We start from the raw sequence: 72,089 nt of genomic DNA, 5'->3' as shown, positions 1-72,089 counted from the left end.
AACATACATTGGTATATAATTTTTAAATAAATACGTATAATTAGATAATATAGATAAGCAAACGTCTATGTTCATCACACAAATATTTGCCCTGGGTGGGAATCGAACCCACGACCTCTGGCTTGGAAGGCAGGGCACTACCAACCAAGCCTGGTCAGTCAAAAAAGTCAAAAATATCTAGGTAACAGGTTTGTAATTAAAAAAAAAATTTTAATCTAATCAAAAATTATTAAGGAGTTATTTAGTTTGTAAAAATCGTGGAATTTGCTACCCTTTCTCATTTAGTTTAACCTTGATCTCAGCTGGAGATATAATGAAATCAACAATTAATTATCCGCCCACTGAACCGTAGTAATTAGGTTAGTCATAAAAACTGTATTCAAAAAAAACTAATAACATGTAAAAACTGCATGAAAAATATTGTTCTAAATATATGGCTAATACAGTTAACAAAATTACTGTTACAATAATGGAAAGAACACATTGTTGAAAATAAAACGGTTTCCTTTTTAGTTATTTGCTAGGAAAATTTACATATAATTTAAAAGTCACGTTCAATTTCAAAGCAATTACAGTTGTATAATCAAATAACACATTTAAAAATATAAATTTATTTCTTACCTTTGAATTGCATCATGCAATTTATGATTAAATGGTTATGTATAATTCCGTTTCGCTGTATGTATATTTTATGAAAATGTTCAGTCGATTTTTATGTTTATTATATAGTTTTAACAATACAGTTAATAACATAAACACGCAATATGCAAATGGACTAAACGCATTCCAGCTTGCACTTTAACGCAAACATTACTCAAAAATATTATATTTACATTTCACACTTTCTATTTAAAAGGGGAGTCCTTTCAGCGAAGCGGAGTAAAATTGGTTTGCAAGATCAAATTTTTCATGTTTTTGCAATTATATGACGCCTTTAGAAAAAATAATCAATACACTTCAAGATATTGCCTAAAAAGTGTGCTAATTTGTTACACAACCACGTGTATTTTGCTCGATCATATAAAATCATAAAAATAGGCTAAAATAAAAATCGAAAACGAATTATTTAATAATGAAATTTCTGATTTTGCAAATAATTTTTATATAAAGATATGTATTTTGATGTACTGCAGAAAACATGCTAAATTTTGGTTTTCAACTGAAGCCCTGTAATTATTAAATACATATTCTGACAAGCCGACGCTAGGAGCGACTCGCGAAAACGGCGCGTTGAAATACCTCGCCTTAACTAATCTATGTCCTTATTATAGACTACAAGCCCGCATAGGACAAAAATATGGGTCAAATGAACCACCAGGGGACATATCTAGAACGATAGCAGAGCAAAAAATAATAAGATTCATCACTATGCCGTCACTTGTAAGCTGTCCAACTGAGTGCAGATGAGAATTGAAAAGTACAGGTAGACTCTGTAAATTTTGGTCATATATTTTTGTACGGCATTCTTAACCATCGATAGATCCATTAAAAATAATAAGAAACCGCTCAGTGCCGTACAAAAATGGTGGTCCACCAAGTCGGAATTTTTATTTAATTTCCGAGAGTTACCGGGGGTAAATTTGGTCATTTGACCATGTACGGCATCTGTGTCATACTATTGCTATACTGCTTTTAATCCATTATTCCGCAACGCCGTACAAAAATCATGAGGACAAGGGGAAAAAATCGAGAGTTGTAATCCCCTCTCTTTCCCCACTCCAGGGGGTCATTTGACTAAGTACGGCTTCGGTTCCAAAACATTATCTACCACTCAAAAGTACTATTAAAAGCAATGCCGTCAAAAAATAATTGTTCTTTTAAATGTATACCAATAATCATCTTAATTTCATCGAATTCTTAATATAAAGAGCTGTAAGGTCATTTGACCCTGTACGGGAACTTTTTTTTTAACATGATATTGTAAAATTCAATTGTTGTATAGTATTGCCGTTCAAAAGAAACCGTTCTAAAAAAAGTTATAGAGAAATGCAAAACCAGAAATTTTGTTAAAGTTTAAACATCGTAGATTAATGAAATATAATAGTTTTCTACACTTTATCCGTTGTTTTAAATAGTATTAACATAGATAAATTAGGAAAAAACGATGCCGTACATTTTTGTGCAGACCACATCTTTTAGGCTGATGAAAGCGACGAAAGCTACAATTTTAAGGGTGCTTTATGGCCATTTGATACAGTACGGCATTAACATATTTTTACCCAACTACGGCAAAGCAAAAGGAGGGTTATGGTTGTTTACAGGTCATGTATGTATGTTCATCTATTCCCTCGTAACTTCTAAACTACTTATCAGAATTCGACAAATGACATATTATCATTAGAAGCGTCTGAATTGTTCACTGGATAACCAGCGACCAGCTAGCTAAAGGCTATATGGGGTTTCACAAAATCTAATGTGGCGCCCTCTAGCGGACAAAACATACAGAGTAAAAAAATAAAGTTAAGATAAATATGCAGTGTTTGGTATCATTTGAAAGCGCTTTACTTGTACATTTTGAATATGTATATATTACTAGCATTTGCTTGTGACTTTACCTGTATTCATGGACTGATTGCATATAATTCACATCTTTTCGTTCATAGCTTTTTTATTAGTTCATCAATTTAACGGAGTCCATTCCACCTGACTCCGACTTTCCAAGGTGATAATTAACCACCTCGAGCTTCTTAATATTAATGTATATTTATATTTTATTATAAAAATATAAAGCAAACATTTCGTTATATGGATTTTTTTTCTTTTTCAGATTTTTCCCCTTTGAACCAACGAAAATGTACGGCACATGAAAAAATATTATCTATGCATAAAATACTTTAAAAATAAATTTATTTCGTGTTGTGTCAAATGACCCCCTGGAGTGGGGAAAGAGAGGGGATTACAACTCTCGATTTTTTCCCCTTGTCCTCATGATTTTTGTACGGCGTTGCGGAATAATGGATTAAAAGCAGTATAGCAATAGTATGACACAGATGCCGTACATGGTCAAATGACCAAATTTACCCCCGGTAACTCTCGGAAATTAAATAAAAATTCCGACTTGGTGGACCACCATTTTTGTACGGCACTGAGCGGTTTCTTATTATTTTTAATGGATCTATCGATGGTTAAGAATGCCGTACAAAAATATATGACCAAAATTTACCGAGTCTACCTGTACTTTTCAATTCTCATCTGCACTCAGTTGGACAGCTTACAAGTGACGGCATAGTGATGAATCTTATTATTTTTTGCTCTGCTATCGTTCTAGATATGTCCCCTGGTGGTTCATTTGACCCATATTTTTGTCCTATGCGGGCTTGTAGTCTATTAATATTAAAATGTAATTAGCACAATCTAGAGTAACTTATTTACTGTAGTGGACAGTCTTTGGACAGGTATTTGCTATATTACGTACGATAATAATTCTGATATTTATCATACTTTCATAACAAATAAGCGCTGCAACAATAAAAAATAGACAAACATCACGCTACGAATCTCGAATGCTACCCATCGAGTTAAACTCATTTGTTACTGTTTAAAATGTTTTTTGTTTATAATAATCGCCGCTTTAATATGAGAAATGATATCCAATTTATTATTCCAATTTACGGCTCAAAACGTGTTTGAATAGACGTGTGATTTATGAGAGGGTGGCGCGTACATTATTACAAAATTAGTTTATCGAAAAATAACTGATTTCATTTGTTACCCTTTACGCTTTTTAGACTCGACGTTTCTCTTTTTGTTCCGAATAGAGAGACTAAAATTTAGAGAGAGATTAAAATTTATAAATGTAGTAATTTACCACTTGGTTTTGTTAATATGAACTTTTTATATGCAATTATCTTAGCAAATTCCTTAATAGGTACCTACTTAACTTCCGTATCATTACTTTGGTATTTGCAAAATATAGAGTACTTAATTTGTTGAAAATAAACATTTGTTACTATAGTCAATTTGATTAATTCATTACAGTATATATATGCTATCTTATCACTGAGTTCAATCATATTAACAACAAACGTAATTTGCATAAAAATTAATTTAAGAAAGTTTTAATTTAACTTACTTTTTTCGACACTTACATTTTCTGTCAGTATCTCATCAGGCTCAAATATTAATTGACTAACTCAAAATTTCTAATGACCAAAAACAATTTTCCAATTTACTTTTACCGGAGCTCGTTGAGAGCTTGAGATAAATCATTGTGGCGCTTCTTGATGCTTATTAGATGTAACTGTGATTGATCGATCGGACGGACGGACGGACTGTAGCGAGATGCGTAATACGGGTATATCATTTGGAAAGCTAGCTTGTTTAGATGTTGATAGTAATTATTTTTAGGTGAGCTTAAAACTTTTTAATTTAATTACCTATATCTACGTTATTAATTATTTCATAGTCTTACCCCATTGGGTAAAATATCATTAAATATTTTATCTAAAAAGAAGTACTTAGATAAATTATATAAATTATAGTGGTACGTCCAAATGTAGCTAACTAGCCACTTCTTATTTCATTTGTCTCTTTATCACTCACGACAGTTTTATCATGCCATCTTATTTTGACGTCTAATCATGTGTACGTGTGTGCAGTTTTTGAAGATCGAATGTTGTGTTATGTGACAATGATATTAGAAAAAATTGGTTGTCTAATTTGTTGAATTGAAGGCTTATAAATAATTAAAAGGTTACCTTATCAATTCCATGTTTGGAATAGGTAACTATGAAACAATTTTAATTGTTTTTTTTATTTTAATTATATGAAATATATGTAGTAACTAGTACCTATGTTATTAACAATAATTGAACAATGTAGGGCACCGGATATTATTTACAAATTAACAACACGAAAATCGATTTTAAAAATAATATAACCTTAACTCTCACTTATAACCTAAAACCTATAGAAGATAAAGTCTTTATTTTTCCAAATTCTATTTTGATTATACATTATAATTAATACTTTCTCCAATCGAAGAACAAACAAATATTACAGTGAAATTAGTATAAATTAATTAATATGAATAGATATAACAATGCAAAACTCGTTAAAATTTATAGTGGTACTAAATCTTTCACGCTCATAATAGGTTAATCGATCTTTCGAAACAATCGATAACTATCGAGTAATTTATTTTAACAAAGCCAGTTAAGCGTTTAACTCAAAATTTGCCGTAAAATGCGAAATTTAAATAAATACCGTGTGAATTTAATCGCTTCATTTGGTATTAGCACAGACTAATAATAATATACTACGTATACAACAGACGGTTCACTCCATACAAAAAAATATGCACTATAAATTTACGCAATTAAAGCGCCAGTGGGGAATAAACGTACTACATGTTCGATTATATCTCTTGGTATTTTGCTTTTAACACACTAGATGGCACGTTAAACACAGACTTGATGTTCTTTTCCTTCCAGAGCCACTAGATGGCACTAATGTAAATATATGTACACGTACCTTTTATTTTCAAGTCTTTGGCGTCACACTTGACAACTGTCAACTGTCAACATAATATTTTGTACAGTGTTGCCAACTCAGTGAAATTTCCACTACATCTGGTGGTTTAGCTCCCCCATTTAGCGGACAAATATTGGTTTTAGTGGCTGGTGGATTTTCCTAGTGGTTTAGATGAGTTCAATTAGTGGTAAGGTACGAGTTTCAACCAATAGAAAGATTTACATAAATACTCAAAAAGAACGACTTGAACTATGTGAAACGAGGGTATGATTTTGTGTCATGTTGGTAACAGAACGAACATACGGGAATTCCCCGAAAGTTGTTTGTCTATTGCTTGAATATTTTTGATTATAGACTTTATTACTATTGATCTAAAGTATGATTTGATTCAAAAGGTTATATGTACATTGTACATTCTATATTTGTGTACAAAAACAATCTGTATAAACAATCAGTCGGTATTGGTAATGCCGCGGCCGCGCGGTAGCCTCTAGCTTGTCGTATTTTAATTAATTTTGTGAAGTAATATAGTTTTACCTTAAAAGGGTTTTACATTAAATATGCCGAAACCACACAAAAATTTCTTTCATAGAAATTTATTCTTCACATACTGAAACTCTAGAAGAAGATTCTTCTGAAGATGATCTTTAAATACATATATTGTAACAAAAATAAAAATTACTTAGTTCAAAATAGATGTTATTTACAAATAACTCGCAAAAAATTCGCCAACGGGCATTCAATATTTACATGTCTCTGGATATTTTTTAGTGTTTTTTCTGGTGGTTTTAAAGACTTTAGTGGATTTCTGGTGGGCCACGAGGCTCCAATATGTGGGTTCGAAAAAAAAAGTTGGCAACACTGATTTTGTACCTACTCGGATTTTTAATTAGACAAAGCTGACCTCAGAGGAATAAACCTAAGCTGACTCACAGAGTACCTACATTATTATGACTGGTATTTAGTTCAGTTTATTTACGAGATTCTGTCAAAACCAAAACGAGAAGCTTTGTTTGTTTTCGTTTTTAATTGTTGACTAATATTTTAAAAATAAGTGCTAAATATGATTGATGGACTGTGAGGTTATGTAGAATCTACAGGCAGAAAATAAGCTTTATATGGTAAACTGATATTTTCTCTGAACATAAATTTTTACAAACATGATTTTTAATGATTGGTTTCTGGATTTGTAACCCAATATAAGATTGTTTTATTACAGACTTATTGCTTACGTTCGCAATAACAAATTTGTTCAAGAGAGGAGAAGAATTAATCCATCCCAAATGTAAATACGATTCTCCACAAAAACATTGTAGACACAATTATGGATTTATGGATTATGGATTTCTACATTTGCTACTAAGAAGGATATGGGATCATGAAGGATTTCATCTGTTTTAATACCAGTAAAATGGAATGAGCGCCGTGGCCGTGACTGTGTTTGGTACATAAAGAATGACAAACATTCAACTTAAAATTATTATGAGTGCATTACGGGCAAGGGCACAATAAGTTGCCCTTTGACTAAGATGTACTTAATTTTAAGGAACACGAAAATGGATGGCTAGAATAGGTATAATCGCATACATAGTATTTATTTCTAGTCTGTTGTATAAATAATCAAAGACTACAAAATATATAGTGAACTATGTCTTTAATATTAATTCTACAGTTTACAGTGTAGTGTGTAATCTATTGTATGTGTGCGTCTAGAATATATAGTCCTGTTGTTCTACAGTTTAAGCAGTTCAATACAAGCTTACAGTCGAGTCAAGTGTTTCATTAACCACCAACCATTGCATGGCAACCCTGCCAGTTTTGTAAATTGTAGTCTACCTAACCTGACTGTTGGTTTTGATTTGTATCACACAAAGAATACTATACCAAATTTCAAGAAATAAGAATTAAATATTTGATTAACTTTTACTAATATACAGGAGCTTATACATCAAACAAGACCAAAGCAGGGCTTTGGAGAAAGTGTGTATGGACAAAGACCACAATACATATTGTGCGGACAACTGCATGAAAAGCATGCAGTAAGGGACATTAAATAAATAAATAAATAAAACATATTTATTGTCAAGATCACAACACGAGATACATTTATAAACGAAGGAAAAACAAAAAGAAATAAAAAGAAAAATAATTAAATAAAAATAATCTTATTCCTAAGAACTGTAATGTGGCAGTGAGTGACCTGACAAATGGAGCCAACTCAGTATATGATGGCAAGGTGATTAATACCTCACCACCACTGATTTTCAGTGACCCCAAGTGACTATTGGAGTTTCAGTCTAGAATAGGCATGACGAAAGATTTTGAAATCCTCTTCCATAATGTGTGTATACGTTTACTATACAAGAAAAACCCTATATTTCGGTAATATACTTAAATTTAACGAAGATAAAAGCCATTTTCAAAAAAATATTTATTAACTGTGCCAAAACAGCTCGCAAGTGTCATGGCGTAGGCGTGACGTCACACTTTGGTAAATACGTAATTATTTGTACGCATTGCGAAGAAAATTAAAAAAATATTTATTTAATATGTGTTATAGAAACGAATTTCAAAGTTTATAAGTGGTGTGTAGTATTGCAGTTGGAATCCACGTAAAAATAATGCTCAAAAATGTGTTAGTAATTATCTTAAGCGAGAAAATAATAAGAAATGATTGTATAAAGTTGGCGCGGAGAACCCCGAACCATGTATTCGTGAATTCGCAAATATATTTCTTTTCTGAGTCGATAAAGCATACGTGAAACAATAGAAAATAAATACAAATGCGTATTCTCAACATATTCATAACAACAAAAAACATCTGACGTGAGTTGTTTACTTAAGCGTGACGTCACGCGTGTTTTAGTCAAAATGGCCAACTGCAGTATTTCAATGTTTTATTTTATTGATAATCTCATTAATCTTAATGTTTTTAAGATTTCTAAGTCACTATATGTAATTTATCTATTATACATTTTCCCTTAAAAACACTAATACGATCATTTATGGATACTGTCGTCATGCCTATTGTATATAATGATAATTTAACATGAGTATATTATGTGAAAGATATATTTCTATTAATATGATAAATACTAATAAATAAATACATCAGTTAAAACATGATATACATATATCTTCTTATATATAAAATTCTCGTGTCACAATGTTAGTCTGCATACTCCTCCGAAACGGGTGGACCGATTCTCATGAAATTTTCTGTGCATATCGGGTAAGTCTGAGAATCGGCCAACATCTATTTATCATATGTACCACGGGCGAAGCCGGGGCGGGCCGCTAGTATACATATATATATATGTATAGGTAGATATAATATCAGTATGTAATTATGTATATACTTAATGTAAATAAATAAAATGAAATTATGTATATGTTACCGGAAATGTATGAAATCAAGGAATTGTATACAAATCCTAGTGGTCTAAGATCCGAATATAAGTCGAAATGCAACGGCGTGATAATAGAATGAGACCAATTTTATAATAAATTAAGTGTATTAAAAATGGTTTGACTGGAAAAATCCTGGACAGGATATTTTTTATTAATTATTAAAAAAAAAATATTTTAATATCCTAGTAAATGTATAATCTTCCTTGGAATTATATATAATTCCAATATCGTATTAGGAAATGTATATAAAGTAATTAATGATTTCTGGGCAAGGTGATTAATACCTCACCACCACTGATTTTCAGTGACCCCAAGTGACTATTGGAGTTTCAGTCTAGAATTGTATATAATGATAATTTAACATGAGTATATTATGTGAAAGATATATTTCTATTAACATGATAAATACTAATAAATAAATACATCAGTTAAAACATGATATACATATATATACATATATATACATATATATATATGTATAGGTAGATATAATATCAGTATGTAATTATGTATATACTTAATGTAAATAAATAAAATGAAATTATGTATATGTTACCGGAAATGTATGAAATCAAGGAATTGTATACAAATCCTAGTGGTCTAAGATCCGAATATAAGTCGAAATGCAACGGCGTGATAATAGAATGAGACCAATTTTATAATAAATTAAGTGTATTAAAAATGGTTTGACTGGAAAAATCCTGGACAGGATATTTTTTATTAATTATTAAAAAAAAATTATTTTAATATCCTAGTAAATGTATAATCTTCCTTGGAATTATATATAATTCCAATATCGTATTAGGAAATGTATATAAAGTAATTAATGATTTCTGTAATAAAACACGTTGTTATTTTTTTTATTATAGCACTTATTGAGACAATCGGGTAACAGTCTTACCGTAAAATAATAATAATATGTTCATATTATCTTACTAATTAACATTTCTTAAATCAACTTAAGTATATTCAATCAAATCAAATTTTCATTTATTAAAGGGTGCTATTACCGATTTTTAACAAAAAACGCTATTTTACGGTACCATTTTAACTCAAAGCAATTACACGTGAGAACAAAGTAATATCTTAATTTAAAGATAATATATTCAGATCTACGATCATCTTATAAAAATTGTACGACGTCATACAAAATTGTCGCTGAAATACGATTTTCCCAGCACAATGATCGCATAAAATGCAAAAAAATGGGCTCTAAAACGGTACAATTTTAAGAAAATTAAAAGCCTAATCTATCTTCTTACCTATAAATTATTGAGGGATATAATATAGTCCTTTATAGATTCTGATAATTTTTTATTAGAAAATACAATGCCGGGTTTAATATATTGCCGGTAACATAATATTATGTATGATAATAATTCTTAAAAAAGTATTTTATACATTTCTTAAAAAGCTTCGATATTGTATACAATAATACAATTCATATTCAAATTGTTGTAAAATAGTCCCACTTTTTTAAGTTGGTTGAATACACTAAAATACTTATAAGGATCGTACCTACTAATAAAAGTAACAAAATGAATTTTTTAAAGTTCCCAGTTCTGTATAGTTCTAAAAAACACGAACCTAACCTAACCCACCCCCTTATCCAAACCAAAAAATTCTGATTACGAATTTTCGGCATATTACAAAATGCCGGCCGTTTGTAATTCGGCGGATTATACAATCCGATTGCGACATACATACCCCTCGTCCCGCGTACCTTGACCTTCCAATATCTTAGATGTTTTATATTTCCGACTGTTAGTTAGGAAATGTATGGATTTCCTAGGAAATGTGTACTATAAAATAATTTATTTCACACATTTCCATGCGATTTTAGGAATTACATACATTTCCTGGGAATTTTATACAATGACGGATTACATACATTTCCGTTAACATATACTTACAATGTTTATAATTATAATGATAAATAGGCAGAAAATAACGGTCTATATAATGTTATGTTATATTATAACCAGTAAATAAAATAAATATTTAATTAAAGTTTATGTGTAAACTGTAATTCGATACAAATGCAGGGTTAGAACAGGATTTTAAAATATGTCTCCGGTATTGGAAACGAAAATTATTAATATTTGTCAAACTGGTTAAATGGTGGTGGAATGTTGTTCCAACACTTATGGCTCTTTCAATTTATGCGTTTCGTATCGGACCGCTAGTCGCTACAGTGCCGAAGCTGTGCGTTTGTCGTACGGCGCACCGCGCACGGCCGGTCGTTTGTTTTCATACAAAATGCACGGTGCGGCAACAGCGCGGCGTCCGTACCGCGAACGCTCGACAGCAGGACGGCAATCTACAGATCACCCATATTTGGCAATCTCGCTTCACCTAATGGCCTTGTCTGTTCAAGCCGAAATGAATTAATTACCTACTGCAAAAATTAAATAATTTAGATTACCTGGAAAAGACAAGGAAAATAAACTTTAAACAAGTGTTCGACCGATTATTACCAAGTAGGTAAATAAATTAATGACAAGACAAGGTAATTAATGCTAATAATTTCCTAAAGAAAACATTTTTTTCAAAATTTTCACATAATAGGTACTAGTACCTAACTAGACTCAAAAGTTTATGATAAGTCAATGAATGATAAATAGAATAGGTATGTTTAAGTAAAATGAAGTAGTTTATTTTACAATAAATTAATCTTATAAATTACCAACTTTCATTCTACGGCTTCAACCGTGTGCCTTATTTAATCCCTGTTCCTACACCTTGAATCCTATTTATGCAACAAAATTGAGATGTCCTTTTTCAACGTAGGTATGTACCGTGTATGTATATCGAAATTTCCGTCAAAATCGGTTCAGACGCGTGCGGGAATACCTATTTTCTCGTGGTCCCACTATTTTCTATTTTGTCCTACTATGACGGAGTAACTTTCGTATTTATCTACAAAACAGAAATGATTTGATTGTTTGTTTGTTTGTATTGAATAGGATCCGAAACTACTGGATTGATTTGAAAAATTATTTCACCATTCGAAGCAAAAATTATACCTACCTGATGAAGATAGGCTACTTTTTATAACGGGAAAATACTTCATTCTTATGGGAATCGATGTCGAAATATTTAATTTTAGGCGCATAAAGAAAAAAAACGCAAAGGATCATTCAAAACCTTTTCTACGGTTTAAATCTCAAAACTTTTTGGTTCATACTTCATATAAAGGTAATCTGATAGGATTATTTAGAAAATAAAACAAGATGACGTAGGTAGGTATTTAACTTTAGTTTCGATTTATTATCATTATGATGTTTTCATTATGATTTCTTGATATTCTTAACGACGCGGTTGGCGCAGAGGTAAAGTAACTGCCTACTGTGCTGACGGTCGCGGGTTCGATCCCCGGTCAGGGCAAATATTTGTGTGATGAACTTGATTATTTGTTTTTGGGTCTGGGTGTTATCTATATATGTATTTATAAAATATTAAATTATATTTATCGTCGTCTAGTAAAAAAATGGGCTCAACATAAGCCTTAATTGAGATTACTGTGGGACTAGGTCGATTTGTGTAATATTGTCCTTTAATATTTATTTATAATTTATATACTTATAATTAAATGTGACTAGAAATAATATACTTACTACGGTTTAAGTATAGGTTGTATTATGTATATTATTTTGTAATGAGATCTTGCAATCAAATATTCACACAATCTCGCAAGTTTTCCGACAATTCATTTTTCGTATGAAAACGATCAATACACTAGGTACCTACCTAATATAAGCCGCTACAGGAACGCAGTTAGTAATAATTAATAACGGCTTTAACCCATTTACAATATTTTTTATAGGTACTGCAAAGGCAATGAGGTTATGTATTAAAAACGTAGTATATTATTATTAGTCTGTGGTCTGTGATATTATTATTAGTCTGTGTTAAAAACGTGAAAAGTAACGTAAAAACGTCTTAGTGCCATCTAGTATTCGTTTAGCATCGCCAAATCGGAGGAGAATAACTTGTTTATAGTAGTTTCATGAGATGGCGTTGTTTTGAATATAAACTTTTCTGTAAAATTAGTTAAAATCGAGTGAAAATTAAATTAAATAGGTAGGTTCCATTTACAAAAGTATGTAAAAAATTATAAAAAGCAATTAAATTGCAATTAAATCTAATTTTATTTTTTGCTGGTTAAAATGATACACTTAGCGGCATCTATTGGTAGACGGATGGCATTAATCGTCTTTTGTATGTAGTGAACCAGACATGGTATTAGTTATATTTTTAATGGAGAAAATATTTTCTCATCGACTTTCTTTTGAAAGAAAAACTTATTTTACAAAAGTTTTGTCACTTTTACTTTTTTTTAGTAAAATTTCCTTTAGCCTATTTTTTTTAAGATGAGGTTCAGTCTTTTGAGTAGCAAGTACCGAAAATCAAAATGTCATTTCTAGTTCTGTGTTCTTAGTACTAAAGTCCAAGGGAAACACAAAATATTTTAAGTTATAGAGGTTTTAAGTTATCAAGGGTCTATCCATTTTTCACTGCTTCTATAGCTTTTAATTTATCAGCGTAGGTGAGGGTTGTTTTTATGTTACCGAGGTTTAAGTTATCGAGGTTCTACTGTACTAATACATATTAGACCACCCGAGTATATTGTATACAGTTAATTTTTTTGCTTTCACCTTTACAAACGTCAGGAGTCACGACTCACGTTACACGAAGCGTTGCCAATTACCCGTGTTTATCGATCAAAGGGTAAATCATGAATAATCGATGTTTCATCTTGTTGGGGATATCGATTAATTATACGAATTGATAACCGCTGGGCGGGGCAACACTAACCTTACCCGTTTTAACTTTCATTCCGCCTCCACGAAGCCTCTTAACTCCTGGTCTTAAATGGTATCCGACGTTGTTAATTATAATTGCTGTTTTTATGTTATTATCAGTAAATATCCAAATTTAATTTAAAAGGAATGTAAGAATAAATCAATGTTTTAATAACAAAAAAATAAATAATGGTTGTTAAGAATACGATTTATTATTTACTGCTTTGTGCGGTTACAATGTTCTTATATGGCAGATATGGCAGAGTCAACGGTTTTCTGTGATTTAATGCAATGAGTATACTGATTGCTTCCTTAATTACAAAGATTATACGAAATCGTAACATTAATTTAAACATCATCTTTTAACACACCCAGCGCATATATCATATCTCTTCATGCTAAGACATTAGTTTTTGTATGAAATCTTACCCAAACATAGACCACGTTTGACGTTAAACAATGAAATAGCTCCCGCAAACAATAGCGAACTATTCTAAAAATAATGTTATAAGTTTGCTTTCATTAAAATTCACCATAAAATTCCTCTCCTAACATAAACAAAAACAAAATTGACGTTTCAGATACCACCTGTTTAATTATAAATCAAATAACCTCGGAGTTAATTAGAAGTCTTAGCTGCAGCCGCGCCTGTTTCACACGACCATCAAGAGGCATTAAAAAACATAAAATAGTTATTTTAGCTCAAAATTTATAATTAGATTTGGCGAACACACGCCTACGGCTTACCGGCGACCGTGCTCAAGGTGTGAGCTTTACGCTTACGCGCTTCTAGTATTTAACTTATTTGTTTTTTATTGTACACTAGAGGTCCGCCCCGGCTTCGCCCGTGGTACATATTTCGTAATAAAAGGTAGCCTATGTCCTTTCTCGGGTATCAAAATATCTCCCTACCAAATTTCATGCAAATTGGTTCAGTAGTTTAGGCGTGATTGAGTAACAGACAGACAGACAGAGTTACTTTCGCATTTATAATGTTAGTATGGATTTGAATTGTATAAATGAAGGTTTAGTTTTAAAGTGTATCTCAATTCATTATCAATGATCCATACATTTTGATGAGGTAAGAATAAAAAGTAAATGAATGTTAAATACTTACGTAAAATTTATCCTAAAGGAATTATTTTAGGGTTCATTTGAGTTTAACGGTTATATGCAATAGATTTTAAATGATAGAGTATTCTAAAATTTGGTATAATCTTGTAATTTTGTTATTGAAATTATATTATACATTATTTTATATTTTATTTGGGCACTATTTCTCAAATATGTGGTCGGTAAGTAATATATAAACGGAGAATTCTCATGACTTGTACCACATTCACACCGTAGCCAGAGGGCGGTTCCAGCAGATAACTTGGCCAGGATAAAAAACTTCATTTCAATAAAAATTAACTGCTTATTTATTTGTTTTATAAATTCCTAAATGTATACACAATCTGTTGTTTTGAGTATAAATGAATTGGGTTTCTAAACTGTTCAAGAGTTTTAATAATTTTTAGTTTTATTTCAACCTTAAGGTACAACTTCCGAATAATTTATCATGCTCAAATAAAAGTATATAGAACCAATTCGAATCACAACTATTTCTCATTAAAATCGTTAGCTTAAAGCAACATTATAATTGAATTTTAGATTAATAACTCTTTTGAAATCAATCGAACCCACGCTCTTCCCACGAAGCTATGATGGGTAATTGAATTTCTTATTGGATTACATTTTAATTAGAAGTGATTATGTTATTAATGAGTGTCATAGATGTTGTATTGTCTATGTGATGGATAGAAGAATTGAACGGTGAGTTACTGGCCATACCGCGGGTCTGTCTGTGATTGATCACTGCCCTGCGGCGTTTGATGATCGCCGAAATTGCTTTGCAGGGCTGGATTTGAAACTGAGCTTTTAGGTTTTCTAAGACGATTGGAATTGGTCTTCTTGATTCAAGTTTATTTGTGTGTGTGTGTGTGTGTAAATAATTATAATTTTGTAACATTGTTTGCTTTTATTGCGTAGCTTTTCCAACATATGAAGTGCAAATAACTCAAAAAAACTTTTTTGAAAAATGTGTTCGTTTAATAAGCTGTATTTCTAAACAAGCTCTTTACACCGGAAGTTTATGTATTATTATCGTAATTCGTAAATATGCAAAATTTACATGACGCTATGAGTCTCGTTACAAATATATGTAAAAATAGGTTGTTGTGCTTTCTTCTAAAAATAATTATGACATCCATTTTGCCATTAATCGAAGTAGCCATCACCGATATAATAGATCTCTATTAGAGAGACAACATCAGAGAGCGTAAATGTGACATTAAAATGTAATATAATGTACTGTACTTCATATTTGTATCATATAATATATAAAACAGAATGCGGCCCTGGCTGTTTCTCCCTTTAATTACCATTTAGTGAGGTCTCGAAAAGTTAATAGCTCCTCTTGATCACATTGAAATCAATGAAGTAGTTATGTAAATTATCAAATCGGATCAGCGGGGTTACATTAATCTTGTAATAACGCTCTAGTTTCTACTAATATATGCTATTAAATATTATGTAAATTTATAGGTTAGGTTGAGCGATCACACACAAAAACGTTTGTGTCGATTTGGATGAAGTTAGTTATATGGATTTTTATGCTGAATTGCTTATTGTGGTTCAACAGCAACCTTATTTTATTTTTGGAGCATTTCAGTTTCTAATGCTGTATTTTTATGTAGTTTAAATTGGTACGAAACTTACTATAAACTGTCATAGTATATTTTTAATTGTACTACGTTTATTTTTAATTTTGTCTCAGAAATATTAAAAAAGACAGACATTTCACTTCCATTAGACTTTTAAGTACTTATTGAAAGAATATCAAATCAATATCAACTTATAAATGGTTTAAATAAAAGACACACAAAGCTTTAATTTTTTATTTCATACGGTTTAATGTATTTCATATAAAATAAAAACAAGACCATTTTTAACACATAGTTTGTAATGTTTTACCATTTCGGAAACTCATGCGTTTCTTTGGTGCAAAAATATGAAACTCACAATAAATATATTGGGAAATCAATTTAAAATGAAATTATTACTACACAATATCAATGGTCCACAATACAATACAATTGTAATTATTCTAAACAAATACCATTGTCTATATCTCCCTTAGCACCTAATTATATACATCTATATTAAAACTAGAATAAATAACAGTAAGGCAAATAACTGGACGGATGAAGTAACTATATTAATTTTATTACAAAATAAAAATTAAAAACATCAATTTGTATACGATGTATTATTATTTGTATACAATTTGTATCGGTTTACACAGTCATAGCTCTATTAATTTCGAGGTACATAGTCAATTTATTACAAATAAGTAATTACAAAAAATAAATCCATAAATAATTAAGTTCTACTCAAAAACAAACAAACAAGTTTAAATACTGAAAATAAATTGGTCCCATTTTGAATACAGATAACACAAATGTAACGAATACAAAAATGTAGATCAACAAATACCCTAAATTCTAAACTGTGTAAACCGACATGTGCGATCACCATATAAAATACAAAACAGCCCCAGATCACGTGTATGCACCGAACGAACAAACAAAACCATTCGCTAATTGTACAAGGTTCAACTGATCATGTCAGTGTGATGTCTTTGTCGAAGCATTTCGAGTCGAAGCTCATGTTCCCGGGCCGCCATTCGCAAGGCCGCGATGCTAGAACTTCTGCGTTCTACTTCTGGGGGATTTGGGGGGGATTCGCTACCGGGGGATATGGGGGGAGAGACGGGGGGAGGTTCTGGGGAGTGGCGGGGAGGAGCGGAGAGACCGGCTAGTAAGGAGTGGAAGGGGGGAGAGGATGTGTACATGGGAGCGCTGAATAGGGGAGGGCGGGAGAGGGGCGCGCTGAGGTACTGCGTGCTGAGCACTGGTGAGCCCGTGTAGCTGTTGAGAAAATAATAATTTTATTAGACATTGTGATTTATAGTAAATTAATAATAGGTAATTAAAAGCTTTTAAAAGCTTCAGCTTTTGGCTTCTGAAGTAAATGCCATTGATTTATTTAAATTAGATAGAAATAACCTCAATATTCAATATGGATATTTATTTTAATTAAACTACAACATTCACCGTCACGATTTCATTAGTGAAATTAATGATTGATTGCTATCTCTAGCAATCTTTACAAAATTATTAATATTTGAAAGCATTGATTTGTCTATATTAGATTAATTATATTCTCTACGCAATCATTTTGATATGTCCTACAATTTTCTCTATTATTTTCCATTTTTACTTACCGAAAAGACGCCAGCGCATTGGCATCAAACGGTTTCCTGAAGCCAAAGCTGAGCTGTGAGAAGGGGTTAGGCATAGACGCGACCACAGAGGGTGGTGGGGCCGCTGCTCCCCCCAGGTACGGGTTGTAGGGGTGCGCTTGGGGCCCCACTTTCTCTTGCTTTCTCCATTTCGCGCGCCGGTTTTGAAACCAGACCTGTAAATGAGGGGAGACTGGACTTAGTTGATATTGTTAATGTTGTAGCTTTGTTATTGTTGTATTTTTAATTTAGAACTTTCTTTTTGTTTGTGCGTTATTGGTTATTGTTTGCAAAGTTGTGTTTCGAATAACAAATAATTAAGAATTCTTATTTACTCGCCTAAGATAAGAAATACTAAGACATAGTAAACTCTTATTAAATTTACAGTTTGAACAAGTTATGTGCTAAGTCTTATAATAAACCAATTAAAAGAGCTAATCGGAGATTCTGGCATAACAATATTTTGAATCAAATTTATGGCAAATTTTTCTCTACCACCTACCAAACTTTACAATGTCCCTGCAATACATTTTGAGGCACATTGTCATTCAAACCACTTAAAAGTATTACGAGTTTTTATCCGTTTGATCCGGTTTAATTTCTTACTCATTCTGGCTGAATGTAGAAAGCAAAAACTACTGGAATTATTAAGCTTAATGAACGATCGGTAGAGCCCCCCGTTGATTGATTTTGCGATGCATTCGAGTTTAACAATCATTTACGGCCTACCGCCGTGTTTAAAATTCCAACTTCAGTTTTTGTTATGTATGTATTTAAATACAATTTATAATACCATCAATATCTTGCCAATGAAATAAAACACATAACTATATGTTCATAATTTGTTCGTTCAAACGGTAACTTAACGGTAAGTAAATAATAATTCCAATTTTGTTATACTTCGATTAATGAATACGACTATTATCGATATAAGTATAGTCAAATGCTATGTTTTCCATAATAAATGAATTGAAGCGTGTGTAGGTCACATAGCTCAATAGAAATGTAAATACAATAGAAATTATAACGCAACTTTTTGCTGAACTTTGAAGGTTACATTATAACCTCAAATATGCACTTGTACAGTAAATGCATCGTGCTAAGTACACTCCTGTTTTAAACATGAGTTTTGTTGTTGCAAAAAGCGCCAGACAACATGCCGTAATCATTATGTAAAATTTCATTTTATGGTGATTTAAATTAATTCACTTATGATAAATGTGCAAGTGTAAAAAATTCAGTACGTTTCTTTAAATGTCGACATAATTGATGCTATGTGGGGGAGCCGTGCGTTCGGCATTCTTGGGCTTTTGCTTTATATTGTACTAACCGATATTGTTCACTTATTATGGTAATAATCATGGGGTTTTAGGTTATATCCTCACAGTATTTCCATCTATAAATTCTTGTTCAGGCTTGAAGAACTATAAAAAAAATAAAAAAAGGATGAATTGGAACAGCTGTTCTTGTGTTTTGTGCTTAATAATACATCGGCAGCATGAAATTCTTTACTAATTTATCGTGTACATTTGTACATTAAGATATCAATTAGCTAGAGTTATCTAAAGTTAATAAAGAAACAACATCTTTGTTGATGTATTTATAAATGCAATTAAATTAATGTACCACACATTACATAATAAAAAAATAGCCCGTAATATCTGAAGTCGTGGTCACCATCCGTCTATAGTTACGAATAGTTAGTTTTTCATGAGTCGGTGAATTTTAACGGCTCAATTTTGTACCGAGCATTTTTGAAATAAAGTCGCTTTTGGAACGCTGTTAATAACTTCATTATATCGCGAACTGCGTAAGTGTGTGTTGCGAATTAATTTCTCAAAATATCTAGCGTTTCTTTGAAATAATAACTGATTCTGAGCTGCTGTAATTGTTTCAATTAAAGTGGTTTAGCAGATCTTTAGTTTCGTTTGATGAGTGCCAATTAGTGCGAGTGATTTCTGTTCGTTGGAAACTAAAAAAGCGTTTACGAAGTTTATAAACGGTATGAAAGGTTTTTTCGACAAAAAAATTATGATTTCTATATTTTTTTATAATATCATTAGGTGGTTTTGTTACGGGGCCGTATCGATGCTTGAAGTTAATAAATATTAATTTACAAAGAACGTAAATAAACTAGGCTAGAAGCAATTATCTAGCTTGTAGTTAGGTTCTTGTTTAATTTTTTTAATTTTAACAAAAAGTCTAAGTGAACAAGAGCATTTACTAACTCTTATTTTTTATTGAATAGAAGTCTACAAAGCATAGAAAATATACCTTCATAGCCGCATTTGTAACAGTAATGATAAAAACATTACGAGGGCGACATAAATTTATTACGCGTTATCAAATTTTAATGTTTCATTTTGTGTCCGTACAGCCTGCAGTACTATCTCCTTAATTTATTGCCGTGGATAGTGGACCAATTAGGTTTGCATTCAATACATATTTTTGAATTCTGTGTATTGAGACTGTTTTCATAGTAAACTTCATAGTTTTGATGATTATAAATGGTTTTCTTTAAAAAAAATAATGAACGGCTACACACAATACACTTTGATCAATTATTATGAATTAATTTAAAAAAGGTTATCAAAAACACAAATACAGAGGAAATTAATAACTTTCGAAAATGAGGAGACTCCAAACGGGAATATCATCGAAGTATGGAATACCAACCAATATTTTTAGGTATAGAATAATGTATGAATATACCTTTATCTTGCTCTACATATAGATTGACAGCAGAATTAGATGCTACAATGTATCAAAATTAGTGTCACAGTCGCCGGCGACTGAGTCGCCAGCGACTGGTCGACATTCGACAGTGCGTAATAGCTCTTACTTCATTTAATAATAGATGCCATGGGCATAATGTTATGTGAAGTAGATTTATAATTTGTGTTAATATAATTTTGAGTAAGATTAAGTAAAGATATAATAGAAACATACAATATACCCAGAGTTAAAATAAAAATTGATATTTTTGTGAAGTCTGGTGTTTCCTTGTTTGGGGTAGGTATGTATTTAAGAAAATTAGGCGATCAGCCTTCGGTGTCTTAGACCGAGATTTTTTAGTAGTATTTTTGTAGTGTCAAGTTAGATAATAAATCAAATATGTAGTGTTATTTAATAAATGTATTCAAATCAAACACAATTAATATGTTCAGAAATTGAATACGATTGCGAAAAAAACCGAGTTCCGCTGTTTGTAATAATATGGCGCTCTTATTAGAATAAATGTAATTAGTTTTTGCATTGATAAACGTAATTGCATAGTGTTTAATTGAAAAACTTATTGGAGCGTCAAATAATTTCCGTGAAAACAGTGTAGATCATAATAATTATATAGTTTTTATATTTCCTAATGTCTACAGACATAATTAAGTCTGGAGGTCTGCCCTTCATTCGTTCTTCCAATATTTGAATAATTACATATACATATTTAATTGTAACCTAGTAATTAAAAATATTAGTTATTTGGTATTGTGACAAAGATACTGATATTGGATGTTTATATTAAAGTATATATTTGTCACTTAATTAAAAAAACAGTTTGTACCTAAAATCTACGAATATGGTATAAGATCAAATATGGTACATATATGGTATAATATTAAATCAAAGAGTGGAGGATTATAATGTAAACGATCCTTTAGGTATGTGTTCAAGTTGTGAGAATAGAATCAGAATCCTTTTAAGAAAAATACTTTTCAGAAGAAGAAAGTTTTTAAGTTACTATGGAGATATATTCAAAGATCTTCTAAAGACAATGTTTCCAGAGCATACGTTATACATACGAATATCTACATATTGCAACAAAATGCATTTATTACCTGTATTCTTGCTTCTGTGAGACCGATCTTCATAGCTAATTCTTCCCTGTAACAAAATGAATAGTATTATTCTTCATATTCAATATTCAAACGAGAAATAATTGACTGAAAACATTTTTAAGCTTTGTTATAAAGCTTCTTTCAGTTCCAAATCTTGTAGGCAAATTGTATGTATGCGCGTAATTTTTAATATTAACATTGGAGTACTTGCCTAATATTTAACATAGAGAAGCATAATGTAGCTAACATTATTACATACAAAAAAAGCTTTAGAACAATAATTGTCTCAAGGCGAAAAGGAAAATACTAGAGTAATTTGAGATATAATACAGAAGATCAAGACAATCTCTTAGCCATAAGTAGTAAGTATTTAAATGTTCCTTTAAATTGTTGTATAGGAAATGCTTGAGAAGCCTTTTAAATATAAATAATTATGTAGCTATTTAATTATTATCAGCCGCGTGCTTATGAGCAATTAAATAGCTAATTAAGATTCAAATGAAAAATGTTTTTCTTATTCCCTTTTATATTAAATAAAAACAAGATTACGTCTAATTAAATTAACTATAATTATAACGATCGGTTGTTTTGCACTTTTTCTTATTTATCTTTTATGTTTTTTTATATATTTCAGGTATATCCGTATATAGAGTATCAAAGAAAATGTAGCATGAAAAATAAATGATAGGATAATTGGTATCAAACGGACATCCTGTAATTGGTTTGATACCTATCAACATCTGGCTAATTAAGTAATGAAATTAATGCTATGATAAGATATATTACCTATGCTTTGCTATGCTTTATATACCCAGGAAGTTTAGTACAAATTACCGTAATCTATCAATAATTAATCGAATTATCTTAATCTTGTTCAATTTACGCATTTCCGATATGACTTTATTATTGATAAAATATTGTATTCTATCTTATCATGTTGGTTATGAAACAATAAGTAGCGGATGTTATTTATTATCTAGTTAAGGAAATGAGGATAAACAAAGGCTTTTGCAAATTGCTTTATCAGGGATTTGCGATGTGAATGTATTTTTAAATTTATAGTATTAGGTAATCATAGTAACTATGAATATCTATTAGCTTCCTGCGGTAATAGATAAGTTTGATAAAAATAGAACAGCCATTTTATCTATGATATCATTTGGGAATCGAAATTAACTCTAGTATAATTGATCATTTAATATTTGTGATTTAGCTTAAATTTTGTGCATTTTATTATTACACGCTCTTATTAGTTATCTTTATATATTGTAGTTTAATAAAGAAGTAGTTTGTAAACTAGATTGTCAAGGATTCTTCGCAAACTCACCTCGTAAACACATCTGGATAATGCGTCCTAGAGAAAGCCTTTTCCAGCTCTTCCAATTGGAAACTCGTGAAGGTAGTCCTGTATCTCCTCTGCTTGCGCTTGGGGGCGAAGTCGTCAGCGTCGTCGCTGTCCGCGGAGCCCGGGGGCGGACGCTCTGACGGGGACTGGTCGGAGCGGTGCAGCTCTGGTGTTGTTCTAGGAGAGTCGTCCTTTGTAAGCTCGGATATGCCCATGCTAGTGTACTTTTGGTACTCTTGTGCGTAGTAATCTGTGGAAGAGATGACTTGTTAGTTATAATATACTATATATACTAATATTATAAAGCTGAAGAGTTTGTTTGTTTGTTTGTTTGTTTGTTTGTTTGTTTGTTTGTTTGAACGCGCTAATCTCGGGAACTACTGGTCCGATTTGATTTTAGATATATTTCGATGTTAGATAGCTCATTTATCGAGGAAGGCTATAGGCTATATACCATCACGCTACGACCAACAGGAGAGGAGCCACGGGGGTGAAACCGCGCGGAGCGGCTAGTGTCATATATACCTACATTACCTATATGTATATACATAAAATATTTGTACAATATGTAAATGATCAATTCTATTTTACCATCGATACATTGTTTTGCTAAGATAATATTAATTGAATGGTATTCGTTTTTGTAGTCACAAACTGCATTGTAACAGATAAAAATAACAATTCCTTAACTTTGTAAAGCAATGACGTCTATCGTATCAGTATCGTGTTTAGCATCTATTATTCACAATGCAAATTCCGACCTCAGTTTCTCGTAATCAATCGACGTTTAATAAGTTAATGCTATTAGCTTAATTACCGCTTGATTATAGTGTTGTCTTTAATTGGACCGTCATTACGGCTCCGAGAAAATAAGAAGAATGACAGACGTATGTGCTAGAATGTGCGTTAACGTATCCACGGCAAAAAGTGTTGCCATTTCGATCGCTTTTTGTTACCAGTTATAATAATTGAACGAAAATTAAAACTACTAACGAGTTATAAAGAAATAATTAAAATATCTCTTGGGAAGAGAAAAAAGAACATCGTAAACAGATGGTTTAAAGAAGTTTGGAAAACCTAAGACCGGTCTGTTAAACTGTATATTTAAATTATTAAAACTGCGAGCGGATGTCGTGAAATCTAATTACATATTATTTTCGCCGAGTTATAAAGATCGCGTGTGATAATTTGACAAATTATTTAATTTAATTCGCAAATTGCTGATGCTTGCGGTGTGGGTGCAATTATGTAGATATATCAGGAATGCATCAGTGTTTACTTATTATAATATATTATTATTGTACACGAGGACCTAGTACAACAATAGCATATTAATAAGTGTGATAATATGAAGCTTATAAGAAAACTGTATTAATTATGCTAAATGTAAATAAATCCATTGTGATGTGTAAATAAATGTATCAACATTTTCTAGCTGCAGTTATAATAAACTAGATTTCCGCCCGCGACTTCGCCCGCGTTTTCAAAGGAAAGCCCGCATAGTTCCCGTATGATTTCCGGGATAAAACCTATCCTATGTGGTAATCCAAGTGACCCTCTATAAGTACGCTAAATTTAATTGCGTGAAAGAGTAACAAACATACACATACACATCCATCCTCACAAACTTTCGCATTTATAATATAAGTAGATATATTAGAGATAGATTGATAATAACAATTATTATATTTTGACAAAATGTGGTAATGAGGTAAGTAAATCTTCTGGGAAACATGAAGTTTATTAGGAACGTTCTTTGAACCGTATAAAATAATATTACGAGGCAGACCTTCTGGTTTTATAGAGTAGCAATGTTATGAATATAAGGTCTGAGGAATATTCCACTTGTTAAGAATTAATTGCAGAAAATTTGCTCAATACTAGAAATTTTAAGGTATCAGTTATGTAATTACATTCGTATTAATCGAAATTACTATTCACTAATTAAAGCAATAAATAATAATTTGCATAATTTGTGCGAGTCAAGTGTTTGATTGTAATTACAATATAATTCTCAAGAGTCACGAGAACGGAAGGATGTTTACGTAACACCTGATAATAATGGATATAATTTGATAATTATTTATTGGTAATTCGATAATAATTCCATTATCAGTTGTAAATAGATCAATTTTACCTCAAGCTATTAATGTACGGAATTGATAACCCTCCCGAGTATTTATTAATAGTTTTATCTTTTGTTGATATGCTTTGGCTGTGTTAGATTAGAAAATAGTAAAATAAGTTATCGTTAACAAGTGTACGCTATGGTAAACCTCCCGAAAACCCATACAGTCAAAAGTACAATATTATGCATATCACGATTCCTAATTGAATAAATTAGTAAAACCACAAAGCGTGTAACGCAGAAATACAGGAAGGAAAATTTTAATGCAGAGGTTCCAGAACCTTAACTTAACCGATTATTAATAACAAGTGGTCCGCCCCGGCTTCGCCCGTGGTACATATTTCGCAATAAAAGGTAGCCTTTGTCCTTTCTCGGGTATCAAAATATCTCTATACCAAATTTCATGCAAATCGGTTCAGTAGTTTAGGCGTGAGTGAGTAACAGACAGACAGACCGAGTTACTTTCGCATTTATAATATTAGTATGGATATTGTTATAAAAATTGTCATCCAATACTTTTTTTGTAATATCGTTACCTACAATATATTTTGTAAGTACATTAAACTACTTATTATAACATTTATAAACAAGCAAAGTAAATAGATAATATAGGCATCAAGTCTTAATAATTATAATATCAAACGCGAGATGACAGTGGGAATAAACATACATACTTATATGTACCTATTATGTACAAATGAAAACTCCATATTATAGTGTTCATTCCATATTGATTAATCATGTCGATTGCAATGTTGATAAAATCTTTAAATATGACACAATATATCAGTATGTAATTTTTGCGCAATTTTTCCTCATAAAAATATGTCGTTTCGCAATTTGTTTGTTTTCCTTCTCATATTTAATTGAAAATTATGTACTGTCGGGGATTCCTCAAAACTGTGTGACTAAGATTTACAACATCATAACAAATAAGTTTACTGAATCACCGATATACTTGTGAGTAATGAACATCTATATTTAAAACCAATTGTGTTTTATCAATTATTTACATTTGCATTCTGAAACGAATTGTTAATTAAATAAACTCTCTATTACAAAATGGATATTATCAGCAATTTTACAAGGTAGGTACGCAAAAATGTTTTGCAGATATCTTATCATTTATCACATTGTCAATTTCCTGTTTCCTTTTGTTAATATTGATAACGAATTGCAGCTAAAGTAATTTGTGTTATTTTATGATTTTTATCAAGAATCGGTAATCCGCTCATTCATTTTTTAATCGACAGAATTTATGACATGAAAAATCGTTTTATCAAATTTTATTCATATAGGCTAAGATCCCACATCAGGATTAGTGCGTTCATAGTTTTTTGCTGAAACCAAAATTTTATGCATTGCGGCCAAATTCTCCTAATTATACATAATACATAATATTTTGGATTTAGCAAAAAAAATATGAACGCACTAATCCTGCTGTGGGCTCTTGTACTAATACTCATTCGCAAAATATTATTAATGTGATAAGAATGCAAACCATAAACATAATATTATTAAGGAGTTAATTCATCAACTAGAATTTTATTTGTGACGCTTAAATTGCAGCATGCTGTTTGGTTCAGTTTTTAAAGGTCGCCAGATAAAATCGTGAGATCTCAATCAATATCATCATTGAATCTACATATTTGTTTCAAATATAGAAACGAAATATATATATTCAAGAACGATTATAGTCGGCCGCAAGATCATCTTTTTTGTATTTACTGTTCTTCATAATTACCTATTAGAGGTAGGCCTTCCTTCCGCGGCTTCGCCCGCTTTTTCAAAAAAAAAAAACGCGCGTATAGTTCCCGTTCCCGTGGGATTTCCAGGATAAAACCTTATATCTTATGATAAGATCTTATGTGTAAATCCAAAATAGTATTAAGTGCTAAATTTCACTGTAATTAGTTCGGTAGTATTTACGTGAAAGAGTAAGAAACATACATACCTACAGACATACATAAGACATTCTCAACAATAAAATAAATCCTCAATGTTACACGAGCTAACGTATAAAAAATTGTTTCCAATTAAATTATAAATTCTCAAAACAATTACGTCTACAATTATGCATTATTTGTATAAAATGATTATTTCATTAAACAATTACACTTGGAGTTATGACCTATGATATGACATTTTGTATTCTCATAAATAAATGAGTTTTACTTTGTTGCGCCACCATAATTTAAGGGTTTAATAAACCATAATAAAAACTTTATTACCCATGATTGCAGCTCAACTTGATTATATAATTCTCCGATACAGAATGTAATGTAATTGAAATTATGTTAAATTAAAAATCGAGATCGGCAAAGGTTTTATTAAAAGAGTATTGGTCTAAGATCCGAACATAAGGCGAAATTCAACGGCGTGATAATAGAATGAGACCAATTTTATAATTAATTTAGTCTATTAAAAAATGTATTAAAAATGGGTTGACTGGGAAAATCCTGGACAGGACATTTTTAATGAATTTAAAAAAAACATTTTTTTTTTAATTAATTGCAGTATCAAGATAATAAAAAAAAAATATAATAGACTTAAAGTATGAAACCTACAGAATGTACAGTCATAGTTTTCTAATATTTACCGGGACAAACGGCTAGGTTGGCAGGTATAAACAGGTATGTCGGTACCAGTTACTTTCACTTGATAGGATGATGAAAAAAAAAATTATGTCAGCACTGTTTTATTACAAAATTGTTTTATTATCTCGAAACTGCAATTAATAAAAAATAAAAATAAATAAAAAAAATTTAATTCATTAAAAATGTCCTGTCCAGGATTTTCCCAGTCAACCCATTTTTAATACATTTTTTAATAGACTAAATTAATTATAAAATTGGTCTCATTCTATTATCACGCCGTTGAATTTCGCCTTATGTTCGGATCTTAGACCATATAAATATAATAAAATACACGTGCATTGGAAGGTCAAATAAAGAAAAGTTGAATTGTTATCTCTTATTTGTGACATAAAATTCATATAAAATTGTGTTTATTGATAAATTTGATCAATTGTTTTTTGATTTGTTGCAGGGATCGAATTATTATATAGATATTACGATAATAATATATACTTATGTTGCACTTCTAGCTAAACTTATTAAAAAAGGGTGAACTTAGACCGTTAATCAAAAATGAGCCGCTGTATTACAACGATTGAAATTATTAACAAATAGCAATAATTTACATCGTAAATTATGCCTTAATAACATGGCAACTTATCTCGACCTAAGACATCTACTCTCACAAACATAATATTCAATTTTATAATTTCCTGTATGTCGTAAGTTGTAGTAATAAAGTTCAAATTTCAACAACTGTTTTGTTTCGTATTTGCAAAAATAAGTTTGTTAATGTTAGCCATAAAACAAAAGGAATGATACGTGGAAGTTAATTACGTTCAGAAATGTAATTAGGTCTAATCAAATAACGTAATCTCTTTTTGTGCTTTTGTCGTGTTAAAATTATTTTTTTATGTATGTTACTTTTTAATGGAAGCTCTTGTGAGAGTCAATGCTTAGAATGTAGTGACTGCATTATAAGCAAGATTCAATTTTTCAGCAACAAGCAAACAATTTTTCTGCATTATGATTAAATTATACCTACACACTTACATTGTTATGGCATATTGAATTTATTGAGTTTTATAAGTATAAAAAGCACTCATTAATTCAACTGCATTATTATTGAAATGCTACTTTCCTTAATACATGCCATTTTCAATAATATTATAATCAATACATCTTAGATACAATCATCGTATAAGAAATATTTTAATTCGTTTATTAAACACAACAAAGATTAACTTAAACAGATAGGTGTAATTAGGGCTGCAAAAATTTCCACAATGCAATTATAGATCATGTGAACGATAAGTTAATTTACGCATTGTAATATAAAAATAAAAGTCGCCAACCCTAACATACCGCAGGCTCTAGTCACGACTGACGTCGCATTTTTAATAAAATTACCCTATAAATTATTGCGTGTGCCTCGACATGAATGTTACTGTTTATTGACAGCACAATCAAGACTGTCTTAAGTTGTAATGTATAAATAGAATAATTACGTGCTAAGTGACCGGCGACAATAGAATCGTCGCGCTATCAATATATATCTGCAATATATAAATAACCCCATCAAAATTAACGGAGTCAATAATAATTACCATAAATTACAGCTATGACCGGTAATGTCGAGATAATGATGATAAGTTATAACATTCACAACACAATGAAATATAAGCATCGGATATAAAATTATGCGCATTGCATTCTAATTTGAAAGGAAAATTAATTCCAACGCGCGTCGTCGCATTAAATTGGAAAAATAACTGAATGGCATATAATAACATGGCTGCGGCGCTGGACGGTTGATTTTATCTTCACTTATATGCGGGTATTGATCGAAATTTCTACGAATTTTATTAAATCATAATCAATGTTTCATTTTCGTTAACCTTGCTATAGCTTTTCCTAGAAAAGCAATCAACTCGCTGAATGTTTTAAATTTACATTAATTATTTATTTGTGGCGCAATTTTTATCAATCGCCAATGTGATAATTATTATCTATCGTTGGTATCAAAGAAAGTTATAATAATTTTACAAACTTTTTAAACGCAGAAAGCAATATTCTGGTAATAAATTAAAATTTTTATGTTTATTTAATTCTTTACGCTGTAGTGCGTTAACGGAAATTACATTATTCAACAGGATCCACAAAGTGGTAATAAATAAATCAAAAAATGAATTGATTAATAATTTCTTTTGCTATTTTATTGAAATGAAAAGTATTAAACAAATAGAGAATACGTTTACGAGTTCCTTTTTTTTATTCTTTATTTAACGAGCTTAATCACAAAATGAATCTTCATGTTTTGTGTAATGTTCATTGCTATTTATGTTTGGGCACAGGGTCAGTGTTGAATGAAAAATGAACAATTTTATGTCGTAAAATAGTATTTTATGTGTATTAATTTTAAAGTCAACAAATAATCTTATAAAATAACGTTGCCTCACAAAATAAACACAAGTATTATAAGAATTACGAAGCAATATCCTTTATCATGTCAACGCGTATAAAAATGGCCGTATCGCAATGTAAACAAACGTTAAATAATTATAAAAATATAATGTCCATAATGTGATGCGAATTGCGAACTATGACGCAGACATTTACGTGTTTCCATTCAATAAAAAGAAGTCTCCCATACAAGAAGCAGCATTAATAGCAATTAATTTCTCAAACGCATATTCCGAACGGTTTCACATCTACTCGCGTTCCGGTTTCGTGCTAATGAACAATTATACAAACTATTATTTATATTTACACCGGCCGCGGCCGCGGTACGATCGATATTAGCAATTTTAAACAGACATTATATACACTCTCTCACGGATGCTACAACTACCTGATAATTGTTAGCGCTGACAAGAAAAATAGGTGTCATTTTCTTAACGGTTCTCTTTATTGATGCAAAAACTTAATGCAAAGATGATCGTGCGTTTATTTCAATCTTCGTCTAATAACTAATTGTTATATGAGTTCTTGTGATATTATAATGAGTAATTGTGATATTGTAACGCAATGCGGTCGTTAACTGCAAACTGCATTATACATTATTGTAATTCAATTGTTGTTTCTATTGACAATGTTGCTAATTGGTTATTTTTTTTCCTTATTTGGAGTCACTCCACATTAAAGCGCGACAGCCTTTCCCTATACGTACTGTGTAGCACATTATTTGTAAGATGCTAATTAAATGTCATGTATGATGTAACTTAAGAATTTACGAATTCACAAACAGGGATAAATATTAAATACTAGCTTTCCGCCCGCGGCTTCGCCCGCGTTTTCAAAGAAAAACCCGTTCCCGTAGGATTTCTGGGATAAAACCTATCCTATGTCCTTTCTCGGGTATCAAAATATCTCTATACCAAATTTCATGCAAATTGGTTCAGTAGTTAAGGCGTGATTAAGTAACAGACAGACAGACAGAGTTACTTTCGCATTTATAATATTAGTATGGATTTACATATTATATTTGTTATTAAATAAAATAGAAATACTATTTGTTTACTGTACACAAAACTAATAAGTTATAATGTAACTTCAGATGTTTTAATCACAAGCTAACTCTTTGTTATGCACACTCAATTTCACTCTATCTGATTCACACACACCTGACACTTCACATTACAAGACACCCCTCGGACTTTTTACTCCTCACTATATTACCATAAAACGAAGTTAAATACAATCGAAGTTACAAATCACACGCTACACTTGTCATTAGTATTTTTTCTATTACACTTTTTGTATTAATAATGAATTAATGAACGTTTTCTAACAGACAAATGACTCATATATATCTTATCAAAAGTATCTGAGATACTACGAATTAAATATCATCGTGATTTGGCATTTTTTTGCAAAAAAATTATCAGTGTAAGGACTTTACAGCGATATGAAAACCCATAAATTACAACACATTTCAACATACTTTCTGTTATCAAATATGCTGCAATTTTTGGTCAATGATGGTTTCACGTGCAATTTATTTATACGATTTTTTGTTCCTAAGTTTGGCGCGTTCAAATAACAAACAAACAAATTCTTCAGCTTCAGCCATATTTTGTATATTATTACTTATAATATGATATATAAGTATGACATAATAATAAGTAAATATTTGTTTTACTTTTTACAAAAAAAATAATCAAACAGTTCCAAACAAAACATCCCACATGCACAATTTCCTATTAGCTAGGTAGTAGCTGTATTTTGAAAAGAAAAACATTTCAAATCGAATACAACCGTTGCAGCCAACGGTTGAGCAATTAAAGTTAGTATAGCCGGCCCTTTCACTCGATTCGCAAGTACGAATTAGCAACGTGCGTCGGAGTGCGGGCGATAATTGCGTCCGACGCATGCGCACTGCGCACTGCGTACACATACAATTATAGTGTAAATGCAGCTTACGCGCGGAAGTTGTTAGAGATTCGAGCTATTTTAATGTTTCCTAACAATCTGTTCAAGGGTTCGGCTTACTAGAACCATTTTACCCTCATTTGGCTAGACTAGACCACAAGGTAATACGCTAAAAAGCTAGAAAACCATTATCCAGGGCTATAGTTTGGTTGAGCGAACACGCTCAACCAAACACAACAGTGTATTTTGAGAAGAAACAATTTCTATAAAGTAAATACGATTCGTTCATGTATATGACCTTCCTTTGTTTTTATTTGTGTGGTTATTGGATGATGTTTTTATGCATGTATGAATTATTTAAAACTAGCCAAGCAAGTCACATTTTGAACTAATTATATAAATCACTAAATTATACATGAACCTAAAAATATAAATGAATTTTTTTATAATATAATTTCACTGAGTATAAGAGAACTCTATTCACTCTCTGCTAATTCATAATTATTATAGTTATGAGATTAATTAGTTAAATTTTATTAGTTGGTGATCTAAATGTGCCAAATTTTATATTAGCCGTACCTACTTATATAAGTAGTGCCAAATCTTATATTATAGTTTTGTCAAAAATGAGTAGGTAACAGCCCGCCTAATTTGAACTCATATCTAATATTGGTATTTTGCAAGTACGCTAGCTAGAGCTATTAATATAATATTATGGAAAACCGAATCACGTTACCCTTGATTTAGAAAAGTAATAATATTATTAATTGCCTGGTTTTATCGAATGTCGTTGAACAAGCGCTACCGTCCTTTTTGTGTCAGCTTAACTACCGACTCGGCTATCCATGTGAATGTTCATTTATTTATTTTAATTTAATGCAAGTACCCACCTAACTAATAATTAATCTACTTAGTACAACGTATTAAGTATGACATCAGGGAGGAAATCGACAGTAATTAGTTTATTTAATTTGCAATTAATGAACACAATTACTTCGTCATTTCCTTTTATTTATACATATACATATATTTTATTTATACATATGTACATACATATATGTACATATAACTATTATTGGAATTTAATTTATGGGAAGATGAGTAAGGATACGTTGGTTGAAGTTGTTTTTCGGATTCATATTATATCTTAACAGGGTCATAGTGTTTTATTAAATTTAATATTTTTGTACGAATTTTTTGCCCCACTCATGATGCGAAGCAATAGAGATTGCTCTATAATCGAAAAATTTGTAAATATGAGAATGAATATATGTAATATTATAATGTTACATGGAGTATTATAATTAATCCTGTTATATATTACTGAATATATTAATTGGCCACTGTTGTTGATTCATAATCTGGATAGATAGATAAATAATGAATTAAAAACTGAAATGGTTGCTCTTTAAAACTAAATGTCAATCGTCAATCACTAAGCTTCTATAAGCTATCTATACTTAGAATTAGTATCTACTTAGGTTCAGTAGTTTCTTAGATCAACAAGCACTAAATTGATTAATGATATTGGTAGTTAAGTAAAGGTCTGGTTTGGATAAGATAAAGCATAAACTTTACGGTACAAACTAATTGATTATGTTAACAAGCTAATGTAAACCGGGGTTAAGTAAATAAGTTGTGATTATTTTATTTATAGCCTTGCGTTTTATTATTTGATGACTGGAATTAATTTTACCGTCTTGGTCCACTGTTGAACTTTATAATCACGTTGTGTTACATAATAAAGTGTCAATTAATTTAACTTCATTCCTCTATAAATATAGACCGTACTTATAATTATGTAAATTTTAAAGTATTTTAAACAGTCACTTTCTATACTTCAGGAATTACATAGCTTGGAACATGATTTTTTAAATAACTTTCAGAAAAATAAAGTTTATTGTATTGTGACGTACCTACGAATGAAAATGTACGTAAAATTATAGTATCACTGTTTCGATAAAAATATTGAAAATCTAAAATACTTCTTTTGTTTTATGCAATCTATAAAAAGTTGCTCACGATTTGTCATTCGGATTTAATGTGACGGTTTGTTTTGATTAAGTTCAATTAAAGCGTAGGGTTAAGCGGATTACGGCGCACGAAATGAGATGCAAGTAACAAGCGTCTTAATTCGCTACATCTACTGTGTTTATAGTATTAAATGCTTAATGCACCGGATATTAAATTTATTATTGATTATGTTATGGACCATAAAATTTTAATATGCTTTTTAATTATTTATAACCACATTTCCTACTTTTCGATATGTAGTGAGGATATTTTATAAGGGATAATTAAAAATAAAAATTTAATTGAATATAATCACATTTAATTAATACAATTTAAGATAATTCGTAATTAAAATTTCTATACGCAAATATGAAATACTGAATGCGCATGCTTCTATTTGTTCCAGAATTCAACACAAAAAGTGAAAAATGTATTGTACAGCTTTTAAAACTTCGTGGAAGCTCATAATTTAACCTTAAACATTAAAATATTATCGTGCCTTTAACTACTCTTTGATAATTCCATAAAATTAAATCATTTAAGACCAAAGAAAAAAGTCACTTGGCCTCACATATTTTATAGTAACAGTAATACCGAGCATGTTTATTAAATTACCTTTTAATGTAACTTAATTGAAAGCAAGCAAGTAATTTGCTAGCCTTCGGGCCAACTATTCAACATAGAGTAAGAACGGAACAGAACCGGCAGGATTCTTGATAAATACCCATAAAATAACTATTGATATTAGTACCTTTATGTTACGAATTAACGGTTGATGAAAATTATAGGCGAATGTCGTAATTAAATATCACACAAATAATGAATATCGTAAATGAATGGACATTAAATATGAAATTAATTAATGCGTTGAACTTTAAATGTGAATGGGCAACGTTGAATTGAATATATTTACGAAAGGACAATTTCTTTAGATTCAAGACTAGTAGCATGGAACTGCAGATTGAGGGGTAAATAAATTTAACAAATATCGTTATTTTATATTTTATCGCATTCTTATACGGCCATGTCATTATCTAGGTGTTAACTTACTTAAAGGCAGCCCTAAACCAGCATCTGCTGGGCGGGACACGCGGTAGAGCCGTAACCGTTCCCGCAGTTCCGTCCAAAGCAGCGCGATGGAACAGAGTGGTGTTTTAGTCGGTAGAAATCCGACATAACCACGGTTCCATCCCCGGGAGCCGGGGGTATCTAAGAAGATTTCCCCACTATAAAAAAAAGCCCTAAACCAAAATAAAGGTATGTGAAGGTACTCCTTTTAACATGTTATTGCCCGTGGGATTCTTTTCAAAACCTGTCCAGCCCTTTCAGAGATTACGCGGAACAAACCGATAGACAGAAAAAAATGTTTTTTTGTTATGGATACCGAAATGACAGACGACTATATTTGAAACATTTCTACCATTAGGTATATAGGAGTAATAATTAGTCATAAATTATTTTTAGTATTAAATTAAATTGGAATAATTAAAAACTAAACGGTTTCACAAGAATATTAACGATTGATTAATTAATCTATGATAATTTTATTTTTGTCGTTTAAAAATAGAGTACGTAATCTACATTTTTTACTCTGCCATATCAGCTGAAAATTAAAAAAGTAAAAAAAGCTAATAACTTTTTTCTAGAACATTTTGATAAGGAAATACCGTTTCGATGTCGGAATGCCTTACAACCAAGTGTCTCTATGCATGCGAACATAGAGGTATTTTTACTTGAAATGAAATATCGCAGAAAAAAAATCTGAAAATCTTGGGGGATACTTACGTTTGTCTAGTTCTTGTGAAACAAGTTTGTGAAAAAATTATATGGCCGATTTTGTAAAAATAAAAAAGTTTTGTAAAATATAAAATTTCGTGGTACTGAAAATGTATGAAAATTCTGTTGAAATATAATATGTCTCAGTGGTAAACTGAATCCAATTTTCTTAGAACATGACCAAATACATACCTATACCATACCCATTGTGCAATTTGTTTGTATCGTATTTTATGTTATTTCTTTCAACTGGTGTGTGCAATAAAGAATTCATTCATTCATTCATTCAAATACATACCTAGAACAATATTCTACTTGAAATTACACGACTTTTCGTGCAGACTCTACCCGCGAAGCTAGCTTAGCATTCAAAACGAATAAATCGTGTAAAAAGGAAAAAATAGATCGCGTTTTAAATTGTCTTTAATTTAAAGTCTACTTTGTCACAGATTACGCAATTGTATCGCTGACAGATGGAAAGATTTACAACTCAATTAAATTTGGTTCAATTAAACCCCATTGCGGTATTGCACAGCGCTGTTATTAATCATTAAATTAATAAACATTTTATAAGGTATTGTCCCGGTAATTTATGGGCGACATTTAAGCGGGCTGCATGATTGCTAGCCTTATTCATTACTCTTTTAGCCAGCGGCACAGTGGCCAATGTTAACAACTGTGTGTTCATATACCTTAACCTGACACTAAGTGTGGATGTAAGTGCGTAGCGTAGGAGCTGGGGAAGTGCTTTTAAGTGTGTTTTATTTGCGACAATTTTATACATTGGTACATTTTTATAATTATCACAAATATGTGCTTGTGTATAATTATAATATGTGAGTGGTTTGTTGAAGTACATTGGTTTTGTGCATTGTACAAGCGATTTTTCTTATAATAATAATCAATAAAAATATGTATAATTAAAAGAAAACTATATTAATGACATAAATAACTCATTGAATACTTAACTCAAACTAAACTTTAATATAAATTGAAATACTTTTTTTACAAAGCGACACAATATATAATTAACACACATAAATTTTCAACTGATTACATCAACTGCGAAAGTCATGCGAGAATGCAGGCAATTCTTATTTATCACGAAAAAACAATTAAAACATCATTATTACATACCCCACTCTAACAATAAAGCAATAAAGATTTATCGGCTCTTATTCTAGTACCTACTTGAGGCATTACCGCGAAGTAGTTTATTTAATTAAACTAAGACAGCAATCAACGTGCCTTCCCAGCCAACGTACGAGGAACTCGACATCTGTCTTCTGCTGAATAGACTCCGGTACACGCGATACGGAGACGTGTAAAAATGCTTGTTATTGAGTATTCAGAGACTGTAATACGATAAAGCTTTGTTCCACTACGTTGTTAAAATACACCCTGTAAAAAAAGTGTTTTTAAATCTGGTATAAATAGGATTATAGTCGGTTTCGAAGATATAAATATGTATGTCTACTTGCACCTGTATAATTTGAAAATCATAATTGCTGGTTACGTTAACCGCTTAAGTGATTACAAAATGTCACATAAATTATGCGTCAAAATGCACTTCCCTTTGATTTTGCATAATTAGGTGCATGCAAAGTTGTATAATGATCGACACACCCTTTCAATGTTGTAAAACGGCAAGTGACAAAATATGACCTGAAATGACAACAATTAGGGATATCTGCGCGTGCAAATGATGATCTTGAGAAAGAAACATAAAATTACAAAGACCAAATTACACTACCAGTACAAAAATAACAAATTGAAGACAAAAATACTGCAGAAAAAGTGATCTATTTTTTGGTCGTAGGTATTATAATGCCTTATTCGTATTACGTGTTTTAATATTAATACGGACACGAGCGCAAAATTGAACTGGAGTTATAAGGAATATTACGCCTCATATATTTTTTACCCGATCCCTCATATAACTGAACAATTCCGAACTGGCATTACCAATGTCGTTTATAGAGATGTTCATTTCTATTTCTTTCTTGTGGATATTGTTTTTGCGCAATGATCATTAGATGCCGCGTTTAGTGAAGATACTTATTTTCTTTTGTGCGACGTTCTTTTATAATGAAGTGATATTGACGAGGGATAGGATAGGAAAATACTAGACAAGTTGTTTACGTACATAAATAAATAAAATTAAGTCAATCTACACAGTTTTAAACAGTAAAACATTAATTTTGAAGAACTGAGAAAACCATCGCCTAAATAAAAAAATCCATCAAAACCTTTACAAACTTAAACGAAGAATTTTGTAATGTTTTATCAAATATTTAACCGTTCGTAGCATTGTATTATTAAAAGGCAGAACGAAATGAAGTAATTTATTCCATTTCTAACAAAAATAAATTAATCCTATAACAGAGTACGATTTATTATATTCTTCGCGGAATTGGTAACATCATTTCTACTACCAGTTTTTATCTCGTAAACCAGCCGCTGTTATACTGATTCAAACGAATTAACTTTTAAAAGGTCGTAACTCACGAAAGCTTATTGATTTTTAGTTGACGTTTGATTCAATCTCTCTCAATATTAAACATCATCATCTAACAGGGTGGCAAATTGCTCCTTTTTCGATGCCTCGACTGTTTGCCTGACTGGAATTTATAACATGCGAAATCCCTAAGCTTGTAAAAAGTAAATTCCATTTAATTATGGACGATTTAAAAATCTGTGAACAATGCGAACGATCCTTTGAGGTTACCAGCCGGTTTTTATTTATGACGAAACTAATTTTATAATTTCGTATTATTGAAATGCGAACTGGTTTGCTGATAATATAGTATGATGAATTGCGGAATTAATTGAGCGATTTTTAAATCAAATGTAAGTCCAAAATACGATGTTAATTAGTCAGTATAGAAGTAAAATCCGTACAAAGTATAAATACTCGATCATTACGTTACTTTGATAGCACGATTTAATGATAAGTGATGAATAAATGATTACCAAGTAATGCTCAAAGGATTAATTCAATGTCATTCTGCGGTTATAATTAAATAAATAAGCGACTTTGTGCTGTATGAGAGCTATTAAGGTAATTATAATAATATTGCCAGATGTCAAAACAGTTTTTTATTAAGAATGGACGAACAAAAAGGTTAATGGTAGCGCTAAATCCATATTGTACCTAGAGTTGTAATTAATATAATATTCCTGCTGGTTCTGAAGTACCTACACCGCAACTTCATACAATACTATAATTAAGACGGAAATTGTTTTAGCAGCTATTTTAATTGTTTAAGTAGTATAGTTTGATTTATATTGTATGTGAATTTCCCACACTTCAAATTTTATAACTTTATGGAACAGAAATTTAAAGAGTTAAGAATTGATTTCGATTGAATCTTTGTCGTTCTAGAAACGTCGTTCAAAAATTCGACTAAACTTAGTAGAAAATAATATGATGTGGGTTGAAGAAAACTTGGTGCTTTAGATCAATATTTTTCGTAAATAACATAAAAGAGAGAAGGACAACATAACTAACCGTTAGTGTCAGTATTCGAATTTGTATAGAAATTACTATGTATAACACAGTTATGTAATTTTCTGCTTATATCATGAGAATGTATTTTTGATTGACCACTGACCAGTCATCAAAAAACTTTTTTACACCGACAAATAAAAATCTAAATATATTAACACGTCAACATCTATTTTGCCGAAGAGCGCTAAAATATTCCTACAAAGGTACATTAGGAACTCATATAGTTTAACTGTATTCGTCTTAATTTCCATATTATTGGTTGTTTAGTCAGCAGGACATTGTCACGTATTTGCAATTAATACTGAGACGCGTCGCCGTCGAGGGCTGGCGTCACAAACGTAGATATTTGAAGATTTATTTCTCTCCATCGCTAAAAGGTTTGGGAGAGTCACCGCACGATAAGTAGTTAAGTATAATTAGTCGCCACGCGACCACCGGACGTGCTTTGAGTTTGGTAGTATCGTATAATATTTATTTTTCAAATTACCGTTGTATACAAGCTTCATATCTTATGGCGCCGCCACTTGTGTCATACAATAATTTGCACGAATATTTTAGTTGTCAGTAATTCAGATCCTACCTACTAAAATTTTTGAGATAACTTTGTAAACTGTTGATGTTGAATTTTGAAAGCAAATTTATCCATTTAAATGCGAGCGCGTGAATTAACATTAAATATCAGCAGGCTAATTTTCTTTTCAGTCTTAATTTCTACACACATCTTATTTATAAGTACCCTATCATTATCCTGTAGCTCATAATCAAATTATAACTTCAAAGAAGCAGAGCAAGAGGTCGATATAATGACATTACAATTAGCCGTCCCAAAAGATTCGGCCAAGAGCAGTGCGTGCCGACACGGCGACGTTGCGTGTTTGTAGCGGGCAGCGACAAAACTGTCATTCCTGAGACATACCCTGGGCCTCCGCGACCGAATCGCCTTTATCTTCGGCGCCTTCGACAAATTACGTCGGCTCCAAAAAGTCAACGAGCTTATCACAAAACGTTAGAGCGTGTGTTAGTTGCTTGTTCGTCGTTTCTTTTAATTTCGCCCGTATAGTTTTTGTTACGTCCTCATTTTAGGGTTATCTGGCTCGGTATGGCTGCGTGCCTCCGTCACATATTTTTGTCTGTTGCCCTTTTTGTAGCAATCTCAGCTCAGTTGTGAGTGCCCAAACATATTTAGTGATTATGGTTACTCTTTTATGTTGCCTTCCAATATTTTATGTTCTTTCACATATCTAACTTTAATGATGGAGACAAAAAAATACAATGGTTTGTTTAATATTTCTTATTGTGTATATTATGATTTCAAATTTCTTACAATCTTGTCATACTGATGACAAACTCATTTTGTAAAATAAACCATAAAAAATAATAAATATAAACCTTTACTCATAAACAGTCGACTTTAGGTCGGAAAGTCAGGCAAATTATAAGTTTTAGGCGTATAAGCCCACAAAAAATCACACGTACTTAATACTGTTTTGATAAGAATAAACAGTATCAGCCCATTATGTTCCTGCAGCGACACGGGCCCCCTATGAAGAGTTATAATAAACAGTATAAGTTAAACATATATCTATTCAAAACTTGGCTCCGCAGCTCAGCTTCATTGAAGATGAGATTTTAATGGGTATTTCTATTGTTTGCATCGTGTAGGAAGCTTCTTGGGATACCTGACAGCTACCTACCAAAGATTTTAGTGATCACTGATCATCGGTTAAAAGCTTGTCAATAGCTGATCGGGCCCTAAAGAAAGAGAAGAACAAAACTAACTTCTACTCTAAGTGCGTATACTTACGACGTAGAAGTGGTGAATTACGAGTATTATTTGAAATTTACACAGTAAAAAGAAAATGAAACAGGGTAACTATTATTTACTTTTAATTTTATCAAAGTTACATTCAAATTGTAACCATACTTTCCTTCAATTTATCTACAGAAAACACACAAACGTATTTACACCTGAAAATGTGTTGAGAACAGTTTACATAGTTACTAAATACCTATAGGAAGCTAATTACCTGGAAGATTAATTAAAATGATCAAAAGAACAAAATTCATATGTGTGTAAACGTAATTGACTTTTTAATTAGATGGCGAGACAGTAATTAACTTAATTGCAAATTTTACCTCATTTATTAAACCGTGTAAGCTTGGTTAAGTTGCCTTTTTGGTTTTATTAGCTATTGAATAACTTTTTATTGCAGTATATTTAAGCGATTACTTGTAGTAATAAACGATTGAGACATAAATGTTGTACTTAGCCGCAATAAATTCTTGACAGGTGCATAGTATACACGTACACGAATTCAATTACGGGCTGTTCTTGAAACCACTTCGACCAAGATATGTTATTATTACAATTAATTAAATGTTTATGATAGTCAAAGGAGGAAGTATAGTATTGATTAAATATTTATTTAGCATTAGGTACCAAAGAGAATTCAATTAAACTCACCGAGGTTTTCCAAGCTATGCGTAACCAAGCATCTCATATAACAACTTTAGCACCCAATGTTAGATTTTATCTGATTCAATCTTCAATACTAAACACAAAATGAATTAAAATATCAATTAATTAGAAGAAGAGAGGCGCGCGGGCTCGAGGCAGCACGTTCACAACTGGTTTGAAGAAGCAACTGCCGCGTGCTTCATCCATAATTCAAATAAAACATGGGTCCCAGACTCCGCCCCTGTGGCACACCGGCCAATAGCTCTACATCGGTCTAACTTTAAAACTCCGCCTGCTATAAATTAATTTCCCCTCCGCACTAAAAGTGTACTAGAGTAAAATTAGCCCTATTCAATAATCATTAAATAAATATGTGCCAACATTATTTATCCCAGTATGGTCGTCTCAGTCGAAAGCTGATCGTAATAGCTCGTGGGTGCCGATTGATTATTTGCAATATTCAATTAATAGTCAGCGTGGTTTTGAATATAACTTAACTGGTCTTTCAACTTCTGTATCTATTTTGTGAAGGGCTCGAGTAAGGAATTATAAATAATTATGTAGATTTGTATTGAAAAAGTAATTAAAATTGTTAAAATGCCAAAACGAGTTCCTGAATCAGGCGCCCCATTTATATCTCTACTTGAAGTGATTGTTTTTTTAGCTTCATAGGATAAATTAGAATTAGTCAAACGCCACGTTTATCAAACAGGAAATTCCACAAGCGTCATTGGATTATCTGTGCCAATATTTCGTAAAGGCGAAATGACATTACGATAAGGATTGTAGAGTGTGGACCGATCCGGGTTCAATGCCGTGACAGTCACGAGCTCGTCCACTTTACTTGTTAAGTACCTACCTTCTTGTTTGTTTTATTTTTGACCATTTTAACCTGATTATATTATATCAGAGTTTTCTAGTCACAATTGGGAAAAATCTATTGTTGGTATGGGCAATACTCTTGGTAACCCATCAGTAGCGTTATATAGTAGGTAATATGCGAAGATTACGTACCTACTTAATTTTAATCATGTTTTTCTTTATTTCTGTTTATTCAAAATAGATTTAACCAAAAACAAAAAGTTTTTTTTTAATCATTAATTATAAATAAATAATCAATGTGTACTCTCATACTACGTAATTCAAGATATAATAACATGACTTCTGTGGGTACATAACACCACCTTTATTTAAAAAATTACAGAGTATAGTAACTTATATCTATGTATATTAAAATATGAAATCAGTACATGAATACCATCCAACATTAGAAATCCAAAAACATAAAAACTGACACTGCATATCTTTACCTTAAAGAATTAAAAAGTAACAATCGTCTATTAGTACAAAGCATTAAGGTATTAAAGACATTTCCAGAATTTACGTATGCATAAGTTAGTTCAATTGTACAAAACCCCAAAGAGGAGTAGCTAATACTAATTACTTTCGCCAGAAAAATGTTGATACTTAAAAGGCGTTAACAAAAGAAATTCGGTAGGCAATTACCTGTTCGCTAAATCCGTCTTTGTGGACACTGATTCATGCTGAATGAATGTCTTTTTTGCTTTTAGTATTGTTTGTTGGCACAATTTGTCAGTTTGTTGTCCTTTTGAGGTTCAACCGCTAGACAGAGCAAAAAATAATGTCTTTCGGAAGTTGCTAATAAGAAGGCGCCTTCGGTAGTTTTTGGTCCTTAGTCGGCTGCGAATTACACTTCTTCGCACAAATATTTGACGCCCAAATTTAGCTTTTACGTCTATATGAATTTGGTTGGTATTGTGCTTAAAGTATTTTTTTAGACACGTGTCGGCATCGATAGAACAGTTCTTTCAAGATAATAATACGTTGAAATCAACACGTAGTGTGGTCCGGATGTTAACTCTGTCATCTAGATTAAGTTTTTATTTTTGTTTCCGATTTATTCGGTCTTGAACATGGCATTTAAAAATTAAAATTGACATTTCTACATTCGTTGAAATCGAATTCAAAAAGCAATCGTGTTACAGCATCGGTAAATAAACTGTACTACTTTCACAATATAACGTTGATGTTTTTATTACGTGGAGGGACAGTCGTTAACTGCGTTGTAACACGAAATTAGTTCGAAACAATTACCCCGATAAACATCTCACTCTGACTTTTTATGTTATTCATCGTTAAAAATGATTAATTTCATCAATTTCCGTTTATGACATTAGCGGTTATTTGTTATTTTCAAATTATGGTATGTGATAGTTTTCAGGATTAACTTATTTATAAATGTCTTTATTTTTAGGTGATAAACGATAAAACAAATATGTCAAAGTCAAACCCAAACATTTATTAACAACATTACTTTCAGTAGGGTATGTCTACATTCATGAATAGTAAAAATAGTTAAAGACGTTGTTTTTAGATAAACATATAACAAGAAGGTATATAAATTGTTCGAAACAATAAAGCTCGCCCACTTATTTACATAAGACATTGTTACGCGTACTCGAAGTTTAAGTGAACCTAATGACGGCGAGGCAAGCGTCAAGCGTGACGCTGCGTTAGCGCACGCTTTTTACCCACCGCCTCTCTTCCCATCTCCGCTACCGTTCCACTAAACAAACGTCACGCAACAACACCAAATCGATTCGGTCCGATCGCATCTCCATCGCATCATCAGCCCAATAATAGGAAATCACTTTTTACCACCGCCTCATATTGTTAACGAATCGACTATGAAATTATAGAGTCGATGCATTGTCTCCCTTCCGATCCCAGAAAATTCGCCCATCGAGGAGAAATGTGTTAACTCATAAATTCATTAACCCCGAATCAGTTCTGCTTTGTTTCTGTCGAACAACTTTGTCTACCAAATTGCCGTGTTCGAATCGTTTTCTGCGGTAACGGTATAACGCCACGGTGATTTGCTGAAAATTTAACGATTATATACAATCGATGCCATAATTGTTCGTCACGATGAAATGAGGCTATCGGTTTTTATGCACGCATAAATTTAAACAGTCGGGTGTTCCTAGTTTAGTTATTAATGAATTCTATTCAATCTTGATTGGAAATTGGAAATGGTATCGAATTTCGGTTTGTTGACCGAGGAGTTTAATGGATGTAAAATGGGAAATAAACGAGGAAAAAACAAAGATTGAGGACAGGAGGCAATTTAAACCGCCGTCCATTGACTGAGTGTAATGGAGCGGGGCGATCAGAGGTCTGCCACGAGCCAAACAGTCGGTGACGGGCAGCGGTTTCAAACACTTTTTGAATGGCAAATAAAAACTAGAATAGCATTATAAATAAGCACCTCAGACTTTTGTCAGTACTACAATTATTTTGAATCTACATGTAATAATGAGTCATAAGTTCGATGACAATAAGATTTATATCTATAGCTTTACTTTCAAGAGAACTCCACGTAATAAATGCATCACAGTAACACAAGAAGCCAAGTTATTTGTTATTGCAAGCCAAGTGTGCCATGTTTATGATACGACACGTCTATTAGTGTTCAATAGCCCTGCACTCGGATCACAATAAACGCGGTGGGACGTCAAATGGCGCTATTATTGGCAATAGTGAAAGAAATAAACCCCATTTGAGGTTTCCGCGATCCCATTGCTGTGCCTTTTTGTGCGCGCGCGCCGGATGTGGTCGAAGATGAATCAGACCAGTCTGAATCGACCTTTAATGTAAATATAATATCGACATAATTGCTTCGAATAATAACTTTATAATTTGCTTTAGAGTACGGGGAAGTTTAGATGTGTGGGAAATTTTGCTGAGGTCACGTGTGTACGTTTTATCGACTTCCATCTCCGGCGATGGTGGAAATGAAAAAATAATTCTCTTTTGTGGAAATAACCAATACAAATCTGGCTTAAATACAATGCGAATCTACAAATAACGGTTGTTATTGATATAAAAAAAAAGCCTTTTCCAAATGTGGAAGTGAAAAAGAGTCTATCAAAACATGTTGTGTAGTTTATATATTTTTAAAAGTTAATATATTGATCGTGTATGTTGCTGCAAATGTATCTAAAGAAAACACGCGTTACCTGTAATTACGACGCAATGAACTTTAAGCAAATTATTGCTTTACATTGTTTTGAAGAGTATGATGGTGGGTTTGTATGGTAAGGAGTCGTAAAACTTAATAAAATATTTGTTACAAACCTATTAATAAGACCCATGTAGTTTTTAAAAGTGACGGTAATAATTTTTAATTTATTTTATTCATAGTTGCTAGTAAAAGGGTGTAATCACGCGATCATATTTTAACTTAAATAGTAAAATATGTAGGTAGCTTCTACATATTAATAAATAATATTTACGCGCCAAATACGTACGAAATTAATGTAAAGTAAACTGTACATTATTCTTTGTATTTGTTTGTTTCAAACCAGTTATTTTTAGGTTTTCGTATACTCTTAATGTCATACAATGTTATACCTACAGTCGAGATCACAGATATTGTATTTGTTTTTATATAATGATATGTTAATTTGCTGTTTATTTATATTCTTTAAAGTATCCTTGCTCTGGGCTTATATAAATGTAGATGCTGGGTTTGAGTGGGCGTCAATTCGCTCTTTCAAATCCAGTTTTTTATTTATACATACAAATTTGCAAGTAATAACTACCTACCTAAATGTATTTTACTACATTTGACAGCCAATTAGTGAAGTGGTTGGGAACATTCATTTTGCGGGTATGCGTACAATTGCCACTGTTTTCATGAGTCAGGGTCTTAATTTATTTAAACAGTAATATTAAAATATTGTAATTGCCAAACATTACCTGATGGATTTTTAAAAACTCTTTTATCATTAGAATTTTTTCTCTTTACAAAATAACATTGCCTCTATTTTTGTTATGGTCTCGCGTCATCTGGGGCTGAGCCGTGTCCCGGCTCTGAGCAGCTAGCTTTTCATAATTTCTAGAAACTTCATGAATATTACCTACCTACATGTTTCTTTATTGTTAGGTACCTATTTAGTTTTATGTCAAATTTCTAAAGATATTTAGATAATATTTATGAACTAATATATCACATTAACCCGTCCCCATCACGAATACGCATACAAAACAAAACGACTCACTCAAATACTTAATGTTATGTTTTCGTGGAGAAAATTATCGTTCATTGAGCACCGCGTAACTGCTGATTGACGTGATTCGTACAAGTGCGTGTTTGAAACTTTGACCGACTTTGTAATACTTCTTTATTAGCATTGTGTCATTTAGACTTTGTAAACTTTTATTTCGCTTTTACTTTCAGTTTGATTGATTAAACACGATTTAGGGCGTCAATTCTTGTATTTGGTTTGAGTACCTAAACGAAGCATGACAATTCGGATTACAAGTAGCTATGGGTCGATAAATACACTTTAAATCATCGTTTAACAATATTTGACTATGACTATGCTTAGATACTGTTCAATACATACCTACATAGGTAGGTATAGTAGATTCTGGGTAGGTAAGTACGTATACACAAATTGCTTAATCCACAGAGTATAATTACCTAAATTGAGACGTAACCTAGTCAAAACCACCGTATTATGATTGTCTACCCTTCATAATCCATAAATAATTCCAACATTAACGACCAATGTCTAAAATTAGGTAATTTGGTAACATTAATCCAATAATGTCAGCGAATAGGCATATTATTTGATGAATGTTAGACAAATATTGTGGTTTAGACAAATTGACCATCAAATTTGATTGGATTGCTTCATTCGTTATTACTTTTGATCGTCTTTGATGGAGGAACATAAACGTTACAGAAACGATAATTAGATGGCATAATGAGGGACATGTGTGATTCAAATCATAATCAAAGTTAATATTTTCAAATGTTTTTCTTAATTGGAAAAATGTGAGGTTGGTATCTAGTTAAAAGAAAATATATTCTGATAAAAATTATCGATAACGTGGGTTCAAAATAGATTTGTTTTAAGAATATAAAATTCTATCCACAAAAAGAAAATTGTTGCTTTATGTAAAACTGATCTTTATTTTAACAGTCCTCTCTTTGACAACATCTTTAGCATCAGAAAGTAAAGAAGTACCCAGTCCTTTGCCTATATGTAAATAATGATGCTATCGATACATATTTACGACCATGATTCCTAAACTTATTATATAGATGATGTAAATACATTTTAAGAATACCTGACCGAAATAAAAACAAAAATCGATGCAGTGGAAGCGCGCCAAAAAGCTGTACTCAAACAAAGCTAATTTGATCGCTCATCCTTTTTCAAAATCCACACGCATTTGGCGCGTTGACCTTACCCGTCGAACCCTTCAACGTTCGGAAACACGACAATAATTAGTTTAACATCAAGCCACACACGGTGACCGGCCAAATGAGTTTTTTTCCTCTACCTGCCAAATTGCTCGGGTATCGTGTATTAAAACAACATTAGTTGACGCTTATGTTTCGGTAACCGACGATTAGCAACTAGCCTTCCGTGCGCTTAGATGTCATTATGCGCTGATCTCTATCTAATAATATCGTCAGAAGGAAGCAAAGCAGTCATTTCTTTGGACAGTTTTTGTTTGACACATCTCTATGGTCTTGGGCTCTGTGTGGAAGTAAAAATCCAGTGTGTAGTCTGCATTGTATATCACAACTAGCATTAATTTATAGCTTTCGATTTATTATTGTTATCACGTAAAAATTGTGTCAAAAACAATTAACTACACTTTTTAAAAAATAATGAATTAGGTATTGTTGTAATTGTTTACTATAGTTTATAACACCTATCTTTTTTAATTAACTTTTTTGGTGTGTACCTGCTTTAATAATACTACCTACCTATTTAATAATATGAAAAATTTAATTTTGAAAGTTTTCCAAAAGTAATATGGGTAATTGGTAATTACTGAAGATTTCAGCAAGGTAGCCACTATAAAACTAAATATTATAATGTATTAGTAAGTAAGTAGTAACCTCCTGAACGCACTTGTTACCTATAACACGAGTTGGATATAGGTATGAAGTAATCATTGATTTAAAAAAGGGGATAAAAAAGGGAAGTGCCTATTTTCTTATTTATTCATAAAAATGGTCAATGAAAATGAGTAAGTAAATTTTAAATCAAGAGCAATTTGATTTATAGGGTAGGTATTAATCAACTTATACTCAGAAGTTAGACTATGACTAGTATTTAGTAACTATGAAGTTATCAGACACGTGGTTTTTTAAACGCACTGTTGTTAATATTAGATGTTGAAAATGAAAGATCTATTTATAATTGTAATAAGAAACGGATTAATTCATATAAATGGCACTATTAAGAAAGGTTCTTCACCTTTTCGCAGACATTAATTTTATAGAAAGACAACCTAGAAAACATACAAGCCGGCATAAATACTAAAAAAAGTAATTAGAAAACCTCATTCAATTATTTTCATTACAATTTAATTTATCATGTTTGGACTACATTTTTTTGTTGCGAGTACCGACAACTAATTTCAAAATAATTGACTTTTTTGTACAAAAACTCGCTGTTCTAGACATGAAATTGTTCCAATTGCATGTAATTGCGGTGATGTGTCAAAAAAGGGGTAAATTAGGTAGTGTGACGCGTTTATGATGAATTTGTAAATTGAATTTTATTATGGGGTATCGCATCGCCGGTGAGAAAGGACTGTTAGGTGCTTATTATTTAAATTACTTCACATCTGGTCCCTCGTGAATATTGAAACGATTTATTACAATAAGAAGTTTTTACAAGTATTTTTATTGTGTTCATAATAAAAACTTATTTGAATTTTTTAATGAGCTTTTAAAATAAGAAACATACGTCTCATTGAGAATCAAAGAACAAACAGAAACTTGCAGTGTAGAGTCACAGATAATATAATACACAACTATGTAGAGTGAACATTTAAATGGATAGAAATTAATCATTTTCTCCACGACTATCCTTAATGTTCAAAATAAAAAGGTACCTACTTATTATAATTTCTTCAATGCAAAAATAGCTAAAAAAATAAAACAGGTGTTAGAGACACAAACAACGGAAATGCTTGGGGTAAACAGAATATTTTTGCTGCTTTCTATTTACACTAAGAATTTGTTTTATACATCCACTTATAAAGACCAGTGTAAGCTATTAATTATTTTCTACGAAAAGAAGCTAGGTACCATTTTAAAAGCGTTTAAAACAAGCAATTGATGTAAGTCGAAAATGATGAAACGTCAATATAATAATGACCCTTATTTACCTACATGTGGCCTCTAATTGCACCTTCATTAGTTCGCACAGTCGACACTAATTTTGTAAAATATTCCTAGAAACGTAACAGCAATCAGCAGATAGCGATCGAGTCAAAGTGACAATAATAAGATGTCGGTTGCCTACAAACGTGTGCCAAATCGTATTTTAATTAGCTAGATAAGACACGTCATTAGCTAGCAAATTACCTGCATAGCTGTTTGTTTTATTTCATTTTTCCTTATCTTTTAATGTTATATCTTGTCTGTAAAATTACCGGAACTTGAGGCGCGGTGTGAGTGCGAGCTAATGGCTTTTCATTTTTATGATGAACGAGGAACGAATTGTGCAGATCTTAATGATTCAGTAGGAAATTAATTTTTAACTGATGTGCATTTGCAACTAATGTGCAATGGTCTAATTAGTTTACTTACGTAGAGATTATATCGTTTGCGTAATGGTAATGCATTTTTCAAGCGATTTTAAATAGGCTCATTTACATAAGATTGAGCTCGATTTTACCATTTTTGTTCTCGATAATAATCGAATATCAATTGGTATTCACGAGACCAATAAGGTCATCTTTATTATTCGTGTAGCTATCTAACCTATATCAAATTCTTTAGCGTCGTAAATACAAGATAATAACATTTAAATGACGTTTTAAAAGAGCTCAAACTGAAGGTGCGAAGGGTATGAGGAGACCAATAGGTCATAATTAATAATATGAATAATTCATAGTTATGCCTTAAATTATGACACCTGCATCAGAGAATACTAAGTATGCCTGCTCGCCGACTGTCTGACTTCATTATCACAATATGTCGATCCGTTATCTGATGGTTATTGTATACACATACGTATAATACTGTTTGTTACAGGCGTTGCGCAAAGTTTATTATATTTTTTGTTGTAGTCCATTGTTTATATTTAACTAGTAGTTTATCTGATGTTTTGATTACATCTTAAGCAACTCAGCAACTACTCAAAAGTAATTTGAAATTTTTTTTAAATAAATTACGTTGAAATTTACAATGTTGTAAATTGTAATTATGTTAAAATTTGTATCATTGTATTTATAGAATAAAATAATTCGTCTCAGATATTATACGATACCTACTTACATAATATAATTTTAAGTTATATAACATTAGCACGCCAAAGTAAGGCTGTATACATTTTAATTAAGGAATTATAAAAGTATTAATTAGGTAGTCCGATGTTGTTAATTGGACTGGGAAAGCGAATGACGTCATAGGAAAAGGCTGCTTATATAGGCTGTCATTAAGGTGGGTATCGACTTCGCGCTCCAAGAGGTCGAACATTGGCGCGCGCTCCAGCCGCGTGAAATGGATACCAGTTTGGAACGCGCGCCAAAATGTTCGTTGGAGCGGTCGAACGCGGAGCGGTCCGTTCCGTCGGGTGTCGGTTTTTTACCGCGCATCAAACGTGGCGCGCGCGCCTATGGAGACGGGTTTGTCGTATTTTTTGTGTTTGTTGCGCTCCGAGTAATAATTATTATGGATAACCAAAGTTGCCGTAAATTAATTCAGCTATATGGTACGAAAGAAGTTTTCTGGAACAGTAAAATTTCTTCGTATCATAATAAATCGCTTAGAGATCTTCTCTGAGCGATTTATTGGTTGGAGAGAAATCAGTAGTGAAATGGGAGTCCCTGTGCCGGATTTAAAGAAAAAAATGCTGCTGCTGCTCGTACACGACTAGCTTCCTTGATGAACGGTCAAACACTGGAACAGTTGCCACGCGCGCCAGGCGCGCTTAGTTGATATACTTCAATTATTTGGAACGCGCTCCGCGGAACGCACTCTCGGCGCGGTCATTCATGGCGCGCGCGCCAGGAGCGCGAAGTCGATACCCAGCTTTATTGTTACGGTAAGATTCGTCATTATTATCAGCTAAGTTTCGATAACCTAAAAATGTGTGGCATTCCAAAAGCCTAACCCGTAAGCCGTAGCATTCCAGTACCGTGTTTTCGATAAAGAAGAACAGGAGTCATGGATACTACCCGAGTGACATTATTTTTACGGGACACTAAATGTGTCCAATATCAGGGATCGGTAGTCGTATCCAAAACCCTTGTCGTGTAGAACGAACAAATTTATGTACCACCACGAATGTTTGTTTTGTGTCGGTTTTGTGACATGAAATATTAATGATACATTTATTATGTTTTGACGATAATATCTCATGAGCTTTCAGGTTTATGTGCTTAAGTAGAGTTTCTGTTGTTTTTTGTTACCGTCAGGAGTATAAATTTGTACCCATTTTTACGAAAATTACGCGGACGGAGGAGCATGAAATTTGGCACACTAACAGTTTAAATTTATGTAGGTATAGAGTGGGAGTGTAGGATGATAATATTGCTTTAAAACGATTAAATCTATAAAAAAAATGCTTAACACGCAGTACGCACTAACATTGGGCACATTTTTTTTTTAGATTTTTAATGGTGAATTTTTTATTTTTAATAAATTGATAAATAATGCATAATTACTACCTTGTTTTCGTTATTTTCTTTCTTTCGTTACTCTGTCTATATTTCAGTAATCTATACCATTTTTCGCTAAGTATATAAAATTTATGTCATTTTAATAGATAATTACTTTTAATAACAAATCAAATATACAAATATATTATAAAACAATCCAACATCATACAAATTGTATATTACACAACATCCAACATTCTAACGGTTATGCCTGTTGGAGATTGCTTATAAGCGATAAACTCGCATATTTTTCATGGTAAATGTGTGTATGTGTGTCTTAAAATATAAAGTGTAATTATTGCATTGTAAATCAATAGGTCATGAGAGCGAAAAGTGAATTATTTGATGGGATTCAAATATCCTATAAATTGTAAGTATAAAAGTGCTACAAAACATAAGTTTGTTCTCTATTAAAATATCTATTAATACGGAACCAAAAGCGAACATCATGTGACTGACTTTTATTTCTTCTTTTTCACGTCTGTGGGGCCGCGCGTGCGCCCTAATGGTCCACTGTGATAACTCTCACTTTTCGATTTTTTTTATAACCACGTCACCCCTAACAAAGCACACATATCGCAAACAATAATAAGCTCTATCCTTAAAGCAATAAACGTGTCATTCCAACGCATAAATTTCGATGTAAATTCCAAATACGTACGTCATTTGTAAAGTTATCTGCACTTTATTTAGAGACAAGATTTGTGTACATCAAAGTTTATATTCTGATCACATTCTTCGAATGTTTCGAATTTTTAACCATTAATTATTGAGTAATTGTAGAGGATTTAACGTTAAATATAGAGGTTTAATTCTTTTGCTCTTTATTTAATCTTGTTAGGAACTTTTAGTCATTAGAAGGATAAGTTAATTACATATAATACCTGAGATACTTGCACATGTTTACATGGGAAACTGTTATTCTACTATATAAAGCGTTTAAAAAATGTTTGAAATGTAGCGATATTTTATGTGTAATTATAGCTATTCAGATAAATAAGATAAATAGAAGCTATTGCAAAAATGTTAATTATAAAATATTATCTTGTGTATAATTAATTATAGCTAAACAATTATAGTACACGAGTAAAGCTTTGATAATGTTATATGTGCATATTTGCAAATGTGCAATCATTATTATATGCAGTCAAACTTTATGAAAAAAATAACAACGAAGCTCTACCTAAGTACAGAAACAGTATGCATTTTTATGATGGTCAAACTTTATGAAAAAAATGCAAACTACGAATCTCTACTTAAGCGTACAAACAAAATGCATTTTTTAAATTAATTTGTACCCATTTCAATTATAATAATTATTTTAATATCGTTTTTTAGGTACAGTTTACAGTTAGGTTAGGTTAGTACCCATAAATATTGCTAAAACGAATTTCCTAATTATTTGTTCCTATGTATATTTGTCTTATGAGGTTATAGTTTTTGTACGTCTTGTAAAAATAGGAGCAAAATAGGAGTTTGAATTGTTCCAGGTGAAAATACGAAAAAATTGTTTCTTGTTTCTACCCAAGAATGGTTTTAGTGATTAGACGTGTCTGTGAAAGAAACGTCGATCGACTTGACTTATACAATGGTAATAATGTGCATGTTTATTGGTTATGTATTATTCATCACCTGACATTGTTTACTAATTGAAAAGTATTGCATTATGTGGCAGAATTATTGCATCCAGTGTCTCTTTGTTACATCTTAAGGCTTTTACATGCGCTAATAACCTTGAGGATACTTGACGGATCTCAAACCTCTCCCCCGGCACCTTCTTTTTTCCTCGCATTTTGTATTTAAAAAGATACTAATCAGTGAAACAAAAAATCCTCGTCAGGGACTGTTGTGTAACTGATAATTTATTAAACATAAAATTTTCAGAGCTCTAAGTCAGCAGGTTACGAAGTTTAAAGAGTATTTGCGGAAAAATCGATGACCACGGCACATTTTTTTTCTAGAAATCTATTAACTTTGGAAAAAAGTCCTCGCGAGCAATTAAAGATCAAAGACCATCCTATTTTATATTATATTTTTTTCGGTATTGTGTTTTATGTTGTACCAGACTTTATAGAGGTTGAACATAGTCGAAATTGCCGGGTAACGCCTTAAGAAATACCCTCTAGATTCTAGAAGTTTCTTGTATGATGAAAGTTAAGCTTTCTTTGATTTAAACTTTTTGGTCGAAGATTATGTTATTACTTATCTTAAATGTAAAATATTTTCTTGGTTATAACCAAGAAAATAGTTTACATTGAAATGACCAATTTATGAATAGGTTAATAATTAATCTCTCATTGATATATTGTTTACATTGGGTATTGACTTTCACGATAGTTATAAGTTACCACTTATTATATACCTACATATTTTTTCACCCCGTTTTATGGTATATTATAAAATATTTTATTTATGGATGAAATGTAAGTTAGTAGTCATGTTACGCGAAAGGGAATAGCATTTCATAATAATTGTTATGTTTGTGTTTAATTTACATTAAATTACAACCACTGGCCTTTGTAAATAAACTGACATATTAATGAGACTATTGACGTAGACATTAAAACATACCGTTGGCTAATATTTCAATGCAATTCCTTTTCATAAGATCTTGAAAGTGAATATAAGATACCAACATTCTGTATACCTAGAGTATTCATCTATTTGACGGCTGTTAATAAATTAACATAAATGTAAAATGTAAACTTTTTAAAAAGGTTAGTTGAAAAAAAATATTATTAAACATTTTTTAGCTAGTTCGATTCTAGGTCTAGGCAATTTAATTTAGGAAAATTTCTATTACTTTTTAAAACTAAAGGAATGTTTCCTTTCAGCAAAATTGCTATCTCCAGAATTTAAAGTACTTTCCTTCCAGGGCACATAGAAAAGTTACACCCTGTAAATAAAGATATCTTCACTTGCTGTAGATAACTACAGCATATACAGGGTATAAACCCTGTAATACTTGACTTAGTCCCTATTTTTCCTAATTTCTATAAATAGATAATCAAGTGTGTAATTTTTGAGATAAAATATGTTTTTCTCTGCAGGCAAAAAAATTTAATATACCAAAAAAAGCTCAGCATAATAAACAGTTTCTCATACTCTCAAAGAGGGCAAAATACTATAATAATACGCTTAGTACTTAATGAATAATGGGAGAATAGCTTTAAGTGTTGTTACATGCAAGTCGGGTCCGTTTGGTAAAAATAATGTACTCGTTTGAATGCACCTGCGTACGAGAGGGTAATACTGTTTATTAATTAGTTTCGATGGCACGCGGAGGGGACATGAATATTACAATCAATGTTACGGGTAAATACTAAAAGATGACTGATTATGAAGTTTACAGTAATTAGATTAATGTGTCGTTAAAGTCTATTGTTAACATATAGAGTTTTGAAATACAGAGCGTTTTCTATTTATTTAGGATTTAATTCAAGAAATTAACTTCGTATGTAATTTTAAATCATTACACACGGAAAATAACAAATCTTGTGATTGCTATTTAACCTAAAACAATAGTTCCTTCACAGCACTTAATTACATTGTCAGCTAAGAATTAAAAAAAGAATGAGGTCAAAATATTATAGAATTTATGATAAAATGTAGGTAGTAGGCATTCTCTTGAAACAAACTAAGTAAATACCTATATGAATTGTAGAAAATTACAATAATCATCAAATTTAAATAAAAAAGGAGTCTCTAAGTAGGTATAATGCATAATTACATATAAATTCAAATTAACTTTACTTGCTGAATGTGATTACATGGTATGGATGGCGGACCGTATATATTATAAAATATGTCTAAAGTACACGTTCTGCGCGTAAATTGAGTGTGAAATATGAATAAATTAAAAATAAAATTACAATTAATTTTAAATGTCACACTGCAGTCTTTGAATCTAGACCATAACAATAAAATATAAAAATATATATCGACAGCGCCACCCCTAATTACTTTTTAAATATCCACGACATATAGGATAATACTACTTCATTCGCTTTGCCTGTAACATGAATAAAAAAATTATATAAATTGTAAACTCCCAGCGCAATCCTAGACGGTTGAATGGCGTTATTGATTATGGCCATTTTAGAAATAGGTGCTTACATATTACGTATAATAATTAGCTAGTTGCATAAGAAATGTAATTGAATTTTTATTTAAGCTCTGATTTAGGTATGACTTAAAATTAAATCATAATTTTTCCCACATAATGTGTACGTACATTAAAAACGTTTTAATGGTCATAATATCTATAGTAATTAAGTATGTGTATTCAATTGTGTAAGGTAAAGTTACCGATTGGGGTTTAAAAAATCTACTGTTATATCATAAATTATATTGTTTATTGATTACATTACGGAATTACAGTATACTGTATAACGTTATAATATGCGTGTTTTCATAATTTTGCACAGGTGTTAATTTCCTTAGAAAGTTAGAATAAATTAAAGCGACAGGAACTTGGGTAATTTCACTTTAAATGAGTTACAAAGGCCAGCAGTAATTTATAATAGAAGGTATTATAAACTCCATATATGTATTTTCTGTATTAGTATCAGTAATTAATTGGTTTAATTTTCCGCGCGAAGGGACGATGTTTTGCAAGTCAATTTCTACAGCGAGCCTAGATCGACGCGATATGCTGCGTCTTAGTTTTTATAAGACTATTAATGTCATAAAATAATCGAATAAATTATACTTTGTAACATACGCTGCGTTTTAATATTTATAAGCGTGCGTTTGCAGTATTGGTTCGCAGTCTGTAACGTATAAAACATAATTAAATATTAAAGCAGGGACATGTCAAATTTTATGAAATGTCATTCTTCTAAAATTATTGCTTCATAAATCTCTTTTTTTTGTAATATTTTATAGCCTAAATTTATATATTATTACAGTTTCAATACCATAAAGGTAATAATGGTAAATGCTTTTCGGGATGTGCCTATTTACAGGCACTTAGCGTAGAAGGCCATAGGTACCTACAATTAATTTTCAGTCAATTGGCAAAAGTGTCATAAAATTTTATGGTTAATGTAATAAAAATTCAATTAGCTGACGTAATGCTTTAAAAACCTATCGTCGTGAGTTGAGACTTGAGACACTGAAAAATTGCAGAAAAAATACCTTTATTCTGACCGCTTGATAATATCTAGGTAGGTATTGTTGTTCAGATTTTTTTTTTATATTGGAAATGATATAATAACCATATCACCTTGACCAATTATTTAATTGGTCAAGTTATTTAACTTAATTAAATTTTATTCTCTACTGATGATTATTGTAATTTGTAATATGACTACGATATCAGAATATTATAGGTATTTAATGATAATTTTGTATAGAAAAATATATGAAATGTGTTGATGACGAATCATCATTTCTGATTTTTTTAAATTGTCTAGAACACGAATAAAATAACAGGTTAAATAACAAAAAATCTTTATTTTAAAAAACCATATGTACGATATTTTATAATGTGATAGGTATACCTAGTTAAATATAATTACATAGGTAACATTCAGTGTCTCTTTATCGTAAGAGATAGAGTAAACTAAAAAAGCTCTTTATCTCAAGAGAGAAATGAGAATAGAGATAGTTCCTTGATTGTTTTATTGTTTTTTAATTGTGAATAACTAACGCTTCTATCAGGAGCTTATAATAGAGCTTTATTGCAAGTTTGAAGACACAGAAATTTGTTTTTTACACAAAAAGCTATATTTTAGCTGCAAATTGACATCCAACTGATAGTGTCGATATAATAGGTTTAATTTAAAAGCAAATAAGGTGATAAGATAGTTGAATTAAACATACATGCTAAATTCGAAGAACGTCAACAATTTCACATAATTATTATTATGATAGCCCAAATGAGTGTAATGTTATAAAAACGATGACTCTACAAGACGTCAATTCGAATAGCAATTGCTTTTTAAATTAACCTTTGAATAAATTGCATTTTCTTAGGTGTCTACAGTACACTGTACAACGTACAACTAGGTATGTAGACGCTAGCTTAGTGAATGCTCAATAGAAACATGCAAATTCACCGTATAAATGTAACGAACAACAAAGCAATTACGTGCTAACATTTCTCGAGTAAAAAATATCAATTATTCGCAAATAAGACACAATAGGACATTATGATATAATTATTTGATGGTATGTGTTTGGTATGCGTTCGATTTTATAATGAGCATGCGTCTGGGGAATTTGATGTTTTAATTGTGAGAAAGTCTAGCCGTATCGTAACTCTTCCAACATAAATTAAAAAATCTTTGTTTGTATGCGTCTGCTAGTTGCTATAATGTATCTATGCACAGATAATATAGGTAATACTCCTATGGGTAAACTTACTTAGAAGTTAGAAGTTACATTCTGTATCTACCTATATATTTGAAATTTATTTGAAACTAGCGGTCCGCCCCGGCTTCGCCCGTGGTACATGTTTACGTTTTCTCTACATAAGAACCATCCTCGTACTTCAAGGAATATAATAAAAAAAGAATTATCGAAATCGGTTCAGCCGTTCTCGAGTTATGCGCTTACCAACACATTTTGCGGTTCATTTTTATATATAAGATTAGTTAGTACCTAGTTAGATAAATTTCATAGTAGACCCACATAAAATACATAAATAATACGTAGGTACTCGAATACTTATATCAAAAAGACTGGAGAAAGGTTATTAACTCTCGATAAGTAGGTACTCATTTAAAGCTTATCATGTGGTCATAATATGATCGGGTTAGTGTAAAATTACTAAACATTGACAATAAGAACTAAGAATAACTCAACAATAATTTGGAAAATCCAAAAGTGCACGCCTCATAATTTTTTTTTAATAAATATTTATTAATTATTATTTTTGTTTATTTAATAACAATTAAACCACATCGAATTAGACCCTGAAAAATGAAAGGGTTCTATTCCTGAGCATACTCAAGCGTAAGAGAAAAAAAAAGACTCGATTAGTAAAGTATTTCGGTCGCTATCGTGTTAACAAGAAAAAGGATCCGCACATACAGACACACGGACGTCCAAGACAGAACTTTTTTAAACTGTTTTTTAACTAGTTTAAATAACAAAAATGACATCAAAAATATCATGAACGTTAAAAATAGTGTTTTTTCTTAATATGTGTGTGTATGTATTATCTTACAAGTGCAATGTATGATACATAAAGACATTTTAAGTTTGAAAAATCAGATGTTTTGCGCGAAGTGACAGTAGTACCCACCTCAACGCTTCGCTTATGAGGCGTGCAAAAATCCACTCATTCTCAAGTGATTTGAACAATATTCAAATTAACATCGTATAAACCGAGCAAATTTCCAAGCCTGTCACCTGTTCCCCTGATATTGTGTTAGCGTAATCGTTTGGTGTTCAATTTACCCCCGGAAGGCTCTTGTTAGGGTGTGACGTCACAGGCTGGTACGGACGGCGCAGACGATCAGTCTGCGTTTTTAATTATGGCTTTATGTTGCTTATATAGCGGTTGTTAAGGGTTAGTTTCCTATGCAATTTGGAGGTCAGAGCTAGTTTATGTGAGCAATATAGTGGTAAAACAAAAGTGTTGTAAAATGGAGAAAATATTTGTTTTGTTACCTACTTAACGAATCATATTTACAGTAATTAAGGTATTGAAACGTGAATAAAGCAATATATTATAGGAATATGCCACAGTGAAATATTTTTATAGGTTCAAGCAGATCAGAAAATATAATAAATCTTTTTTATGTAGACTGTATTATAAATTGACTTGAAACAATTATCAAAACAGTATTAAATATGAAACTAGGAAGACGAATTAAAAACAAATTACAATAAAATATCCAGTCGTTTCAATTTATTTCAATAAACGTTTTATTGCTTGCGATATAAAATAATTAAATAGTAATCAACCTTTATTTTACATATGGAATAATCTACAACAATTATTATTGAAGTAACTACTAGAGTTAGGTAACAATTTAAACCTAATGGCAATTGAATTTCAAAGTAATTATATACAGAATACGATAATTTTATATCTTTCAACTAGCTTTCCGCCCGCGATTTCGCCTGTTTTCAAAGAAAAACCCGCATAGTTCCTTTTCCCGTGGGGTTTCCGGGATAAAACCTATCCTATGTGATAATCCAAGTTACCCTCTATATGTACCTATGTGCTGGATTTCATTGTAATCGGTTCAGTAGTATTTGCGTGCAAGAGTAACAAACACACACATACGTACATCCTCACAAAATTTCGCATTTATAATATTATACCTAGTAGGATACGACAGTTTTATCTTCCAGTAATTACCATAAAATCCTATAGAAATGCAATAATGTATGTAATTGAAATTACATCTTTACATCTATAAAAAGTAAAATGGAAGTGTATATAATTAATCGATGGCGTCCTTTATATTAGCTTCACCTGTATGTTTGTTTGTTTGTAACCGACTTCTTTGGGCGCGATTTTGACCCACTTTAAACGGCCAGATTTCGTTCAAACTTTGTAGATTTATTGAGGACCGATGACAATACACTAATTTGATAAAATTATTCCATTTTTTAGTTCGGTTTCTATAAAAAGCGTGTTTTTTAGTTTTGCACGCCTCATAAGCGAAGCGTTGAGGTGGGTACTACTGTCACTTCGCGCAAAACATCTGATTTTTCAAACTTAAAATGTCTTTATGTATCATACATTGCACTTGTAAGATAATACATACACACACATATTAAGAAAAAACACTATTTTTAACGTTCATGATATTTTTGATGTCATTTTTGTTATTTAAACTAGTTAAAAACAGTTTAAAAAAGTTCTGTCTTGGACGTCCGTGTGTCTGTATGTGCGGATCCTTTTTCTTGTTAACACGATAGCGACCGAAATACTTTACTAATCGAGTCTTTTTTTTTCTCTTACGCTTGAGTATGCTCAGGAATAGAACCCTTTCATTTTTCAGGGTCTGATTCGATGTGGTTTAATTGTTATTAAATAAACAAAAACAATAATTAATAAATATTTATTAAAAAAAAATTATGAGGCGTGCACTTTTGGATTTTCCAAATTATTTTTAAACTATTATTATTTTATTATTATGAAATGTGATGTAAGGTTCCTTACTAATAACTGAGTAATAAAGGGAAGCTTCTAAACAAAACTACACAATATGATTAAATTGAAATAAACAAGTAGGTAGGTACTTTCATTTAATTGTAGTTATATAAATTATAATTGGGAATTACTTTTCCTGCAGTACCTAAGTATATTGTAAACTGTGACTAAGTAGGTAGGTATAGGTATTAGGTACAGGGTTACCGGGAAAGTCGTACAGAATATTGAAAGACGTTATTCAGGTCATTTCTGATCGAATTGGTCCCAACTCCCATAATATGGTATCCGAAACCTAACCGTTATGGAGATATTGAATTTTGAACATATTTCATAAAAATCTTTTTTCTTTTGGCTTTTCTATCATTTTTTTCCGATTGGAGCTACTAGGGCCCGGTTTTTTATGTTTTCAATTAGAAGACATGTCAATTAATAAAAAGGACCAACAAAAACTGAACCTTTTACTAACAGCTTCATAAAACTGCTCGACAACGGTTGAAATTAAAGGATTTCCACATATTGCACATAAAATATAAAGAAAAGGAAAAGTAATTATACGTCCTCAATGTCAAAATAAAACCTAACTTTGAGCTTTGGGCACAGAATACATAATATGTAGTAGCTAAACGCTACAGAACGGACACTCTCCGCCTTCCGCCAAAATTAAACACTTACCTCACCCCGCACGATCAGTCTAAAAATGGTCCACATTTTTCTACAGGGACGATACGCAACGAAGATTGACAACATTAATCAAATTGACTTAAAGTAATTTTATTATTTTGGATTTGTGATTATCGTTTTTCGTAGAAAATGGTTAGATATTGTGCTGTTTACGGATGTATTTCATCAGAAAAACGCGAATTTTTTTTTACGCTCGCGCTAGTCAAAAATGTGCCAACCATAAAGCGTTAACACACACATTTGCAGTCTCTACAGTGTGACTGTCAAAACGATAATTTTGTATGGAGTGTCCGGGGTGTGCTTTGGGATCAAATTAAAAAAAATATTCAGGCTTGTCATAAGAAAAACTAATTTTATACATAACCTTTACATAACACAGTGTAATAATCACAAGTGATACTTTGTAAAATATTATTTGCATGCGTAGAGAATAATATTCTATTGAACAATTTTTTGATGTGTAGGGCTTTCTATCATCTATGAACTTACAAATTAATAAGTAGATAGATTAATTCAAAAGTCACGTTTTTTTCTGGTAACTAATTAAAAACAAGTCAAGCAGAGTGCCATTGAGGAAATAACAACTTTAGGAGGGATTTAAAACGGTATTTAATTACCTATTTATAGCAAGTATAGAGCAGCTTGAAGGGTTATAGAGGGATAATATTATAAAAATAAATGTAATTTTAAATTTTAACTGTTTTACTTTATACAGGGTGTCCCACTGTTGGTATACTATGCTCAAAGGAGGTTATAGTTTTGCATACGCTGAGTACGTAAAAAATACTTATAAAATTCCAGACGCATTTTTTTTCAAATAGATGAATTCTTAAAACTCTTATGTGTACACTCATAACAAGCAACCCGCCCAACTTTGCCACCAGCACGTGAGCTATCGTTTAAGATTATGTTTTCATAGACAAAATGCTCACAATAGAGAAGCGGTATATGCCGGCTGCGCGAAGCTAGAGAAGAAAACATGGATTTTCAGGAAAAATTTAGCAAAAAAAATTTGACGTAATTTTGTTGTTTAATTATTTTTTACGTGATCAGTGTATGTAAAACTACAAGTCCCTTCGCGCTTAGTATACCAATAGTGGGACACCCTGTATAGGATCTTGTGCATAATTTGCATTTAGCACTATATTTAGCACTAGCGGTGCGCCCCGGCTTCGCCCGTGGTGTATATTTCGCAATAAAAGGTAGCCTATGTTCTTTTTCAGGGTCTAAAGATTGTCTGTGCCAAATTTCATCAAAATCAGTCCAGTAGTTTTTGCGTGAAAACCATACATACATACAAACCTTTCCTCTTTATAATATTAGTATAGACAACACTTGATACATTTGAGTTCCAAAATAAAGAGATTCAAATTCAAATTCAAATTCGTTTATTCAGTCTAACTTAACCTAACCTTAGAGCTAAATACATTTGGTGGTAACTGTATAATGATAGGTATATATCAATCAACGGTTCGAGACTGGCATCTTTGCTAGGTTACCGAGTAGGTAACCTGTATTAAAGATATCAGTTCCTTCCCCATATAATTTATATAATATAAGAAAAAACATCTTAAGGTGGTCATCACAACTTAGTCAACGAAATTGATTTTTAAGTTCGGATATAAAGAATATAAAAGTAAATTAACTAATTGATATCTTAACTTATGAACATGAAAGGAGTCGAGTGATTATGTGTGGGCATAAGTTAGTGTGTGTGCGTATGTGTATTGAGTATGTTTGTGTCTGCGTATGTGTAAGTGAATGTGTGTGTATGTGTGTGTGTGTGTGTGTGTGTGTTTGAGTGGATGTAGATGTGTATGCATTTAAAAGAATGTGTAAATTTTCAGTCTCCTGATAACTAAGATTTAGCAGCCAATTAGTAACTTGCGTTTTGCAAGTAGCGTAGGGGAGTTTATAAATAGGTAATATTTTATTAATTTTATTGTATAATGAAGGGGCTAGAAAACAATTAAATCTTTTGGAGTGTACGAAATTACATTTATCAACTTCGCAAATTCTATCCTTGCGCCTTTTAATAATATTTTGAAATGGAGTCACAGAATGTTGAGAGAGAACAGTATATAATATAAAGAGTTGCCTCACAGTCAATACTTTAAGACTCTTGTACAGGTCAGCTGTCGGAAATCTGTATTTTTTAAAAGTACCAACTTTTAAAATAGCTCTCTGAGCTCTTTCAAGCTTCAGGAGATGAGTCTTAGGCGCACCACCCCAAGATGATATACAGTAACATAAAACCGATTGGCATAACGACCTGTCTCAAAATTTGACCATCAGCAATATGGCGAAGAGTTTTAAAGATATAGATCAATTTTCTGACTCTGTTTTGAAGTTGTTCTATATGTAAAGAAAAGGAAAGATTGCAATCAAGAGTTATACCCAGATATTTAGTGCTTGATTGTCGAGTGAGTCTGGGGCAATTGCAGTGCTGATTAAACGGATTGTTGCAAGTGTGAGCGTATAGACATAAAGTAAGGGGGGGTTGAGATGCTTGCCGAAGAGAAAAAGCCAAGTAATTAGTTTTATCGGTGTTCAAGGTCAAGAGATTTTTAGCTAGCCATGTTGACACTAAATTGAACCCACCCTGTGCTTTGCGAAAAACCTCTGGCCATGAGTCGCCTATAAAAGTTAGAGCTGTGTCATCGGCGAAGGCAGATATTTTACCATCCTGGAGATCCAATTGGCAAAGGTCATTTAAGTATACCAAAAACAGGGTCGGACCGATCACACTGCCTTGCGGGACTCCGAGTGATATTGGAAGTTCATCGCTTACGTTATTATTAATTTTAACACACTGTGTTCTATGACTTAAATAGTTTTCAAACATCGAAAGTGAATGGCCTCTAACGCCTATTTTTTCAAGCTTTTGTAAAAGCAGGGGAGTGGCAACTGTGTCGAACGCCTTGGCAAGGTCCAAAAAGATAGTGATGACTTTTTTTTTATGATCTAAATTCTTAATAATATAATTGGTAATGTCTAATACCGCTTTCGAAGTGGACATGTTACGTCTAAAGCCGTACTGATTTGGAGATAATAGATTTTTATGTTCTAGGAAATTGATCAACTGCTTATTTATTATTCGTTCCAATATTTTAGACATTACAGGCAAGACGGCTATTGGACGATAATTGGCGACACAGTTACCACTGCCGCTTTTGAAGATGGGGTGAATAATAGATTTTTTTAAATAAGTAGGGAATGAACCAGAGTTTATACAAAGATTAAAAATATGTGTTAGGATAGGTATTAATTGAACCTTATGCTTCTTGAGCAAACCCGTTGAAATTTTATCCCACCCCACTGCGCAGTCTGATCTTAAAGACGTCAAAATGGATTCCACCTCATTATGGTCTGTTGGAAGAATTACGAAAGATGTACTGGGAGATGAAGCGGAGCTATTGAAATGTGTTTCCGAGATAAAACTAGGTGATTTAATTTTACTAGCAAGATTCACACCAACGTTAACGAAGAATTCATTCACTTCATTTACTGAACGCTGTGGAGACGAAGACAATTGTAATAAATCGTTAGAAGTCGTTTTTTGTTGTACACAGTTCGTAACCCTCCTTATAATCTGCCAGATACGCCTGCTATCAGAACCAGCATCGCTAAGTTCTTTCTTTTCGAAATTTCTTTTAACTTTTTTTAATAATTTGTTACAGAAGTTCCTGTATCTTTTGTACGTCAATTTCAAAATATCATTTGTGGGATTAGATCTTACGTTTTTGTGTAGCAAATCGCGGTTTTTAATACACCTTAGGAGTCCAGGGGTCATCCATGGTTTGATTAATTGTTTACGCCTAGACACAGTTACAATGGACGAATTAATTTTAATAAAGCTCATAATCAAGTCTATAAAAATTTTTGTAGCCTGTTCAGCGTCGGTTAGTTGTGTAATGTGTTGAAAATTATAACTTTTTATATCTTGATCGAGTTGTTCGTAATTAATTTTACAGAAAACATTACTATGTCTAGTCTTTGAGAAGCTTCCAGTATGTTTAAGACACAATAATATACTGTTATGATCTGTAACGGTTGAATCAAGGGTTAGGGTTAGGGCTTCATAGTTAGATTTGAGCATCACGTGGTCTAAACAACTTGAGTCGCGCGTGGGCAGATTATGGGCAGGTAGTAAACCATGGTAGGCTAATAGGTTCAGATAATCAGAGGCTTGAGAGTCAAGTGGCGTGCAAGCAATATCTATATTTATATCACCAATAATTGCAATGGTTCTTGTTGTTGATAATGAATTCAGTGCAGAGTCTAAAGATGCCAAAAAATTCGTAGTATTTATAAAAGATGGGGAACGGTAAATACAAATGATTGCTGTATCGTTATCCAGTTTTATGAGCAAACATGAGCCATCCAGAAAGTCGATTTCGGTTACAGAATGATTTAGATTATCTTTAATATAAATGACAATGCCATCATTTTGAATTCCAAACGAAATAAAACAATATTTGTATATTCTTCTTCCTAGGATTTAGGAAAAATTTTATTTTTACAAAAAAATAGTCCTACCTACCTACCTAGTTTGTGTGCGAAAATATTATCTAGTGATTAAATAGGTATACATAGATACAAAAACGCATTTTTTTTCTATTTAACATACCTATTATATGTAGATTCATGCAGCAAATTACAAATAAAAAAATCGACAAACTTAAGTTTTCAATGAAAAATGTAATTAAGAAAAGTACCTTCCTACGATAAATTTATTTCGCTTATCCAAAATATATTGGGAAATGTGAGACATATCTTATTATGTTTCTCTCCACGTGTATTGTGTGAGACAAAGTACATATGTACTAAGTACCTACCTATTTAAATAATATGATGAAATGTAGGTATTCTCGTGCTTATCGCCTTAAATTTAAATACCTACCTTGTTAATGGGTTAGGAATTAGGATAGCGCCAGTATCTATGAGCTATCAATATTTTATTTTCTCATTTGAATAAATATGACAAAATAAAAAAGGTATTTTTTTAAATTGGTTTGCAAAACTAAGATTAAATGAAAAAACTCTTAATATTATGTAATACTTTCTTAACCCTTAAATTGATTTCGTCAGTTTTAAAGGACATAGTATTTACACACATGCTGGCGCTGTTATAGCAGACCTAAGCTTTGCTAATCGGTATATTGGGAAGGTACTAGCTATGTCCTTCGCGTACATGCAGGTTTTTTTACCAAAGCGAAGTACAGTCGCGAATGGTGACCATTTGAAAATTGCAAAAAACGGATCTCTTGACTCTCCCGATAAAATTGATAATAACTGTAAGTATTTTGGCTATTTTGCTTATAATGTTATATTATTAGTTAGAATACGATTGTAAGTATAGTATTTTGACATAATTTTTACATATTTTACAATATTTGGAATACAAATCTTAGTTTATATACGATGTCCCATAAAACGGACGTTGACAACTTGGAGTATATACTAGGGTATTCTTCACATGTCCTATGTAACGGACGTTGCCAATAAGGCCCTCCATTTTCAACGTCATCATTTTGATATATTTTTCTCTATTTTTAATATGTTTTAGAGGAGCATGACTTGGCAATCAATAAAAAATTCCCTCCCTACCTCTGGCGGAAGCTGAAGAGTCTGGCGTTGAGTTAAGATGACGATTTTGAAGGAAATGTAGACCTACGGGAGTGATTTCACTATGATAACAGTGTCAATCATTTACCCCCAGCACCATACCTTCGGAATTATACGACATATTGATTTGAGACACAATGAAGACCCAAAAAGTCAGAATTTTTACCATCAACAAAATATTATTGCTGCAGAATTACAGCCATTACATGCGGTGCGAGATGAATCTTCCCTACTTCTCAGTAGTTCTTCAGCCACAGCATGATGTTACTTACCAGAAATACCACCCAATGTTTGAAAATTTAAATAATAATACCTTACAAATTAAAAAACTGGCAGAAAATGGATATAATATATGCCAAAGAATCCAAAAAAAGCGATTTAAATTTCCTGTTTGTTTTGGTACCTCAAGCATGGTATACGACTTCTTTGCATACGATGAAGCAAACACATTTCAATCTGTGCAATATAAGAAATGGGAAGAGGACTTTCTTGGTGTATTAGATAAGTTCTCAGGCTATGTAATACTATTTCTATTCCAATTCTTAGCATATTCTTAGGCTGTGATTTTTGGTAGTGTCGTTTTTTTAAATCCATTATTTTTAACGATGTCGTTAAAGTTTTAACCAACATTTTAAGACAGATGTTTGAAAAGCTTATTCTAGATCGTTCATAATTATAATTTGATAATAATTTTGAATTACAGAGTTGAAAATGTGAATTGTATTCATGTACCACGGTTGCAGGAATAATGTGCAATGTCCGTTATATGTGACGGTTCGAACATGTACATATAATTGGCAATGTCCGTTTTATGTGACATAGTGAAAACAATAGAAAAAATTCAAATTTTTAATTTTTTTTTTCATTTTCCTCTTTTCTATCCTAATTCCAACACATCCTCCAAATTTGGACATTATACACACAAGTTATCTAGGGGTGACAATTTAAGGGTTAACTCACCCTTCACCCTTTCTCATATGAAAAAATAAATGAAACTTAATAGGTAGGTACCTATAGGTTAATTATTTAATATAATTAGGTATGGTTTAGATACCTAATTCTTATCAAATCATATTTAGCTATCGCTTATTTGTACTTTGGAATGGTGAAATCAAAGATTCCTGGATATATAAATCTGTTGAATGTTTTTGCAGATAGCCATGGAGGCATTTTTTTTAAATACACATGTTAGGAGACAAGAAAACAGCTTCATAATAATAACATAATTAATAAAATTGGGCATTGGCAATAAAAATATAATTTAAATCTGCTTATAATAAACAAAGAAATTTTCGTTTTTGCAAAAACGTACCTTCACTCGCGTTCGCGGTGCCGTCGGCAGGCCGGTCATCTTCCCCGCCAACGAGGTTCCTTATGCTAAACGAACTGGTCTTCCTCGTGGACACTTCAGAAGCCATCCCAACCTCCCCGTTAACCTCACGGCATTCGCTCACTGTGACATTCACCCCATCGTTTTCCCGCCGTGTCGTCAAGTCCATTTTGATTTTTTGCACTGCTATTCCAAATTCGAAATTCGTATTTCTTTCTCTGCCACATTTTCACGCAACGGCCAGTTCAATATGGGAACTCATTTTTAAATGTCACAGATTAAAAAAAATATTGCATAAATAAAACGGACCTTCCGCACTGGTATTGTCATGCCAAAAATTTGTGAGCACTTTCAAATACAGAGTAATGTTTATATTATCATCGTGTTGATAAGATAAAATGAATTGTAAGGCACGTTTAAATTTCACGGTTGTTTAGCGTATTGCGATTGTATCAACGCGCGTTGAGTTTGCCGAGGTGAGCGCGACTGGTCCTCTTTCCTCCTCAGACATTACGATCGTGTGTTCCTCCCTACGCCCTCTGAGGCGGAGCGACCGCCTACTACACGCGTCATAAACGACTCTACACTGGGACTTGTCAAATACTAGAGTGCAAGTTTTTCACGCGGTTTGTTAATAGTCGTAATTGTTCTTATCATTTAAATGAAACTTATTTTTAACTAATAACATAATAAGCCTTACATACAGGTTTTAGCAAACATTGTGTTCGTGTATCGACAGTGCGACCATAATTTTTCTTCTGTTATTTATTTATGAACACGGTTTAACTTTTGTAATTAAATGTTGGATAATAAATTCTAATTTGATAATGTAGGTATTTATTGTATGGATAACAATTTTATTATGTGTACTTAATTACTGTGTTAATTATTTGTAAACAAAAATTATCATTTAAATATTCTGTCATACTCTTTTCCAACTACCCACATAGTATTTTTTTTTAATTTTTTTGAAAAAATAATTGAGAAATTATACCTAATTAGTATTTTATTCTTAGCATTTCCATTTTCTAGGTAGATAATAAATCAGGGTTGAATTTTGAATTTTACGCAAACTCAATAGCGGTTTCAGTTTAATTGTTGAATTTGAAATAATAGTTGGAAAGTAAGTAGCAGTCAGAACAATGAGTAATGTGTTAAGTAAAATAACCAATAAATATGAGCACATTTATCATGATTTCAGCGCATAAATTGAGTTTTCAATGCATCAATGTAGAATTACCTCAGGGCTGAGGGCGAGTCTTGAGACTTGTTTAAATAACGGCTTTTTTATCGTCTTTTATTTATTAAATGTTGATTGAATTTATTGATGTAGGTATATTTAAGATAGAAATAAAAATGTATACATTTTGTAACAATTAATTTGAAGAAGAATTTTTAACATTTGTTTTTTAATATGTAGTTGATAAAAGCCAAAAGGTATGGTCGAAGGAAATTCTGTTTGGATTAACGTTTAATAAAATATAATTTTCAATAATTTTAAAATAATTAATTTCATAATATGCTCCAAAAATGCTTCATTAAACAACCCTATAAAGCACAGACTACAAAACCAAAGAGCACAGAGTGGGCATAGACAGTAGAACATAGTAGCTAATTCATGTAATGTCGCCAGGACCATAAATTCTAGTTAAACCTCAATTCCCACCTCACCCCGGGCTACGACTTAATTTATTATCTTATAACCGTTTGGCACAATGTTTATTTTGTATAGACAATTGCAAATGTACTTGTTAAGGTATTGTGATTTATATTTTAAAAGTGTGTACGTAGTTTCAAGATATAGTTAACTATTTTAGGAAAGAACTTCCTTATATACTGTACGATATATTTTATTTTGCTCCATCATACAAAGCCTACTTGTGGACGAACTCTGTGATGTACCTATGTAATATGAAGGTAACTGATTATTTTCTTTGGTAGGTCATGTAAGATCCCAAAACACGTGATGAACGAAATCGAGATTGTTTGATTTGTCCTTCAATCACAATTGCTTTTATTAATAAACCATATTTTTTGTCATATATTTTTATTCTAAGCAAAGAATTAATCAAACCAATCACATTATGCAATAAAATAATTGATATCATAAAAATAAAGTCTCGATCATAATAAATTCTAATTTAGAGTTCGTCTTGAATCGAATTTCGTCAAATTAAATTAACATAGACTATTAGCAATCAATATGAGTGTTTTTTGTAGTTGCCGCCATTAAGGCTTTCGGAATTATAATGTCTGTGTTATATAGGAACAGCGGGGCGCACAGGGGCAAAAACTGTAGCATCTCGCTAAGGCAAGGAGCTGTCTTAATCTAGATATATCGAACGTTAGGCTTCCTGACCGCAAGTTGAACGAATATCGCATTAATAACTGTATGAAGCGTGTTCGATTTTCATAGACCATCACGTAACGTATTAAAATAGATTCTAGAATGTTCGTTGAACTACGCTGTCAAGGAAATTGACACATGACATGTGTCAAAGGCTTTGACGAAAGCGTTGTTTTTTTTAATAAGTATTTTCCCAAGGTTTTGGCTTGTTGACAA

The 72,089-nt window shown here is 31.7% G+C and overlaps 1 protein-coding gene and 1 long non-coding RNA gene across 3 annotated transcripts; one reads left to right on the top strand and one right to left on the bottom strand.

Moving 5' to 3' along the window:
• Positions 1 to 6,400: 6,400 nt before the first annotated feature.
• LOC149490756 (uncharacterized) lies at positions 6,401 to 7,241 on the top strand. Its single transcript, XR_016317254.1, has 2 exons — positions 6,401 to 6,593; positions 6,692 to 7,241. It is a non-coding gene; the product is annotated as an uncharacterized LOC149490756 (long non-coding RNA).
• Positions 7,242 to 16,613: 9,372 nt separating this feature from the next.
• LOC149490755 (homeobox protein aristaless-like) lies at positions 16,614 to 70,024 on the bottom strand. 2 transcript variants are annotated; one of them, XM_089708175.1, is made up of 5 exons: positions 69,509 to 70,024; positions 23,194 to 23,461; positions 21,867 to 21,912; positions 18,016 to 18,209; positions 16,614 to 17,659 (listed from the first exon to the last, which is right to left on the bottom strand). In XM_089708175.1, the coding sequence occupies exons 1-5, from the start codon at positions 69,693 to 69,695 to the stop codon at positions 17,344 to 17,346; spliced, it is 1,011 nt and encodes a 336-aa protein (XP_089564301.1). In that variant the 5' UTR covers positions 69,696 to 70,024; the 3' UTR covers positions 16,614 to 17,343. The 2 variants fall into 2 exon arrangements, with proteins under 2 accessions (XP_089564301.1, XP_089564306.1); XM_089708180.1 differs by lacking the exon at positions 69,509 to 70,024 and adding an exon at positions 42,051 to 42,198.
• Between the last annotated feature and the right edge of the window lie 2,065 nt (positions 70,025 to 72,089).

The sequence above is a fragment of the Colias philodice genome, chromosome 2 (assembly GCF_061535455.1).
Source record: "Colias philodice isolate Cphi_HAF_F1 chromosome 2, ilColPhil1 Martin Lab GWU primary, whole genome shotgun sequence".
Lineage (NCBI taxonomy): Eukaryota > Metazoa > Arthropoda > Insecta > Lepidoptera > Pieridae > Colias > Colias philodice.
The sequence above is the reverse complement of the archived record's forward strand: the minus strand, read 5'-3'. Positions and strand labels throughout refer to the sequence as shown.

What these genes read in the sequence shown, in the direction of transcription:
- LOC149490755 (XM_089708175.1), bottom strand. Translation starts at nt 69,695, where the DNA reads ATGGACTTGACGACACGGCGGGAAAACGATGGGGTGAATGTCACAGTG. An exon ending in TATCCAGATGTGTTTACGAG is followed by an intron (nt 21,913 to 23,193) that starts GTGAGTTTGCGA and finishes ATTTTGTTACAG; the next exon opens with GGAAGAATTAGCTATGAAGA. An exon ending in TCACAGAAGCAAGAATACAG is followed by an intron (nt 18,210 to 21,866) that starts GTAATAAATGCA and finishes CCTCATTTACAG; the next exon opens with GTCTGGTTTCAAAACCGGCG.